This window comes from Salarias fasciatus, chromosome 16 (assembly GCF_902148845.1).
Source record: "Salarias fasciatus chromosome 16, fSalaFa1.1, whole genome shotgun sequence".
In the NCBI taxonomy this organism is placed as follows: Eukaryota; Metazoa; Chordata; class Actinopteri; order Blenniiformes; family Blenniidae; genus Salarias; species Salarias fasciatus.
The window spans coordinates 24,973,009-25,029,544 of NC_043760.1; the positions used below are offsets into that span (position 1 = coordinate 24,973,009).

General features: G+C 44.6%; 5 protein-coding genes across 10 annotated transcripts; 3 read left to right on the plus strand and 2 right to left on the minus strand.

The window, feature by feature from the left end:
- The first annotated feature begins 3,716 nt into the window (after nt 1-3,716).
- Nucleotides 3,717-15,198, plus strand: glra2 (glycine receptor, alpha 2). Of its 5 annotated transcripts, XM_030112106.1 has the most exons (10): nt 4,211-4,306; nt 4,881-5,002; nt 7,257-7,284; nt 7,362-7,429; nt 8,755-8,978; nt 10,494-10,576; nt 10,654-10,791; nt 10,868-11,082; nt 13,308-13,457; nt 14,624-15,198. In XM_030112106.1, exons 2-10 carry the CDS (start codon nt 4,973-4,975, stop codon nt 14,903-14,905), a joined length of 1,218 nt encoding a protein of 405 aa, XP_029967966.1. In that variant the 5' UTR covers nt 4,211-4,306; nt 4,881-4,972; the 3' UTR covers nt 14,906-15,198. The 5 variants fall into 5 exon arrangements, with proteins under 5 accessions (XP_029967965.1, XP_029967964.1, XP_029967966.1 ...); XM_030112105.1 differs by lacking the exon at nt 7,362-7,429 and having other exon boundaries at nt 3,717-4,306; nt 7,217-7,284; XM_030112104.1 differs by lacking the exon at nt 7,257-7,284 and having other exon boundaries at nt 3,717-4,306.
- A 3,776-nt stretch (nt 15,199-18,974) lies between these two features.
- fancb (FA complementation group B) lies at nt 18,975-25,966 on the minus strand. The gene is made up of 8 exons (XM_030111969.1): nt 24,941-25,966; nt 24,393-24,548; nt 24,212-24,301; nt 23,325-23,453; nt 22,444-22,616; nt 21,102-21,532; nt 20,782-21,022; nt 18,975-20,139 (listed from the first exon to the last, which is right to left on the minus strand). Exons 1-8 carry the CDS (start codon nt 25,841-25,843, stop codon nt 19,710-19,712), a joined length of 2,553 nt encoding a protein of 850 aa, XP_029967829.1. The 5' UTR covers nt 25,844-25,966; the 3' UTR covers nt 18,975-19,709.
- A 309-nt stretch (nt 25,967-26,275) lies between these two features.
- mospd2 (motile sperm domain containing 2) lies at nt 26,276-39,719 on the plus strand. The gene is made up of 15 exons (XM_030111409.1): nt 26,276-26,398; nt 26,479-26,536; nt 26,902-27,057; nt 28,012-28,098; nt 28,179-28,333; nt 29,494-29,554; nt 29,678-29,716; nt 29,813-29,937; nt 30,038-30,211; nt 34,219-34,337; nt 37,267-37,360; nt 37,440-37,536; nt 38,055-38,175; nt 38,826-38,928; nt 39,171-39,719. Exons 1-15 carry the CDS (start codon nt 26,366-26,368, stop codon nt 39,321-39,323), a joined length of 1,575 nt encoding a protein of 524 aa, XP_029967269.1. The 5' UTR covers nt 26,276-26,365; the 3' UTR covers nt 39,324-39,719.
- Nucleotides 39,720-42,835: 3,116 nt separating this feature from the next.
- Nucleotides 42,836-45,441, minus strand: LOC115402833 (ankyrin repeat and SOCS box protein 9-like). The gene is made up of 7 exons (XM_030111414.1): nt 45,228-45,441; nt 45,066-45,145; nt 44,862-44,969; nt 44,375-44,525; nt 44,009-44,143; nt 43,619-43,810; nt 42,836-43,539 (listed from the first exon to the last, which is right to left on the minus strand). Exons 1-7 carry the CDS (start codon nt 45,310-45,312, stop codon nt 43,388-43,390), a joined length of 903 nt encoding a protein of 300 aa, XP_029967274.1. The 5' UTR covers nt 45,313-45,441; the 3' UTR covers nt 42,836-43,387.
- Nucleotides 45,442-46,579: 1,138 nt separating this feature from the next.
- On the plus strand, nt 46,580-55,526 carry gpr143 (G protein-coupled receptor 143). 2 transcript variants are annotated; one of them, XM_030111412.1, is made up of 11 exons: nt 46,580-47,797; nt 47,883-47,964; nt 49,990-50,022; nt 51,010-51,119; nt 51,242-51,336; nt 51,728-51,820; nt 52,441-52,550; nt 52,635-52,743; nt 53,506-53,623; nt 53,714-53,969; nt 55,012-55,526. In XM_030111412.1, the coding sequence occupies exons 1-11, from the start codon at nt 47,630-47,632 to the stop codon at nt 55,113-55,115; spliced, it is 1,278 nt and encodes a 425-aa protein (XP_029967272.1). In that variant the 5' UTR covers nt 46,580-47,629; the 3' UTR covers nt 55,116-55,526. The 2 variants fall into 2 exon arrangements, with proteins under 2 accessions (XP_029967272.1, XP_029967273.1); XM_030111413.1 differs by having other exon boundaries at nt 47,622-47,964.
- The last annotated feature ends 1,010 nt before the right edge of the window (nt 55,527-56,536 follow it).

Consider the following 56,536-nt stretch of genomic DNA (forward strand, 5'->3'; position numbering starts at 1 on the left):
GATCCTTCAGCTGTATACCTGCACATCCTCCAATGCACGACATCAGGTGTCCCTGTTTCATATGTTGAATTTGACAGTTTTCTTTACCGTGGCTTTGTGATGGCAAAATGTCACGGCGTTCATTAAAATTCAATGTAGCACTCTGCATTTAAGAGATTAGCTTTCCCCCAAAAATATAACAGAAAGAAGAAGAAAAAAAATCCCAGGAAAGACAGTGCTGCTGCTGTGACAGTGTCCCTCTTGCAGAGTAATTGGTCCCACAACATACATCTAAGCTCTGCTGAAAGGAAAAGCTGATGGGAACCAGTTAAGCAATTGAAATTGCATTCAATCTTCAATCTATTCTTGCATCACTTTGACAGCTGCACAGCCCCAGTGACAACGCTCAGCGAGACAAGCCTGCGAGCTAGAAATAGATGAATTGTGAGCCAGTGTCAACACGGAGGAGACGTCGGCCAGGGGAAAAAAAAAAAAAGTATCTTTGCGAGTGTGCTGTTTAGGGTTTGGGTGAGTGCACACCAACCGGAGCTCAGGGGAGACAGATCTGAGTGAAGACATGATGGACTCACCGTTACTGGGAGAGTAATTGCCTAACAAAACAGAATACAGTTGTTGGCGTTTGTTATGATGTGGACATCCTGTTCGAGTTGCTGTAGGTTTTTTTAAGAGGCTGTATGACTGTGTGGAGGTGGGTGGAGAGGGGGGGCAGAGGATGTATGGGGGTCTAGACCAGGGATCAGTGGGTTTTCAGTGCTCAGTGATGGAGAAAGGCTCTGTGGCTGTCAGCGTGCTCCCGCTGATGAAGGAAAGCTGTGATTGACAGATCAGTCTTACAGAAGACCACAGTAGTTCTCTTCACTCTGCCTGAGGGAGAACACAGCCTGTGAGGAGCATCCTCCTCCTGTGCATTTATCCTATTTCTTTACCCCGACCTCGTCTATGGATCCCATGCTACATTTTCAAAGCTCATTTCTCAAACGTTTGTCCGTATATGTGCTGCTACTAGGATGTGCGCTGTGCGATTTAAAGTTTATCATTCTCTCATGCGCCACATACTAGGAGCCTGAAAATAGCTTCATTTCGCCACGACAGAGAGCTTATGATAATTGTGTTGGGTGTTTTTGCACTAGAGGATTCTCAAATCCTTTCCTTCTCTTCAAGAATCCTCTCATTAAATCCTTTGCATTCCTCCTCTGGCATGTTACGTTGCCTCATCAAAATAGCTCCCGATACAGGTTACTTCTTTGAATCCCCCGCTAGGCCTGAGATGAGCTCCATGAGTTGAATTATAGGGCGAGAAAGTCATTAAGTAGGATAAAGATACAAGGAATCGATGGGGCAATGGACACTCTGCGGCTCTCAATTGTCTCCAGTCCAGTGCACATGAACATTGGAGTGGTAAAGCCTGCTTGTTGTTTCCAGGTGAGCTCTCCAGCTCGTCCACAGCGCCCCGGTTATCGGGGGGGAGATCACTGACAACCACCAGCCCAGGCTATATCTAGCAACCAGCCATTTACTGCCTCAGTCGTGTTGATTTTTTGCAAACAATTGTGTTTGCAAAAAGGGATAAAAATACATGAAATCACAGTATAATTGCAGAATTATTAAGATTTAATTGACTTCAAATGCTGAAAATTGTTCTGCAAATCCTTTTGGACATCACAAACAAGATCATTGAACATTTGCGAGTCCTCCTAAAATAACAGGCAATAGACCAGTTTTTGATGTGTGTGGGCAGCTTCAAAAAATAGTGTGTTTGCCTGTCTTGAGACAGTTATTCAAATAGCTGCGTGGATAAAGGAGACAGACATATTTTCTAGAAAGGACTCAGTCTCTTCTATCTCTTCTCTCCTTCATAACACCGAGATTTGGCTTGCTCTGCTTTGATTGTGTGACCGACCTGGCCCAAAGTCTTCCCTTATGGAAACTAATGGCCAATTGAAGCTGTGGATGCTTGTCATCACACAGACACGCCAACTGCAGCTGTCTCAGGGACGAGGAATAAATGACCTTAGTGCAAAGAGGATCGAGCTCTTACCAGTACGAAATGCATTCATTAAAAAAGATCAGATGTTATTTTTCACGATGCAGTGACATTTGTCATATGCAGAGATGTAGAAGATGTGTAGCTCATGTAATACCTACAATTCAATGAAAAACATTATATGAATTCAATATAAATGTGTGATTTGCTGAGTAATTTACATGTATATTTAGTATTCATGGTGGAGAAAACACTGTAGAGCAGTGTTAAATCCCTAAACCGGGGCAAGCCATACATTCGCAAGCATGAGATAGAATGTGACACTTCTAATTTGGAGTGCAGCTTTAAAGGAGGCGGCGAGCAGGATGAGACCACCTCGGGCTGAGACGGACCAAGATGATCTGTTAACTGGTCAGTAACCAAGTGTCAGGATAAAGTGCAACATGGCCCCGAGCATGTCACAGCGCTGAAGCATGTGATGTGCTGAGAGTAGTCTCACAACGCAGCGCCTGTACTTGGCCTCATGTGAATGAATTTTCGGTGTTTTCTCACTAAGTTTAGCTGCTTCCTCCACAGCACATGCCTGCGTGTTCATGTGCAATGAGTCATTCATGCCCGTGGTCCATGAAGCTTTGCAGCCCACTCATATCCCGAGCTGCCAGGGCTCTATCTCGTCTGTATCAATACCCAGAGCCAGGATGTATTTATAATGAGCAATGATACTATATTAGACAGGTGGGCTTCAAAACCTCAGTCCCTCCTCTCTTGGGCTCCGGCCACACTGTAGCACGTCTCGGTCTCAGCCTGTGTCTGTCAGTCAGCTCTTTTCGGTCTCGCTCTGGGAGGCCAACCTTTCAGCATCTCCGACGATGTGCCTCGGAAATCTGTTTCCAGGGCAACCGGGGTACCAAATACTCTCCCAGCGGCTTCTCGCTGGTGCGTCCTTTGTTTACACTTTTCATATCTGTGAGGATGTAGGTTGTTCGAAATAGAGCAAAAATAGCACATTGCGTAAAAAAATACTGCCAGGGATTGTTTCAGACTCACCCAGTCACTCTTGATTCAGGCTGTGAGTGTAAAATCCATGTTTTGTGTGTGTGTGTGTGTGTGTGTGTGTGTGTGTGTGTGTGTGTGTGTGTGTGTGTTTTAAGGGGAGCTGCTGTGTTTTGGGGGGGTCCACCTATGGAAGGCTGCAGGAGACTCAATCCATATAGTTTTATAGTTCAATCCATAGTTGTGTTGTATGACTTTACAAATACTTCAGTTTTTAATTGTTACTATTTAGTTAAAAATTGTTTAGGTTTTTCAAATAATAATGTATATTGGTGGTAACAACTGTATGTATTTCCAGATGAAAGCAGACTGGGTGAAAGGTGTTAATCCATCTGTGATTTCTGCCTCTTCTCAAAGTGTAAATCATCATTTGAACAGAAACATGCTGAAGTCTTTGCAAGTGAAGGTTTTATTATTATTTTTTTATTACTATTATTTAAAGGCTTTGGTCAGATGTACTTTTACACAAGACATCCTCAGTCCAGTAACGTCGTTTTGTTGTGCTTATACACCTCTGGAAAACCGCCAAATTCCTAAAGCCAGTTAATCCTGGTGCGCAGCAGCGCGCGCTGGGAGTTTCCGCGACACGCTGATTTAGTGAGTCGAACTGTCGTTCAAAACTGACAAATGTCGTCACGAACAGGTTTTTTCAATCCCACTTGTGGCGATTACCTCCCTTGTTTACTGGACTTATTGAAAACCCTCTCACGTCCACCACTTTTAAGCCTCGCGCTTGCGCGTAACGGAGCCGGGAGCTGTCCAAGTGCTGAAATGAGAAAAGGCGTTCCTCTCCCATTCCTTGACGGCCCCCCACCTGAGAGAGACTCATAAGTAACAACACGGGCCAGCGGGTTGGTCTTCGCACAGCGAGCTCTCACGTCCGTCAGCCGGCACCGGAGCAGAGAGTCCAGCCGACGACGCGTCCCGGAGTTTCATCCTCTCGACGTCTGCTCGCCGAACTGATGCTTCTTCACACCTCCGCTGCGCGAGACCTGCTTGTGGGAGTCAGAGTTTCATGAAACTCAACTATGATCCGTGGCTGCGTTGAGGAATGTCTCCTGTGTTTTTATGTGACAAAAGAACACCCAGACGCCCACGACTTGCTCAGGAAGAGAGCGGCGCTCCTATTTGGATTATGTCTTTGACCAATGTCAACATATGGGAGAAATAGAAAAGTGAGCACATGGGGAAACCACCGGGAATGAATCGCTCCTTTATCAAGGTTCTGGCAGCTTTGTTCACGTACTTCACGGAGACAAACAACTTCAGGTGAGGCAGTGTATTTCCCAAGCATATATTGATTTGCTTATACGATCGAATGTGTCTAAAGTTTTCAACATTTTTCTGCGCCAAGTTAGTAATTAGATGACATGTGATCTGATTAGAATTTTAGCAAAGTTCATGGCCACATCTTTATTTATACTTGACATATCAACTTTCTATGAGCCCTGTTTGGCTGCCGAGATGTGTGGATACGTTTGATCTTTTCCACGACGACTTTATGGTGACATTTTACGCACGCGTGTGGTATTTCTTTTGCACTGTGATATAGCAAGAATATTTTCATGCTACCAATAAAATAGGCAGCAGTATACTGTGACATCGGGTTAGCAATCTTGCTCCATCAAAAGGATGGCCGCTTTTCAAGAAGATGCCCACGACGTCCAAATCATATCCGATACGTGTGTGCGCGCTAACGCGTCCTCCCTGTGCGTGCCCATCGCTCGCTGGCAGCTGCTGGGCAGCAGATAAGCTGCAACTCCTGCTTCTGAGCTCTGACTTCTGTCTGATCAAGTGCTGATTTTTTTTTTTCTCTCCTCTCCCCTCCATGTGTGCGCTCCAGAGCTGTGGATGCCAAGGAGCATGACTCCAGATCCTCCTCCAACCTGTCTCCATCAGATTTTCTGGACTCACTAATGGGTCGTACCTCCGGGTATGATGCACGAATTAGACCGAATTTCAAAGGTTTGTTTATCATTTCTGTCTCAGTGAATTTGCGCATCCCGGCTCAAAACTGTCACAGCAACACAAAGTTTGATATTTCCGTTATCCAGAGGTGCACTGACTCACATCTGTTGCCAAGATACTGTGGAGCCAGCCTTTTGATAATAACAGTAAATCACCTTACTTAACAGTAATGCTGCTGTCATGCTGGAAATGAATCATGAAGTAACTCCTCCTCACCGTCCACACTGCACGCTTGTTTTCACTTTGAGCAACTGATAGAGACCTCATCTCCGTTAAATAATGGCTTACAAACAAGGGGTGGAAAGAGGGGGCTGCTTGGAAATATCACAAACAGATTGGTTCTCGTGGCAGACGGGGATGCCACCGTGACAGGCCAAATGATGGATGGTGCCCCTGTGGCATGGCTGCAGGCTGCTGCCTTCCTCTGTTGTTGTTGCTGTGATGCTGAGGACAGACACAGCATCTGTCACTGGAACGGAGCTGAGCGAGAAGAGGCTGGCCCCGCTGGGGCTCGGGCCCACTCCAGGCCGGGTCAGGTGGGCTGGGATTTGATGGGGTTTTGGGGGGCGTCCAGTGGCCCAAGCAGCCAAAACAGGCACAGCACAGGGGCTGAGCAGCAGGACTCAAAAACACATGGTTTTTTGATGTGTTTCCTCTCCTTTTGGGTGGAAGAAAACATGTCGATAATCTTGCTGAGATGGACGTTAGGATGAGAGAAGGGTGGTCTGGCAATTTCAGTGGGAAATATATGCTGTTTATAGCCAATAAAAACAGGATTATCAAATCCATGAAGGCTAATTTTTTTATGATGCTGACTGAATATATCTTTTTTCTTCATTTTGAGAGCAGATGCACAATTAAAAAATAAAAAGGCTCCAGATATCAAAATAAGACATACACACACCCTCACATTGTATAGCTAGAAAACAAACAGTTCTGCATGAATCCGCTGTGATGTAAACAGATGATTTTTGGTTGTGAACCTGCCAGTCGTACTTTGAAGTGAATTGAACTGTATTTCTGAAGGATGACCTAGTTTTCCTTGCTGAGTTTGTTGTGAGGAGGTGCTGCCTCTTTTTCCTGCCTCAGATGTTAAATGTGTGGCTCCCGGATGACAAACTGAGGCAAATATTAATACCTGGTGTCATGCAATATTGATGGGAGAAACATAAGGGAAGGGCGCAGTGAAGGGCTCACTACTCAACTTATCAGATAGCATGACACACACACACACACACACAAAAAGAGATGTGCTGCTGCCCATCACGTCTCGAAAAGAGGTTTCAGTGCAGAGCACTCAGTGAAGTGTAAAATGCCATCAGAGCACACTGTGGACTTTTTATTGGCATTGTTTGAAATAAATTGTTTAAAATGATCCCTGGACTAATATCATAGGACGATAGAACGAGAGCCAGAAGGTATTTTCACTCAAGAATAAAAAATAATCTCAGAATATCTTAATTAATTAATATGCGTGATATATACTTTACGGGAAACTGTTTTCAAACACCTTCAGAATGCTTTAAAAAGCATTCAGTGGCTCAATTGGTTTGTTTTTCCAATACGTTAAAAACCTGAAGACATCTAGTTTTGCTGTCACAGAGAGTTTGAGGAAGCGTTCACATTTCAGAGGCTGGTGACCGTGATGTGAGAACAGCCGTCATTTCTCTTTCCACAGATTTCTGGTGTTCAAGTAAATTGATTGTGCTGCTCATCATTGCAGCCCCAGATTACTGTGTGTGTGGTTGTGAGTGTGTGTGTGTGTGATTAGTATGTGCTTTTTCATGAATGTCACTCAAATCAATGAAATTCAAACGTGCAGCGTATCACCATCATTATAACATAAGACTTCGCTACATGATGAAATCATCAAGATGTTATCACCAGTTATTGCATTTTCATTTTTATTTTAATCATATCTTTGCAGCATTTACAAAAACTCCACCAACAATCATCTGGGTTTCCAAATTTGTGCCCCCTCATGTTCTGTGTAATCTTATTTTTCCAGATCAATAGAGCATGCCACATCGTCACCACTCCTCCCATCAAAGACGCTGCTTCTTGTATTAACGCATGTTTATATACAAGGAGAAGCAGCAGGCCCGATGTTTCTCGATTAAACACCTCCCACACCTCAAGCCGCGGCAGTCCTTGATGATACGTGTGGTGTGAGGCTTCCTCCTTTCATGCCATTGTCATTGCATTTCACAGGTCCCCCTGTAAACGTTACATGCAATATTTTTATCAACAGTTTCGGCTCTGTCACAGAGACAACCATGGTGAGTTCCTCTGGTATTTTGCTTGATTTCTGCCCTGTACAATGTGTCAATGTGTTATCTATCCCCCCACCCTGCAGGTCCACCAGTTAATGTTACCTGCAACATATTTATCAACAGCTTTGGTTCTATAGCAGAAACTACAATGGTGAGTTGAGTGTTGTGTTTGGACGTGTTTTACAGTCCTGACCTCTCCTCCGGAGTTAAAACTGACTCATCCAGCTTTATCCCAGCTTTTTTTTTTTTTCTTTATAATGTTGTTTGCATTTATCTCCATAAGAATATTTTCTTTCCCATCATGGAGTTTATTGGCGGCTATCCAGTCATCGCTCACCTGTGTTTAATAACACAAAAAGTCCCACCTTTGAAGCTGATTTAGCAGCAGCTGATAATCAACGGTGGGGAACTGTCGCTTTCAAACAGGCTTATGTATGATATGTTGAGGCATCCATCTGTGGAGAAGCAAAAATATCAAACCTGCGAGGCTGCATTGAAACTAATCAGGATCAAAGATTTCATAATGAGCGATAATAACTACTTAGATCCTGAATGGAAAATGTGATTTGTGCAGGAGATGGAACGTGTAAGGCTGCCAGGGAATTACACAGTCTTAGACAGGCATGCAAAGATTTGGAACCGCCAATACGCTGATGAAATGTCAAACAACATAAGGGCTTCTCATCATCGTGACATATCAATTACTCTGAGCAACTGAGCTTTGTGACACTCCGTGTAGCGCTAACTGCACTGTCAGAGTTTCCCTCATCAGGCTCCACATCTTTTAAATGCTTCATTTAGCTCGCATAATGGCTCTTACGTAACTCTGATCAACAAGAAACATTATTACAAGGTCAGTGTTTTGCAACTGTGGCTGGCGAAGATATCCAGCCGTCCAAAAGGTCACGTAAACATGTGTTTGATTATTAAGATCGAATTGCCACCTAGATGATGATAACGATGCTCGATGCTGTAAAATTGTGCATATTGTGCAATTATAAGCATTTCATTTATCATCCATCTGTTTATTCTTCATGTATTGTAATTTATTTTACAGCCCTTTTGTTCTGCAACATGTTTTGATTCATGTCAAGTTTTCAAGTATTTTCCTGAAGTGAAACTACTTTAACTACTTATTACTGTACGACTTTAACATGTTCAACTATTGATAACAGAATTTATCAGATACTTTTTATTGTGTTACTGTAACAGTTTTGGAAGATTATTTTGTATCTATATAACTAACTTTATCTGTCATTTAAAGTTTTTTATTTCACTGGTGTTTGGTAGAGAAAAGGTATTTGTTATCATAATATATATACATGCAGGTATTGGTAAACATTCCCTCTTATAGGGTTTCTTATGCAGCAAAACAAGGATTATAATGAGACTGATATCAGTAGTTGCAGCAGCATCACTATCATGCTTTCCACCATTGCATGATCAGATATGCATCACCACCCACCGTCTCTGCAGGACTACAGAGTGAACATCTTCCTACGGCAGAAGTGGAACGACCCTCGGCTGGCGTACAGCAAATACCCCGACTCCTCGCTGGACCTGGACCCCTCCATGCTGGACTCCATATGGAAGCCCGATCTCTTCTTTGCCAACGAGAAGGGAGCCAACTTCCACGACGTCACCACGGACAACAAGCTGCTGCGGATCTTCAAGGACGGGACGGTCCTCTACAGTATCAGGTGAAAGGCTGAATACGGTGGAGATGGATGGAGCAAATGCTCGAAATGAACAACAAAAAACAAAAAATGATGAGTGCAAAGGGAGAACGTGCAAACTCCACACAGAAAGGCCCAAAAGCTCAAGCTGAGGATATTTTCCCTGTGAGTAGAGAGTTAACCACTAAACCGCCACGCAGCCCACGTTAAATCCTACTGGGTCTAATTCATTTAATCTCTCTACAGGAAAATTCATTGCATATGTTTTGAAAGTCAATTAACCAACAAAGCTGAATATGTTAACACAGAGAGGCGACCGGCGGCCCGCAGGCCGAACACAACCCCGTCCCCAATCCGCACTTCACTTGTAGAAATGGTGATGAGAGGAAGAAGGTCGTGTCGGCAGGATGTGAGAATATCAAAGCCTTTCTGTGTGGTAATAAACGCAATTTACAGGCTGTTAGTTCTTTACAAGCAATAATTCTTATGCAACACTGTGGTTGATCTGCTGAAGATTTTGGCCCTTAAAGTGTCCGTTCCTTGTGTGAAGTGACCTTCTCCCGGTAATCCGTCTGGACTGATGATCTTCGGACCACGTGATTGATTGTGAAAATAAACGTGGGGATTAGCCAGTGCTGAAAAAACTGATTGCGAGCTGCGGCTAACGTGAACTTGAATCGGTGGCGGAGCTGAGGTGGGAAGCTGCCGCGCTGAGTGAAAGATGAGACTGCAGAGAACCAAAAGCTCTGATGCACAGTTTGCCCGAGGACATGCTCACTTATTGCTTTTCTTACATTTCCTCCGAAACATCAAAGACTGTCAATCTAAAGCATGCACATTCAAATTGATTTTTATCTCATTATGATCACTCCTTTGAAATGGTAAAAATTTACTGAACTTCTGTACATCCCCGTGTGCAATGTAGATTTTTAATAAGCAGACACAGACTGCGAGAGGGCACGCTTCTCTCAGGGGCATTGTTGAGAATCCAAAGCGAACGCAGAATCAAAAGGAGAAAAAAAAAAAAAAGAATATTTTCAGCTCCTTAAAAACAATGCAGGAGTCTTTGAAACGCCAACATCTGCTTAACATGCAGGTACAACACATGAAAACGCGACTTCAGTCACACACAATATTCAATTTTCGCAGCGGCGATGGGATATGAAGCGGATCAATTTTGGGTCCATTTAGACGAGCGGCTCGGAGCCGAGCGGTGCTCAGGTGTGGAGGGAGAGTGGATCAGCGGGCGAGACGGAGGGCGGTTAGTGGTTTTCTCCAATCGGTGGGAGAGACGGCGGAGCGGCCAGACCGCCGACCAGAAGGCATCACAGAGACAATAAGCTGCAGTAATGAAAGTGTGATAGGAACCTGCTGAAGGGAATCTCACACCGCGTGCTGGAGGTTATCACACGGCAGCAGAAAGAAATACATGTAATTCTATTTTACTGGCCGTTTTCTTTAACTTGTGTGTCACGCAAAATGTAACTGACACATTCCTCTGGAATCTCCCTGAATTTGACTGATTGCCTCTCCTCTCAGGTTGACTCTCATCCTGTCATGTCCGATGGATCTGAAGAACTTTCCCATGGACGTCCAGACCTGCACAATGCAACTGGAAAGTTGTATGTATCGATCTTGTGGCTTCCTTCTCTCTCTGGGGAGATGGTGCACTGTGTCTGAACCACCTCTCTGTTTGCAGTCGGTTACACCATGAATGACTTGGTCTTCGAGTGGATGGAGGTCGGCGCGGTGCAGGTGTCCGACGGTCTCACCCTGCCTCAGTTCATCATGAGGGAGGAGAAGGAGCTGGGATACTGCACCAAGCACTACAACACCGGTCAGATCAACACACACACACGGCTTATATCTCACTCTCCATTCCCAGGAATTCACTCGCTCGTGTTTCTAAACAGGTAAATTCACCTGCATCGAGGTGAAATTCCACCTGGAGCGCCAGATGGGCTACTACCTGATCCAGATGTACATCCCCTCCCTCCTCATCGTCATCCTCTCCTGGGTGTCCTTCTGGATCAACATGGACGCCGCTCCTGCCAGAGTGGCGCTGGGTATCACCACCGTGCTCACCATGACCACCCAGAGCTCGGGATCCAGAGCTTCCCTTCCAAAGGTAGAGCGTCTTTCCTCCAGCGCCATAATGTCACGTCCCATATAGCACACAGCGCAGCCCATTGTTGCTGGAATGAACGTATTGTCAGGATTAGTCACGGTGAACCTTTTCTGCACAGCTGGATGCATCTGGACCAGAGCGCTGCTTGCTTCCTCAGATGTTTGGGTATGAAGCAGAAATCTGTCGGACCATTAAAATTATCAAAGCTTTGATGCTGACTGCCCATTCAGAAAGGAAAATGCTTTCTGGTGAGAATCTAAAAAACAAAGCAGATTCATAATTGGTCTGAATATAATCCTGTTCTGACCGGGACTCTTGGATTTATTCTGATTTTATGGCTGTAGAATTGTGGAGAAAAAAATGAGCCGTGAATGAGAGTTTCTGCCCCATTTTTACAAGAAAACATCAGCTTTCAAGATCTGTGAACAACAGACAACCGAGATGCTTACTATATGGGTCAAAACCTCGTTTTCCCACCTTCTGCTTGTTTTACATAGATATTATGAACAGAAATGCTCAACTGAGGGTTCTATTCCTGCTCATCAGGACGACCCTAAACACATAAAAAGTATTGGTTCAGTGATTCCAGAAATGCAGCTACTGTTTGGAATTCAATCACTTGGCTTCGCACTGTTTTAGAGGAGCGGTGGTCTTAATAACACTGACATCTGCAGCCTGAGCCCGGGTTGCATCAGCATCAAACGGCTGTGAAGGTGGATCTGTGGAAAACAGACAGGCTGAAAGCTGCAGATTTTACAAATCACTTTGTCGATCATATTGTTGGAGATAACATTTTCATTTACATTTTTTTAACTTGTTGAGATTTAGTGAAAAGACATTTGATCACACTCATACCTGTCTGTACTAAAATACAGAAACGTTTTAGAGGCTCATTTGAGATCAACGTGCTGCAAACTGAAATGAGTCTGACACACATCTGGGAGTTATAAGCATGATAAGAACAGACGTAAAATCCTGTCGCTGTGCAGAGGTTTGGAAAATAAGTGTTTGGAGAATGAGTGTCTGTTCTTCATCCTGTGTTTGCTTCAATGTACAATGTATAGACTGCATTTTTGTTTGCCTGTGCACAAAGGATATATTTGCATTTTATCAAACTGTACATTTCTTTTAACCTCAAGAGACAAACCAGACCTTAAAACAGTGTATAAATGAGGCGTCTGCATATTCTTTGTAAGATTTTGTCAGCATGCATCTTTGGTTTCCTTAAAGGTCTCTAATATATGCAGCGAAAGGGAGGCCAAGTCCCAGCTGAGCAACCATTTATAAAGACAAACTTACGACTTAAAAATAACCGAGAAAGACCAAAGATGAATCGGAGAATTCAGCATTGTTTACTGCTTGAAGTTCATCTGTTGTGTTATAATAACTATTCTACATCAAAGGATTAAAAAAAAAAAACCTTTAAGGTATCAATAAATGTATAAATGTGTCTCTGCTGCTTAAAAAAAAAACTCAACATTTTGGTCACACAAGAAAAGCTACTACGATCTAAAGTCTGAGTAATCTGCAGGACTGGTGGTCCGTGGGAGCGTATTTACAATCAGGGAAAACTGGCGAGCACACATTGTGAAGGGCGCCGCGAGAGAGCCTTGATGATCAATCAATAATCATCAGCCTGCACATGAGTAGCGAGAGCCTCAGCCACGTCAGAGGCTCGCACATGAAAGACGCGCATCCTGATAAATATTTAAAGAGCAGGCTTTCAGCGCCTCTGTTCACGTAAACAATATCTCAGTGTGACTCACAAACCCCTGGATGAGCCGCGGCGTTTTCTGGAGACGCTAATCAGCTGTCACGAAGAGACGAGGTGATGCTGATGAGCAGTAAACGCTCTCAACTTCTAAAGAAAATATATAAATAAAGAGGCGGGCGGCTTAAAGCTGGTGCTGGAAGTACAACCTGATACTAGAGGGTTCCTACTGTTGGTAATTAAGACACTGATTGTTTCCTGCTGACTATTTCCATACAGTCAGTTCTGATGCTCTGTTGGCAAACAGTCAGGTCTGCAAGTCACTGTCACTTGATATAAAGACCAAAATCACAGGACTAAAACAAGAAAATTAGCCACAGATCAACAGGTAGATTATCCAGAATGTATTGGGTCACAGTAGGAGAAAGTGAGGCAATATTTAAAATGTTTGAGTTGTTAGCCGACGATGTCACCTTGACGAAACTGACAAAAGGAAATCTGTTTTCTCTCGCAGGTCTCTTACGTGAAAGCCATTGATATCTGGATGGCCGTGTGTCTGCTCTTTGTGTTTGCTGCACTGCTAGAATATGCCGGGGTTAATTTTGTCTCCAGGCAACAGAAAGAGTTCCTCCGCCTGAGGCGAAGACAACGGAGGAATCACAAGGTGAGCTCTCAGAGTCTTGGCATGAAGGCTGCTTGGGTGTCAAACTTTACCGCTAAAACAGCAGAGCGGGACGGGGGAGGGGGGGATTCGGTTAGTGACACCGCCTCGGTTCAGGATGTGAAAACTCTCAGAATAATTGCTGACATTTTTCTGTCCAGACTCTCACCTGTTCAGGATTTGGAGCAGGTGTTATTGATGTTTGCCAGGGATTGTTGACTGGTGTGTCGGGATTGTGATTTCCTAAAGAAAAAGGTATCGGAGTCTGTTAGACGCAGGGTGCTGTTTGTGGGAAATGAGAAAAAGTTGTTTACAAGGGAGAGGGAGGATGGTTCTTCTCTTCTTCCTACTGATTTTCAACAAAGAAATGAGGATTTAAAAAATATAGGTAGCAGCTGAGATGTGCAAAAAAGAATATATGAGAAAAACCTTTTGCAATAAACTGTTTTAGTCTGTAAAGACTTGAAATGACTGGAGCTTGAACGGCTCTTATCAACCAATACTAACATCTTTTAATGTGTAATATATTGAGAAAACCAGCATTTGACAGAAAATTTATATTTGGCCCAAGACTATGGTTTCAAAAACATTAAATGTTAACATGTTTTCCAGTCTGCTGGATCAGTTTAAGGAGACAGATTTTATGATAAACTGCTCAACCTTGACACGACCACTTACATTAAATAAATGGTGATGTTAGACAGCGTTGAATTCTTTGTTCACCAGGGTTGGTGTGTGAGCACCAAGAAAACTGGGTCAACAGGAGGATTTTAGAGAGTTTGACTGGAGCCAAACTGAGTTGGCTGAAGGACGGTCAGAGGATCTCCTAGCTCTTTTAGAGATGGAGAAAGGTGCAACAAGAGGGGGTCGTCTGCTTTTCAGGATGAACTTATGTCTAAATGAAGCAGCACATGTTATGACATCCGTCTGCCATAACTCTCTGACCTGGCCGTGGACACACACTGAGGCGTGTGATCGTTATTGTCGCCTGAAACCGTCGTGGTTTTTCATCATTAGGCTACCCTGACAATTCGTTAGGATTGATTGAATATTATATTGTGACTGATGTTCTGAGCTGATGGTGCTGAAGACATGAATCTGTGAACATTAGCAGGTTAATCCATACACGCTTGTGTTTTTATTTTTTTGTTCTGTTTTTTTTTTTTTAGGACGACGATATGCATGAAGGCCGCTTTAATTTCGCTGGCTACAACATGAGTCAGTGTCTGCCAACAAAGGACGGCTCGGCTGTGAAGAACGCTGCTCCAGCGTCGAACCCTCAGCCCGCCGTCCCCAAGGACACGGACACAATGAAGAAGAAGTTTGTGGACAGAGCAAAGAGGATAGACACGATCTCCAGAGCGGCCTTCCCCCTGGCGTTCCTCATCTTCAACGTCTTCTACTGGGTCACCTACAAGATCATCCGGCACGAGGACATCCACAAAAAGTAAAGAGACTTCTACCTTCGACTTATATTTTTTCCATTTCTCAGATTGAGAAATGCTCGGAAAGCACACAGCAGCGCGACGGGGAGCTGTGCATTGAGAGACGCCGCGGGGGTAACGCCGGTGTTTTTTCAGGGATACTGTACAGCGTTGACACAGTGACGCTCGTGTTCCGATAACGTGAAGAGCTCTGAGGACGCGGACGCTTTTGTTTGTCTCTGTACTGCAGCGTAGGATTTCCTGAAGGGATCTAGAGCAGGGGTTTTCAAAGCGTGGGAGGATGAATCCCTCCGTTCTGAGCCCCCACCAGTCAGTGGTGGCCATGCTGGAAGGTTTGGTGAAATGCTGGACTTCTCATCAGGGGCCCACAGGGAACATTTTCAACTGACTCACCTGTTGCAGTTTTGCATGAAAAGATTACTAAAGATTTTAATTTGCCCCTCTTCCTCTTATAATAAACCCATAAAATAATGTAGACAGTAGACTTTTTTTTTCCACTGATAATGATTTGTTCTTCCAAGCCTGCCCCACACTTTGAAACCCTCTCATCTAGACTGAATCACTGTAAACTTCAAAACCCCGACGACATGCTGGAGAAGACGGACCAAAATCTTTGTGAATCGATTTCTTTCTGCCTTGGCGTTTGTAACAATGTAACATTCCACTGATTCGTAACTGTAGAGTAACTTTAGTGACTCCTGCAAGGACCTTTTTTTGTGATTGCAAAGCCTCCTGTCGAGGATTCTCGGGACTGTTTTATAGCGTCACTGTGGTCACGGCGCCTTCCTCCGTCTTTATACCAAATCCAGAGGAAACCTTCAAACCCGTGCACACATCCACGCCTCCCTCCAACGGCGAGCGTCTCAGGCACGAGCCGGAACAAAGCAGATGAGAATCGGGAATTTGATGAAATACCTGAGGCCTTAGATATCAAAGACTCAGAGAGGTGAAGTATCGCGCTCGTCCATTTTTCTCCCCCCACTTTTTCCACGGATCTCCTCTCGTGATCTCTCACAGCCACACGAATCCTCTGACTTTAGCTGTGGACACACACACCCAAAGGTTCTTCTCTGTGATAAAATATAAATGTGTCACCTAAAAATAAATATTGTAAGGTTTTTTTTCGTCTTTTCTTTTCTTTTTCTTTTTGAGGTGTTCTAAATTTAACTTTCATGCTGAGGTAATTTATGGAATAAACTTGTTCCTGCAAAGTGAGACGGTTAAATCTGAGCAGATGTATATGTAAGCCCACAAACTGTGAACATGCGCTCCATTATTCAGTGCTCCAAAAAGCCCCAGATCCACACAAACTCATTTATATTCAAGGTAAATACTCCAGGTATCTTAGGTATGATTTTAGAGTTGGAGGCTATGTTTCTTTTTTTTTTTTTTTTTTTTGTAGATTTAGTCTGATGAAATATTTATTGTACAGGGGAGAGTCTTATGTTTATAAAGTACTATCTTTCTGTAAACGTTCTCAACCTCTGCTGTGGACTGTTTCGCGTCACTCAATGTGTTCGTTGCTGGATGGTGACATTTGTTTGTAGTTGGACTCAACAGTGAGGGATAGTTCTTCATAGCATCCATGGCACTGAGCAGCTGATGGCTCTTGCACTCTCCTAATATACTGTGGTGAAGAACTCTTTTCTTGAATGCTATTTATGGAGAAAAAAAAAAAAAGGTTATTTACTGGCCTGTACGTCAATAAAATTGTGCGCATATTTACTATATTTCTCTCTGTCATCTCTTCTAAAGCAGTGAGCGATGTCTGTGTTGTTTAACAGTGTAAATGTAAAGAAATAAAAGATGACATTTTTCAAGAAAATGATGAAAGAAGGAACAAAGGCACTAAAAATACGCTTTTGGCGTGCGGCTGCAGATCAGACGGAGAAACGCGGCCTCTCCTCCGATAAGTCGGGGTGGTGACATGTGCCACGGATCGCCTGGTGGCCCGGGGTGACACAGATATGATGTGACAGTGGGTTTCCATTAATGCATGATAATGGACTCCACGCTGTAGTACATTGATTCCATCAGTTGGCGCTTGCCTACCAGCTGAGGAGGAGAAAAAACAAAAAACTGGCATTGATTCAAAGTCACAGGAGGACAATTGTATAAGAGACATAAACAGACCAACAAACAGGCTCCCACCTGTTGTTGTTGCATGTGAGCTCAATCAAACGCTCGTAAATATACCGGCCGTAAAAAGACGGTGACCACAACAGCTTTGGATGCACGTGATGACATCCCATCGCTGCGTTATGTGACAATAATGCCACAGCGTGAGCAACGTAAGGATCTGTCAGCTGTTATTTGTTTAGATATGAATATACGGGCTGTGGCAGGTCTACCGAGGAGGTTGCATTAATTAACCCACTGCTCTTTTTTTTTTTAATACGCACAACAAAAGGATTATAAACTAATCAGTCATTCTAATCCTCGCATGGAAAACACCATCCATTTCACTACCGGTGGCCGACAGTAATATCACTGTTTAAATATGCAAGAATGCAATAGCCGCCGCGCAATCAACGGCGGCGTAATGACTTACGAAAGAAAAATTATTTGCAGCTTATAATTCACTTTAGGAGGAAAATAACTTTCCATCATGCATGAGGTTTATTGAGGCTGGATTGCGAGGTCTGAGAGAGGCGAGAAATGAGGGTTGCCATAGCAACTGCACAGCAAGTTGATGGGGCCAGTGTGAGAGAAAAGCAGGAAATTAATGAAGTTAAGAACACTTGGTTTTTGCCTATGGTATCCTTTATGCTCCAGCATGAACGCTGCATCGAATTATAACAAAATGTCTCCTGTGTTATGGTAATAAAGACGCCGGCAGCATGTTCTGCTAGTTACTGTGCAGGGTTTCATTTTTCCCATGACAACTGTCAGACTACAACAAATGCAAAGTGTCAAACACTATTATTGACATAAATAAGGAACATCAAAGAGATAATTGAAATGCATGTACATTTTAATTTAAAAAAAATATATATTTTTTTTTTTTACATTGTTGCCCTGCATGTTGAAATAGTGTTCAAAAAAATCCACATATTCACAACTGTCAGAGACTGTGTACAGACTCACGGACGCTGCTGAACGTGGGCTGTGCTCCACACTTTATGTAGCAGATAAAATCAATGTCCACCCACCCGGTTTGGTTGACCCAGTAAGACTCGGAGTCTTACGGGGAGGAATTCTCAGTGAAATCGGATCGATACCCGCCGACTGCGGTGGTTCTCCACAACCTCCGTATCTCAGCAGCACCATTCATTCGCGAGCACATCTCACCAGGATACTATCAAGGGAACGTGTTGCGCTTTAAATGTAAAAAGAAAATCCATTCATGCAACCAAACGGGGAGATTTGTAACTTCTATATAAAGATATAAACCACAAAGTCACATCAGTAACTAAATAAGGTGTATTTATAGCTTTTCTATGTCTGAGATGTTTCCAAAGAGCAGAAACATGATTAGATATTATTCATTTCCTCCTCAAGGTGAGGGCAGAAACCCTGCGGTGTTCTCTCACCGCTCCAAATGAATGCAAGTTAACAGGCAATAATGGGATGACAAACCAGATATTTTATTTGGATCGCAGTTGGGACTCTGAGGGAACACAAATACAATCGAATTTAGCTTTCCACGTGTGATCCGCTTCCCCCCCTGGCCGTTTGCTTGGTGTTATTTACTGTAGAGGATTCAGGATTCTCCTTCATGGCTGGAAGTGACAGAGGTGTTTGTGTCACAGCCAAAAGGGCTGCGGGTGTTTTCTCTGTGTGAGGGATTAAAGGAGCAAAAGAAAGTGCTCATGTGTGTGATCAGCTTGCATAGTCGCTGAATCCGAGTCGGCTCCGTACCGGGGAGCTCTTATTTATACTCCGGCGCCGCAAAAAATAGATTCCCTCTGTAAAAACTGCATGAGCAACACGGTGAGAAATCACTCAGGAAAACGTGTAAGAAATTATTTTCTGCTCTTTAAATAAAGCGCCGTGGCAGAGAGTTCAGAAAAAAATGGAGCGTGCACTGAAGCAGATGTATTAAAAAAAAAAAAAAGTAAAAGAGGGGGGAATTTATTGCTCTCTGACTGAGAGGGAGGAACAGATGGAGAAACTCCCAAAACTAACAAATTTTAGCTCCCACTGAGAGGAAAAAACGGCACGGTCGTCATCAGCACTGGTCTGGCTGCCGCGGACCTCGTGCATCCTGCAAGGCGGTGGTCATTTCAGGTACGATCCGATGCTTATTTGGATGAACGGCGGTATAACCACAGCACTGACAGACTGCAGAGCCACGTGGGACTGTATCATCTAAGTTCTACATCATTTTACAGCAAAGTAAGTGCACCATGGGAGAAAAGTGGCACTAAAAGCTTTCGGTTAACTACAGCCACACACCGTGGATATGAGGCCTGGCGCTCCCCTCATCTTCTGAAACAAACGCTCTCTCGCTCCGGGATGAAAGTGATCTCTGTCTCACTGACTATCATGCAGCAGTGGCGACAACAGACATAAAAGGGTGTTTTTGAGCGCGGCGGGGTCTGAAGAGACGCGAGCAGAAGAATGGGCTGAGCAGAGAGCAGCGTGGCAACGCTATCAGATCAAGGCTGTGAAACCCAGGAGGTGATCCAGTGGAAATAGGTGGAGGCTCCACGTGGCAGCAGACAGAGGATAGACATCAACTCCCACAAGGCCGTCTGGCAGCTTGGCTCTAAACACGAGCAGATTCTCAAACACACAGAACTATCAAGGAGTGGGAATGTTTTCTGTTCGTTTCCCCCTTTTTCATCCTCAGGCCGGGGATTCTCTGTTAAAAATAGTTCACGTCTGCAGTGAATGAACCGAGCGGAGTCCTCTGGTTGTCTAAAAGAGCTGCCAGATCCCCGTCGAGTTGGGCTTTGGACACACTCTGAATCAGTCTACGGTACCTCCCAGCATCCACCAGAGGGCTCAACCTCTTCCGGCTCCGCTCTGAGTGCTGCTGCCACGCCTCCCGGCACCTCTGCAGCCCCTCGGCAGTGCCGGTCTCGGGTCTTTCCTCGTGCCCCCTCGCCTCCTCCGCACTTTCTTCGCAGAGCATCGACGCCACACCCTCCCTGAGTGACTCCAGCTCCTTCTCCAAGGCCAAGGCGAACGTCCGGGCCGCGCCCTGACCTCCGACGCCCCTCACGGGCCGGATGGTGCAGGAGGCCGGGAGACGAGCCAACAGCGAGTCCAAGAACTGGAGCATCTGTAACTTGCTGCAAAGCAACAATAGAGCCGGTGCGAGTTATTACATCAAATATGGTACGATACATTCTAAAAAGACTGGAGCGCTTTGAAGTCTTCTTTTTTTTTTTTGTCAGTCAATTCACAGCCGCCTACCTGTTCAGAGTTTATTTGCAGGATTTGTAATTTTAAGTGCTCTGCTTGCCAAAGAATCCTAATCTCTTTGATATTCAGAGGAATATCTGGCTGACGTACATCTTAGTCAACTTCAAAGCCTTGTCAACTTTGAATCTATTAATATAAATTGAGTGGGGCCAACCTCTACTTGAACCACCTTTCTTTTTTTTCTTCTCAAATCAAGCTGAATAACTCCCTGGTGGTCAAGTCTTAACTCATGCACCCAGAACAAGAAGTTGAACCACAAGAAATCTATATTTGGGGTTTCTTTCTAACTTTCTGTCAAAATAGCAGCGCTTCAGCTCGTGCAGACTGAAAGAGAATCTTAATAAAACAATGAAAATAACAGGCTGCAGATTCCAAATGTTTTGACTTATTGCACTGTGGAGTTTTTCAGAGAAGTGCAAAGAGTATTTTGGTGTTAATTGTTCTTTTCAATGTTTCCAAGTTCCAAATTACAGCTATGTTACTCATATCAGTCAATAAATGTCAATTACCTGGAATGAATGGACAGGTCTGCCTGGAACGGGGTGATCTGATGCCAGTGGAGCACCATGGCAGCAGATGGTCCAGAAGAATTAGACAGCAGATACTGAGGGCTCGCTTCGATCTTCCTGAAGCCCGCCCTCTCCTGAATCCAGCCGTTTATATCACCTAAGCTGTATTCAGGGGAGTTTATGTGGAAGACCCAGAGATCCAGCACTGCCAGGAGGCTCAGCAGGTCCTCTCGAACCTCGTCTGGGTGGAAAAACAAGACAATAATGAACATACATGTGTCAGGACGATGATCTACAGGCCCAGACATTTGTATTTTCACCTGTGTTGAGCTCGGGGCTTTTCAGCAGCTGGGTCTGAAAATCATTATGAATGTCTAAATCAATTTGACCGCAAAAAAGGACAGCTGGTGGTGAGCTGCTGGCCAGGGCCAAGGCGTCTTGTCTCTGGGTGTAATGGAGCATGACACTGCACTTGACACAGGCAGAGTTCAGCAGAGGTGTCAGCTCGGTCGCGGCAGTCACAGCCAGTCGGCGGGTGTTGAGATCACCGGGTCCGCTGGCATTGTGATGCCTGCTTCTCTTGGCTGCAGGCTCTGGGAACGCGAACGCCGAGGAGGAGGAGGAGGAGGAGGAGGAGGAGGAGGAGGAGGAGGGGAGGTGGAACACTTGGCTCTGGGTCTGGATGACCGCGGGTGCGGAGTCCTGGCCCATCATCTCTGTCAGGATGGATAAGCTCACACTGGCCAACGATCTGCAACAAAAATACCACGTTTTTTTTTTTTTTTTTTTTTACAATTTAGACGATAGAGCTGCAAATCAGATACATGACAATAACCCGTGGCTGCTTGCGAAGTGATTAGCGGCAATATATTTCCAGATGGCGAGATTACATCAGCTGTACAAGTGCTTGATTTAAAAGAGCAGCGCCGGGGCTCTGGAGGCTTTTCACTGCCAGGTGTGGTTTTCTCATACATGCTTTCAGATGGGAAAAAAAAGAACAGGTGAATGTAGGGATCTGATAGCATCTTGTTCCCTCAGAATGAGCACAGAGAGTTATTAAAAACTTGTTGCCATGGTGACCTCCGAGGCACACGGCATCTGGCTTGACGTCGGGGGCAATCATAGAGGCAAAAAAAAAAAAAACGAGCGAGCGGCGCTCGTTCAAGGACATCAGGTGTGAAGTTTCTTTCCTTGAATGTCTAATTGGTTTAAAGATTCCATTAAATGATGTCTGAGTGCTGTTGTATTTCTGTATTTTGACATATTCATGCTTAAAAGTATCGTTTCGACGTAAGATGAAAAAATAGATGTATTTCTCTTCTGACAAATTTATTCATCATGATATTTGCATTTTAACAATTTAGTTCAGATCAGGAGTTAAAGACGTGCACACACAGCTGGACAGCAGCATGGCTGCTTGGATCATTTGAATATCATATTGCAATCCTCTCTATATTTACCATGCACACACAAAATCCACTCAACCTGATGAAGTGATAAAGCGCCGCTTTCAGGTCGAAGGGAATCGCTAAGTGTTTTCATCACGGCGCGATCAGTATGCTGTCTTTAAAGAGGCCGACGCCTCGGGCCAAACGGCGAACATAATCTCCACGCAGAAAAGTAAACACGATCCAGTCGAATTAAATCTTAAACTGTGCTTACTCGGAGCTGTCAGAGTTTAGCGTCACTCCAACAACCAGTTGGTCCGCGGTGAGGCGATGCCACAGCTTATCAATTCGGGGTTTTGAAGGCGCTGGTGGTGCGTCGTGCATCTTGTCATCCGAGTCCTCGTTCTTTGACTCGTCATCACTTTCCCACAGAGCGAAGAGGCCTTCCTAGAGAGAAAGAGCAAAGACTGTAATCAGCAGTGACAAGTGTGTGACAGGAGTGACAGCAGTAGCAGTTTATGCCAGACATTTCAATTTGTGCAACAGCCATTTAGGCGCAGGAGACTTTTTACAATGTCGCTTGGAAACAATGAGCGACGCTGTAATAAAAGGTTGTCTGACCCCGGCCTCGCAGAGGCGACTGTCCTGCTGCTTCCATGCACCTGAACGTAATCAATGCATCACTATCAAGCTCTGCAGAAATCACAACATGCTAATCACTACAATCGTGTGGCGGCGTGAAGAAGAAAAGCCTGGCATATTAAAAATACAGTGGGATACTGTTTTTTTTCCCCATGGAATTTATGGAAATGTGCAAATATTGTCCCAATTTGTGTCCAATTATTGCACCTAACTATAAACTACAGAAAAGTCTAAATGTCATCTTTTCACATCTTGAAGTGTTCATAACAAACCAAATTGTATGACACATTTCATTACTCAATGGCACTGGAAACAAAAACAGTAATTATTATCCAAATAAATAAACTCTATGATCATATTTTCTTTTGTTGGCTGAACAGTCGAACAAAAAACAAATCCTGAAAAACATTGTTCCAATTTAATTGATCTTATTTCCTGCTGGTGATATTTCAGACTCAGCTCCATATGTTATGTTAGTTTTTGTGGCATAACCGTGAATCCCACAGCGGCTACCTGCTCGTGCTGTGTCACCGCAGTCTCTCGGTCTGACGCCATGTCGGTGAGAGTTTGGACCGCCTGCTGCAGAACTCGCTCCTTCACCCGCAGCTCTTCCTGAAGCTCTTGAAGAATGGTCATTCCGCTCTAAATTACACATCATATTTCAGAGACAAAGTCTGAACGCATAGTAAAGAGAATGGCATAAGGTACAAACGTATATGTACACATCCTGCAAGTATTAAATCTGAATTTTAAACATTGTTCCACACAGTGTTGGAACAGTTAGCACTCAGCTAAATGATTCTCAAAAACATCCATTTTAAGTTAATCAGGAAAATCCAAGTTAATCAGAGTTAAGCAGAGTTAACATTGGGTGTATGGAAGAATACACCCTGGAAAAAACGTTGTTCCTTCACAGGCCTAACAGAGGAACAGATAACCATACATCCACATTTACACACACGGATGATCAAAACAAAAATAACATGACGAGCGTAAGAAAAGCCTGAGCACAAAACTGTACAGATAAATGGAGAACATTCATACCCCACAAGCAAAGGCCTGGACTGGAGGCAAATCCAAATCAAAAAACTTAAATAACGGAGAGCTAAATTATTTGTGAATATTTGCTCTATTGCATGACTTCGTCTAAGTTTGATGAGAATCTCAGGAAGACGCTAAGTGCTCCTGAGCACTTCTCCAACATCACTGGCTTTTCTGATCAACCTGTTGAGTGTTTGTAGCTGCATCTCTTAGCCTTCATCCCACACACACAAAAAGCAAGCAACTTAGGCCTTTTGCTGAGATTCAAACGTGCACACCACTACACCGCTGCGATGCCCACTGAGTTGTAAATTCAATGAATTATTCAGCCACTCCTCTAATGTGCCATAAGAGCTCACCTGTAGTCTGGACTCTAAAGCCTGAAGAGTGAGGAGGTAGTTCTCTGATGTAGGAGCGGGGGTTTTTTCGGCTTCAGTGTCCTGACCACGCTGAAACATGGATCATCAATAAGACATGCTGCTCTCTAATGTAACAAAGAAGAACATGTTGTAGCGCCTGTCAAGTAGAAATAGTTCTTACGGAATATGAAATACCGCAAAGGTCAGTGATGAGAAATTTTTCCAATGGCTGTCCCACTTTACTTTGATCGGTGAAAAAGAGCAGCATCTGATCTGTTCCACATCCCAGGAAGTCGTCCACGTGGACGGAGCTCACTCCGGACCAGGAGGAGGCGATCTGGAAAAAGCATTTAGAGAACATTAAGCTTGTTTAAACCTACAGGTGGAGCTAAAGAAACAGAATATGATTAAAAAGTAAACTGCTTTGGGAATAACTTCTACATTCAATGTAAAGTAAAATGTCTTCAGCACTTTGAAAAACTTTGAGACGTTTATGGGCTTCATTTAATAAAATAAGAATTAAATTTTAGAAAAAATTGATCACAATTTAAGAATTATAATGTTGCTTTTCAAGATTTATCAAATGAAGAATAAAACAAAGTGTAAATAATTTCAGTTTTTGTATAATAAAAGTAAATATCATACAATTTTCATGTGTATGTGTTATATTACTGTTGTTACAGTTAGATATGCAGAAATAACAGATCATGATGGTCCAGCTTTACATACCTGAAATGTTTCCTTCCATACAGTGCATACGTGTCCCTGGTGGAAAAATATGGCATACAAGCAGCCATTTCTTCCCGTGTGAACTACCTGGATACATTCGGGCTGCTCAAACGGTAGTTCACACGTATCTTTCACTGCTGCGTCTTCAAAATAGACAAGCTGCCGACGAGAAGTAGCAGCAACCACTGCACACTTCAGCACACTGTCCACACAATCCACTGACAGCACCAAGATGCTCTGTGTGATGCAGATGTAGGGATGAGGTAAAACCACAGTGCCATCAAAAACTTGTCCATCCTCAATAGTGTATCCAAGGGTTTGGCTTCTGATCTGCTTTTCTGAGCACTGATCTGAAGACCTTTGCTGCCCAAGAACTAATATCTGTGCTTTTTGGAGAGGTAGCTCTGATATAATCGTGTGTGTCAGCTGAAGGGGGATCTGTTTCACTCCTCCTGTCTGTAGAGAAGTATAAAACACACTGTCCTCATGGCTCCACAGCACTGTGGGTCCCTGCAGGATGGAAACCTGCTCTTTTAATTTATAGGGGAGTTTAAAGTCGATGCAGGGCTCCAGCTGGTTCGAAGTGTTCAGGGTGAAGAGGGTGTACTGGAAGGTGCCCCTCTTCGAGCATGTCTTGGTGACTAACACACACGGTGTTGTGACTCTGCTGCGAGAGTCAGCTGCACATTCGCATTTCACAACACGAGCCGGTGTCTTCCTGCTGATGACAGCTGATCCTTCGCACGCCTTCGCCAACGAGTTCTCCTCCCGATCATACGAAAAGCTGCGGAATACCAACTCGCTTGTCGCCCTGTCATTTGCCACCGAAGTCTGTTTGCAGTTAAATAAGATTATCCTTCCACCGAGGGACAGCCAGTGGGGATTTCTATACAGATCTTCCATTATGTAACAGAAAAGCGCCGGGTTCCTACCAGATCCGATTCCTTCTTAGCGGCGGCTTGAGTTAGCGTTACTGTGGCGTTAGGGACGGCCACTTTCATGAAATATGTGTTGTCAGTGTAGATAAACAGAGAGGAGAGAAATCGGTGTCTAAACTTTCATGCTTGAAGCAGCGCGCCAGTCGAACCCAAACGCTTCCGGTTGTTCCAGGTGCATTGTGGGTGAGAGTGTGTCAACAAATGAGTTGGCGTTTTAATTTTTTTTTCTTTTAAAGAACAGCGTGTGCCCTGTTTTTAGAAACATCAGCTGCTCTATGAAGCAGCGTGTACAGTGACATTTAGCGCAGTGTGACTTTTCTCCTACTTGTTTGGTGAAAACAAACAGCTCAGCGGAGGGGCGTGGCCACGACTGGAGCCAAAATGGTGGCGACAGGACGCCGGTTTCCCACTCCGCACTGATTCATCCAGGCACTTCAGTTAGCTAGCTGGCTGCACTCGCCAACACGGAACTGTCTCAGAGCTGAACATGGCTGAACTTGATCCACAAGAAGCGGGGCAGGTATCGCTAACGGTCGTGTCTTTTTTCCTGTAAATCGTTCCGTGAAAGCCCATGACTTGAACAAACTCTTCTCTTGACAGGACCTGGAGAGAAAAATCGAGGAGACCAGACAGAGATTCAAAAATGAGTTGCTCCAAGGTAATATGGTCAATTCGAAAAAGCTGGTATTTAACTTTACTCATGGGTTCAGGCGTCTGCTTATTTGAATGGATTCAAATATTCCATGTCAGGTGTCCTCTAGCTGTTTCTGTTGCTTTTCGCCAGGTTGGTAACACGCTGACCTAAATGCTCAGAGCCTGGATAAGCTCCAACAGATGAGCAGCTAACATTAGCTTTGCACTGTTGTAAGTCTGAAATAACAAACTATAGACGCAGTTATTACCTGTAAGAATCTCCATCTGAGCTTTAAGCCCAGAAACAGCACAAAGTGGGTCAAACAGTGCTTGATGTGGTTTGTGCAAACGGTTGAAAGTGAAACCTTTGTCTTCATATTGTGTTTGCAGATTCATCAGATAAATATGACTCCAGGGATGTGGAGAGGCTTCAAACAGACGATGCTCTGGTGGAGGGATACCTGACATGGAGGCTCTATGTGGTTGATGATGCCTTGAAAATGATTGATGAAAGTCTACAGTGGAGAAAAGAGTTTGGTGTGAATGGTAAGAGAACTTGCTAAAGTGTAAACATTTGGTGGCCTCGGCTTCCTTCTGTGTAACATATATCTATAATATTCCTGAAAAGTATCTGATTGTTTGTGCTAAGGGAAACATTTATTCGGTACTGTGTAAGTATTGAAGTTCAATGTCCAGTCCTGCCCAAAAGATTTGGCATTGCCATATTTAGATGTTTACAGTCCCGCAGCGCTCATCAGTCGTGATCTTTGTGCTTCTTTGAGACGAATCCAAACAAAGTGCCTTTGTCTGTTAAACGCCCATATTCCCATACATCGACACAAACAACAATCCCCTCTGTCTGTTCCGAGGGATTTCACAGAGCTGCGATTTGTTGGTCTTTAATGCAGCAAATCTAATCTTTCAAGGAGTTGTTTTTTGGAAATGTGGTTTACTTGTGTGATTAGTTCAGTTAGAGTGTAAGGCTTTGTCTAAATGCTATTCCTTCTTTATTTCGTTTAGTGACACTTGGGTGTGCTATTTTCTGTCAGCTTGAGTAATTTCAGGAAGACCCACTTTGGGGAAACAGGATTTCCCACCAGTTTGCTGTTTTAAAGTGAAAGAAGTGACTTCCTCTGAAAAGTCAGATGATACTTGCCATGTAGTTTAGTTTGTTTCTATTTACTCCCACGGAGAACAAAAAGGTCTAATGCGGGGATCAGCAACCTCTATGAAATTGTTTTCCACTTCAAGTTATATTAGAGTTTATTTGTTGCAAACTTTCTGAAGAGTTAAAGTTTCAAATGTTTCAACTGCGCACTCACTCGGTTCCTGCAGACCTACAGGTGCCTGTGGCCAACTCAAACACTACAATGCAGGAAAACCTGATTGGCGTCAGTAATGTTGTGTTAAGCTGTGTGTGTGTTTGTGTGTGTGCCTTTTTGAAATGAAAGAGAAAGAGCACCACTTCCCAGTGTGCTGATGGCTTCATGTGTGTTTCAGACCTTAATGAGAGCGTCATTCCCAGATGGATGTTTGAGACTGGTGCAGTCTACCTCCATGGCTACGACAAAGAGGGCAACAAGCTCTGTATGTAAACATGCTCTATCTGACTATTACAGCAACACTTGAATGACAGTCAAAGACGAGACCTTTTTTTTTGTGTTCAGTCTGGTTTAAGGTAAAACTACATGTCAAGGATGCAAAAACCACCATGGACAAGAAAAAGTATGTTGCCTTCTGGCTGGAGCGGTATGCCAAGAAAGAGCCGGGGATGCCGCTGACCGTCGTGTTTGATATGGCCGACTCCGGCCTCAGCAATATAGTAAGTTTTATAGTCGTATCGTTGAACTCTTCTCTGCTGTAATCTTACTGCTTCTTGTTCTCAAGATACAGGTCTCCTAATCGAAATTGTTGTTACAATTAATGTCGAAAAGATTCACGTGTGTGATTTTTAAGAGGCCACCCATTTGCTGTGACTGTCACTTGAGTGCTGTTGAGCATCCTCATATTTCTTTCTGTTTGAGCTGTGGTCTTGCACGGACTGATGCTCTTCAATGGTTTAACACTTTGGAGATTAAAGTAACCTTTAAATCCTGACGGTCACTTGGAGTGGGCTGTCTAATCCGCCGACTCGCCGTGTTCCTTGACGGAGCTCTCCGTCTGCGAGCGCGCGCCGTTCTCCTGGCCGCCCGTCGGAGGAGCCGTTCAATTAAAGACAAATAAACCAACACGGGCGCGGCAAAAAATAGCCGCGCAAAAATAAACAGCTCTGCAATCCAAATATATAAAAGAAAATAAGAATATCGGGTTGGAAAGCAGCCTCATTGAGTCATGTTGGGTGGCAGGATGAGCCAGAGAAGAGGAGCCGGTTTGATCTCATTAAGGCTTGAGAGTGAGTCTCCTGCATAGCAATGAGGCTTCTGTCCAATTATGGTGCCTGGCCAGGATATAAGGGCTGTGTCCACTGACATATTGGCTGTTTGATCATTTTAATTAACAACGTAAGCAAGGTGAGCAATTATCGTCACCTAGAATGACTCTTCTGCGTGTTCATGCAGTCCTCCCGATGGGTTTCCATTTAAACACATTCAAATCATTAACTTTGTTTATGAGCTAGTTTTTTAGGATAAGTGTTTAAAAAAGAAAAAAAAAAGTGATTGTGACAAAACATGACATTAAAACAAATGAGATAATTACTTGTTTTTCAAATTGTTAACAGAATTGCATTGCAGCACGCAATATTTGCAAAATAACATCCTCCAGACTTTATCTAAAATTATCTGAGAGGGACTGAGCAGCAAGTCATTCAGAGGAGCCGGTAATGAATTTTTATTTAAGAATAAGTAGGTCGCTTCCAGTCCGGAGGCAGCAAAGAGAGAACAAGCATTCTCCCCAGTGAAAATTATTTGGTCAAGCATAATTTGCACCAAGCTTTTTGTGCGATTCTGCTTTGTAATTTTTTTTTTTCCTTTTCGCTTTCAGGACATGGACTTTGTGAAGTATGTGATAAATTGTTTTAAAGTGTATTATCCAAAGTTTTTATGTAAGTATTATGAACGTTCAATAAACATTATCTACATTTGCATATATTTTTCAACATTAAAGCATAATGTTGCAGTAAATGAAACAAAAATCCTAACTAGACTCATTTTTTTAATGCTTTCAGCCAAAATGATTATCGTGGATATGCCTTGGATCATGAACGGTAAGATTTAAGTCCAACAAGCTTATTTTTTGTTGTCATGTGAATCACTTTTTTTTAATAAGTTGACATTTTAAGTATGAAATCTTTTCATTGCAGCTGCGTGGAAGATCGTGAAGTCATGGCTGGGTCCAGAGGCCATCAGCAAGCTGAAGTTTGCATCCAGATCTGAGGTGCAGACCTTCATCGGGCCCGAGTACCTCCCCCCTCACATGGGCGGAACGGTATGTTGTTATATGGAAAATATCGAAGCCCGTTCTGTTGATTATGCTACTGTCAAAGTGTACCGTAAGACCCATGCTCTGATACCTGTTTGTGCTCCAGGATCCCTTCAAGTACAGCTACCCGCCGCTACCCGACGACGAGTTTCAAACGCCCATCTGTGACAACGGCCCCATCGTCAGCGAGGACGACGCCGAGAGCAAAGAGGGCGAACTGGAGAGCAGAGAAACTCTGGAGGCCAGCTTCAACTCCGAGATTGTGACAAAGACAAAGAAGGTACTTCTCCTCTCAGCTTTATGTTGTAATGATTAAAGGGGAAAAGATGCGCTGCAAGAAAGTGAAATAGGAATGATTCGTATTAAAACACATCTGCTGCTCATGCTTGTCATATGATTGAGGTTCTCTGAGGTTATTTTCATTTTCAGCACTGCAGTGGCGTCTCTTCCTCATTCTCAGGATTTGCTCCTTATCAGATGAAATCCGACATAGATTCTTGGTGTTTGCTCTCACGTTCTCCGAGTTGAGCCTGACGTTACAGCCTGTAATCAGCCTGTTTCGGGGGAGCCGGCGTTCCGATTTAGTCGTCATTAAGCCCTCGCTCATTGTCTCGGTGAAGGTGACTCCTGATGTGTTTGGCTGCAGTTAAATCCCACAAACAAAAGCCTTCGCTTCACAAACGCTTCACACTGCCTCCCCCCCCCTCTCTAAATCCTCAACCGGCCCACGGGGGTTTATCACGTCAGTTACTTTAAGAACTTGCAGGCTGTTGCTGGATTCCTGTTTTCCAGCAGCGTTGCAGCAGCATCTCTGAGACGCCCCACCAGCTGAGTGTTCCGTAGCCGGTGTCACCGTATTGCTCACCGGTCGCTGTTGGGACTAGAGCTTACGCCATAGATTTTACTCGCTCCCCACAGGACGATCCAGTCTTTAACTCATAATCTAGTTAGCTTCTTTTCTAGCTAGCGGCGTGCGCGGTAACGGAGGGGAGGGTATTAACGGAGCCGATTTCAGGATCAGAAACGGCCTGTTGAAGAAAGCCCTCCATTTGCGCTCGCTGTTTTCCGGAGCGGCGGTTAATTCTCTCTGCTTTGCGACGTCTTGTTGTGGCTGTTGCTTCCTCAGACTCGAGGCTAACCTACACGTGACTTGCCGCGCTGAGATGAGACGTTACCGCGGTTTTGCCGTCTATAGGGAGCGCGGCATCTCTACCTGAGGGACCGAGCCGTGCTGTGTCACCCAAAGCTACTCCCATGAGCTTCCTAAGCCTCGTCGAACCAACAGTGCTCCTATTGTTAATAAATACCACATTGGATATGCACAACAGATTTAGATTTCAAAAGCGAGAGTATGCAAATCATTTGTTGCCTCAACATTAATCTACAGGCACAAGTTAGACTCTGTTAATGCTCTTACTGTAAAGCATGAAATCACACTGCACTCATTCTGGGATATTTTTGGAACAAAAACCACGAGTCCGTTCTGTAGAACTCCAGAGAAATGGTGCACAGCCCGTTTTTTTTTTAGAGCATTATTGGCTTAATTTGATTTCACAAACCGCTATTGCTGGCACTGCAGTCTTGTGAGGTGACTCCGTATCAAAACGGTCACGTCAGCCCTGTGGGGAAAGAGGAAGGCGTTTTTCACACCAGCTTCAAAGAGAAGAAGTTATGACGTCTCTCTGGTGTGACGATTCAGCCAGCACAGATGTTATTATGCATAACATAGGGGTGTGTGTCGGCATACACTGGAACACGTGGGGACAACGGCATTTCAACACTGAACGGTGAATTCAGATTACTCTTTGATGTTTATGTATCTTCTAATACTGCTTTAAAGTCGCATAAATATGAGCCCCGACTTCTGTGTTGCCCAATAGATATGACCACATATTAACTTCCTTACAAAGCAGTAGTGAAGTATGGAAGCTATTAGCTACTGGACGGTGACCAAATAGGAATGGCTGATGTTTAAAGCAAGCACAGTGGAATGAAAAGTGAGGTTAAATGCTTGCGTTGAGATGAAAGGAGACCAGTAATGAAAGGTTAATAAGACTGCCTAAAGGGAAGCGGTGGTTTTAATAATGGGTTAATTAGTAGTCTCTCCTTTTCTTCAAAAGAGAGGAAATTTCAATCAGGGCTCACTGAGAGATTTGATTTCGCTGCCAGTGTGTGAAATGTACTTGAAGACTTGTCTGATTGTTTTCCACAGCGCTCCTGCTGAACTTTCTATTTCCGACGCAGCTTTGTCTAAATAAATAAAGAGTCTGTTTCCCCTCCCGACCCCCACCCTAATCGCCTCCACCATCATCACAGCGCCCTCCCCGTCTGAATTCTTCTGGGCTCCGGGAAGCGCCGCGCTGATAACTTGACGGCTTCGGGAAGTTAATTGCATCTCTCTCTGTTTTGAAACAAGGGCTGGTGGTGAGGCAGTGTAGGATCACGGCCTCACACGGAGCTCAGGAAGATTTCCTCTGCGGCCCGCGAAGGCAGGTGTACCCCACGTGACTCCAGCTGCTGTGGGTACACCTGCCTCGCCGTCCACCGACGCCCATCGCCACACGGGGACGCATTCACGATCCGTCCTGGACGTTTTCCATTTCAATTTGACCCCCCCCCCTCCCCTCTACTGTTGAACCACCAAATTTCCGACCCCCGTTATCAGGGGGACGGGGGCTTAGAAGCAGCTAGCTTATCGTTCGCACAAAGTCGTGCGAACGATGAGCCGAGCCGGGCAGTCATTTCACAGTTTAATTAGCTCCGACAGAGGCTAACAGTCGCCAGTGTCCATTACCGATTTCACATTCTTTGCATCTTCTAACCTCGTTTTATGAACTACTTAGATAATTACTGTAAAATTGCAGTAGACCATGTTGTTAATCCGTAGCACTGAGTACTAAACCACGCCTGCCTGTGAGGCAACTTTTCTACAAAAGCCGTCTGTGCCTTCTCCTCTAACACCATCATTCACTAAGCATTTGACTTGAAAAAAGCTAATGAGTAAGACAATCATAATTTGTGCCTTAATTTGTACTGTAAGAAAAGAATTGCAGCTCATTTTGAACACTCCTAATCAATTTCTGTCTTTATATTTTTATATCTTACACTACGTGTAGAAATCATAAATCTCTGTAATTTTAGTTTTGTTTTAATGGTCTCATTTCATTGCATTTCTTTTTTTTTTTTTAATCGTGTTTGTGTTTCTTTCAATGAATTACTTTTAATCTGTACAAACTTTTTGTATGAGCACTAAACTCAGAAGCGTTGCTGATGATACCCTCAACAGGGTAACTGCAGGTTCAATCCTAACATCTGCACTGACCGATGTACAATTTCAAAGTGTCCTTTTTAATTCAAAATTCTGCATGTTTTCCAGTTTTTACTCCAGTGATTACCCAATTGTGTTGATCTTGCTTTTTCTTCTTTAAAAGTGATGAATAAATAGAAAAATGTCATCAGCACCTCATTATCTCTCCATGTCTTCTTTGTGGCGGTTTTTCTGACGGTCAGCCGTTAAATGAAGGCGACACATTCTGTTGCTAATCCGAGCAAATTACACACTTCCCCACTGAGTCAAGCGTTTCTTATCACATGTAGTTCCCACTCACCTTTGACCCAACCCACAATCCCCTTCTTCCTCTTTCCCTCGCCACCCACCACCTCACGTGAAAGCACCCATCTCCCCAACTGCCCCACGCTATTTATAGCTCGATATGTGCCATCTGCTGGACGGTCTTGTGATTCGTGTCGGGACTATTTGGGACAAAGTTTGAGCGTTTTGTTGAAATCAATGTTTACGTGTGAGTGTGAGGGTTTTCCCCACTTGAACTGCTTTAACAGCTTTTGGTGTGTGTGTGTGTGTGTGTGAGAGAGAGAGAGAGAGAGTGTGCTGAAAGTCATGAGCTTGCTGTTTTTCGTTGATTCTGCATTTTCACAAACACGTGTCTTGACGCCGCGTCCTACATCAGGAAAACCGCCAAGAGTCGAGAGTCATGAGTCATGAGAACAGTTCCTCAGTGAAAGAACTTCTTTTTTTTTTTTTCTATTTTCTCCCCATTGGAAGATGGCATTTTCATGATGTAACCTTTCGCCATCATTTCACAAGAGCAGCGGTCATTACAGATGAGTCCGGGCTTTCATTAACTGATAGCTTTCTCTGTATGAGGGCCAAAGGTCACTTTTTCATATTCAGAAGAGGAACCAGATAAGGGCCACATGGTTACATTATCAGTGCTGCAGGAGGGTTTTTTTTCCCCTTTCCTAATTAAGCGGTCTTTGTTGTTTCAGGTGAATTTCCTGGATGACAGTTTCAAGTCAGAGGACGGCGATAAAGTAGACACGAATGCGCGAACCAGAGGTGCCAGGAAGCCCCTGACCACCTTCAAAGGCCCTCTGCTAGACGTCAGGTGGGTCCCGTGTTTGAGCGCCCTCGCTTAATGGCTCGCCTTGATTGCTTTACTGAGTGAACAGGGAGCCGAACCTGCAGCCTTTCTGACTGGGGAACAGCCTGTTCTGGATGAATTAAGCAGGATGGTCTGCAGTATGTTCAGGAGGTCACGTCACGCTGAAACACCTCCTCTGATGCTACAAAGAACTCATAAATATCCAAAAAAATATTCTTGTAAGGTCTTGAGGGGTTACCTGAAGCCAAGATCTTGAATAAGCACACATCACAGGAAGCGGGATGAAATCAAAATGCACCGCGGATTCGATTTTATCTATCTGACCAGGGGGGAAGGTCCCGGACTCTCATGTTGACGTGTGTGCCTGTTTCCATGGTTACCGGAGTATTTGCATAAACACCTAAATTGGTGCCTCAGCAGATGGATATTACCATTTGGGGAAAAAAAAAAAAAAAAAAAACGCTCGAAATGCATGTATGGGCTCAAAAATTCAAATGACAGCAGAATACAGATCTGTGTCTGAACCTTTGGAGACCCTGCTTTCAGACCGTTTCCACCTGGTTGTTCAGCCTTCGCCTTGTTTTTCTGAACAGAGCTGTAGCTGTAGAGCCTTCTGCACCTTTCCCCTCAGTGACAATAACGTGCAGAGAACCTGACTTCTTCGTCCTTCTTCTCCAAGTCGTTTGCGCTTTGTGGACTCGAATCCAGAGAGGTCAACCGCTCCCAAAAGCACGGCTTGGTTTTGACGAGTATATTAGGAGTTTATCTACTAATCCATCATCTGCTCTCAACATTTCCACCAATTTCGCTTTGGCAAGACTCTCACAAGCATGTTCAGCACATTCACTCTCTTCCCTGTTGAAACGGACACGGAGATCATGGATGAAGCCGAGGTTTCTTACAAAATTACTGTTTCAGACTATTATGATACATTAACTCACCGACTCCTCGGTGAATGTTGTGTGCTCCACATGCAGGGAGAATTTAAATAGCCTCGTACATATTGACAGAAAAGTAGTTTTCACCTATCGACTCAAAGCCTGTGGTCATTATTGATGTGTTTGTACCTGTTTATATGTCAATTGATCCCTCCGCATGTGGGCAAGAACTCAGGATGCCTCCAGTCAATCGCTCATTGAGTAGAAAAGAGTTGCTGTTGTTAATTATTTATTACAGAGCCACGCTAATTAGCCAGGAACGCTACCCACTGATCAATTACCTATAAAGCCGAGGAGCACCCTTCTCTCGCTGTTCGTGTTGTCGTGTGTCTCAGAATCGGATTGAATCGTCACCGAACTGAAAATGAATCACTGAGTTTAAAAATAGACGCCACACAATGATCAGGTTTGTCTGCGAGTGAAACACACAGCAGTGTTTACACAGTCGTATCGCCTCATTTTTGGTGAAGAATGTCAGTTGTGGGGGGTTTTTTTTGTTTTTTTTTTTTTCTTCCACAGCGTCTCGTCTTTGATGTGAGGTTTCTGGCAGCTCTGGGCTATGTATTACAGTGATAAACAGATTTAAATGAGCCTTAAATGCAATTATTTCTCAGCGCTGCGTTAGCCGCGATTCGAGGCTGGGGGCTTTGGAGGCGAGTCGGGGTCTTTGATCTCCTGTTTGCCAGAGGTTTCCAGAGCCCGAAGACTCACTCAGAGCTCAAACTAATGGCTGACGCTCCAGCCGGTTTACTGCGAAACAGAACACAAGGACAGGAAAAAAAATGAAAAAAATCTTTGTATTTAACTCTAAACCGTGAAACAAAGCTAAGCTGCATCGCTGGGAAGCCTTCCACATGCAGAGCAGATATTATAGTCCGCGCTCGTGCTGCCTTCTCGGCACAGTGAAAGTCTCATAAGTGTTTTCTGTGCACAGAGGTCAAAATCATCACAGTAGCTTCTGTATATAACTGAGCTAAGGCTGTAAACGAGGCTGGAAGAACGGAGGCTGACCAACAAGCAGCAAAGTGCTTCCTGTCTGGATTTGAAACCACAGATTTACTTTGGTTTTCTTGGTTTTGCAGCTGGAAGCAGTAAGCCATGGGGTTTTTTACATTTGAAATTGGGCTAGAGCACATTTGTCAAACTTCTTTCTCACTAGATGACAATCTGCAACAGAAATATTAAAAACTGAATATATTTTATGTTTTATGAGACACTTCTATTATTTAACATAATTTACCGTCTTTCTAGTTACACTCGCACCTTCTTTAGAAGCAGTTAATCCACTAAGTGTGTTTTCAAAATGCGGACTATTGGCTCAAGAGAGTTTAATCTGGCCTGGGATGACATTTCAAAGGAGATAGAAACCGCCAGTTTTCCATATCAGTCCTCTAAACTTGTCGTCTTGGACCACTTGCTGGGTTTTACCTGCTTTTACAGAGCAAGTTAGAGAAGCTGTTGCTCTCTTGTTACCAGTTTGGCCCAATTAGGGCTGAATTGGGCAGCTCTGGACCCCTGAGCTACGCTGTTGCTGTTCCTTTGCTGATTATTGCATGGACAGATAGTCTGATTTGGCTTCCTTTGCACCATACAAATCCATGTTCGCTTGTATTTCAGCATGAAGGGGTCATCTGGCTTTGATTAAGCCGCCGTGCACTTTTGAGCACAATTCTTAGCATTTGATCGTCAACAAACTGAACATCTGCGTGATCTACCCTGAAATGTCACCAGGATCTAATTAGCTGCAGTGATAACAAACATTTCTGTCTTGGATTTCCTCTTAAAAAGTCACTGAACCTGCCGGAATGTTACAGTGAAGCCAAACACACAGACGGTCAGTTCAGCGGCGTAGTTTGCATTAATGAGATTCATACAAGAGAAACGAGTGGAAACTTTGTGTCCGATTGCTGATTTTCTGAAGTCTGAACCTGAGGATTTTGACACAGGCAGCTTCTTAACGACGTGAGCTTTTCCTCTTCTCTGTCTTTCTGCAGCCCTGCAGAGGAGCTCAGCTTCGGTTCCGGGGAGACGGAGAAGAAATGCCTCATTATCCTGAGCAACGTGACCAAAAACCAGGTGGCCTACAAGGTGAGGAATTGAGTCGTGAAGCTAGAATTTCCTCGTCTCGACATATTGTTGACTAACAGTTGAATGTGAACGCCGTCAGGTTCGGACCACGGCGCCGGAGAAGTACCGCGTGAAGCCCAGCAGCAGCAGCTGTGAACCCGGAGCCTCGGTGGAGATCGTGGTGTCCCTACACGGAAGTGCGTACGCCACTTTAAGCTCTGCGCCGCACTCGCAAATGCTGAACCTCGGAATAATCAAGCGGGGCTCGGGTCTATCAGCGCGGCAAAGTGCAGGCAGCCCGCTTTTCTTCGCCTGACATGCATATTTCAAGAGTGATAAAAGAATCATCTCCCTAAAACAAACCATCAGACGGCTGACAGAAGCGCGCGAGTTGAAACGCTTTGCGGCCTTCAAGCGCTGAGATGTCAGCTGCAGGTTATGATGCGCTCAGCATCGCCGAGAAGAATCAACGCAGCCTATTTCAGGGCTGCTTTCTTTTTTCTTTTTGCTCCCAGCTTTTATGCTGTGAAGTTTTTTTTTCTTTTTTCTTTACTCTTTCAGACTGTCATGTCTAACAGCAGATCCTTTGAACATGCCCCGTAGGTTTCTCTTTTTAAATGGATTTAAGTAGCAGATAACTTATTAGTTGTAGTTTAAGTCCCACAAAGTGAAATATGTTTTTGTTTTTTTGTTTTTTTGTTTTTTCGTCCTGCAGGTTTTCAGGCCTCCCTACAGGACCGGTTTCTGGTGATGGCGGCCGAGATGGACAACGCCGGATCGCAAGATCTCGCCCAGTTCTGGAAAGAAGTACCAAAAGCCAAGATTATGGAACACAGGTGCGTTTTATCGTTCCTTCTTACACACTTTAGCGCACTAAAAAGAAAGATTAAAATTCATGGAGGGAAGCTGGAAGTATTTTTGGAACCTTTCATTGCTGCTTTGAGGTGAAACTCACCTCCGTTTGAGAGTGCCGGCCAACCAGAGGCAGATCGCTGAAATGGAGTTAATCCCCGTGCGGGCAGGTGTAATGCCAATAATACCGTCAATGTGTTCCAATTACATGAACCTTCACCGGGCGGCAGGCAGTGAAAAGCCTCTTTAAAATTAATTTTCTAATCAAAAGTCAAGGTGCCACAGATGAGCAGTCAGGAGCGGACTGACTGTTCGGAGCAGACATTTGTACCTGCGCCGCTCCTGAGAGGCTTTAGAGGAGAGAGGGAAGAGAGCCGAAAGATCAATTTATGAACAAATGTGAAGCACATGTCCGTAGCGGGACGAGCAGCTCCTAATTTGCATCCTTCCCCCTCTTCAGCTTTGTCCCACCTCATTTCCTGTCGTACTGTTCTGTGTGTAATGTTCTGTTTCACTTTGTTAGTGTTTTGAGGTCCGTTCTCTGAACAGCGAGTAAACACACCATCAATCTGTTCACTCTCTGTTGCGGCGCTCTGCTGTTTCTCCGCCTCATGTGTTCTGCTCTTTCCGACAGGTTACGCTGCAACGTTCTGGAGAGCGTTAAAGCGTCGGTGAATCCTCGGCGGGACAGTTTTGTGGAGCCGGGAGCCGGCGGGCAGCAGGAGCTGAGCACAGCGGTGAGCTGCAGCGCAGCCTCGCACTCCCTCTTATCTGTATTTTACAGTAAAACATACTCCGACAATCAGGCTTCCTCCCTGCTTCATATTCATATGAAACACACGAATGTAGAACTGTTCTTGGGTTAATGTGTTGTTGGGAGTTTCCTAACATTTTAAGCTCTGCATCCGTTGGACCAGTTTTCCTAACGTTCGGTACGGGAGTGTCGGCAGGACGGCTGAACCGGTTCCTCTCTCTGCAGCTCATGCGGGTGATGGCCTGCAACTCCCGGCTGGAGCAGAAGCTCAACACGTGCGTGTGGGTGCAGAAGGTCCTGGTCGGCCTGGTCTTCATCCTCATGCTGCTCAACCTGCTGTGCCTCTACCTGCTGGGCACGGCCGGCCCGCCGTCCTGACGTCCGAGCGCCTCCGCCGGGCACGGACCCACGGACCGGTCCTGAAGCGCTCCTCCTCCTCCTCCTCCTTCCTACAGACTGTTCTCATGAGGAGGAGCGGGGCCGGCGTCACAGACAAGCAACACTGTGGAGTTCACATAAGAACAAAGACGGATCCTCTCCTGCAGCTCCGCAGTTAATCTAACAGACGGTTTTAATAGTGGAACATCAAATCTTTTTGTTTTGTTTTGTTTTGTTTTGTTTTTTTTAACCGATCCAGATAAAAATGTGTATTTATTGCATCAGCCAAAATATGTAGGAAAAGATTAGTTATTTTTTGAAAATAATGTATAATTTTTATATGACAAATCTTTACGGTATGAAATAAACACATTTTGTCAATGGATGTTTTGACGTTTGCAACATTTCTCTCCCTGCTGTAATAGTTTTATTTATGTAGAACCTGTAGAAGATGCTCATTGAAATGAAGAAATCCATCAGAGATTCATGTTTATTCATGTTCTAAGATGCTATTCTGTGAAAGAAATTTAAAATCAGTGTCTTAAAACGGGTGTTAAATATGCTCACGTTAGATGAGGTCACATTCCAGCTGCTGTGTTTTAGTAGACCGTCCATTGAGACGTCACAGAAATCAATTCAATGAAGGATGGAAGAAAAGGAATCAAACACACAAAAACAAACAGCTTTGACACACTGGCCGTCCTTGTCAGGTGGAGACGTATCATCCAGTAAGAGTGTCTGGTTTTGCATAAATACTCCCTCTCCTGAATCATTATCACCATGATGTCTAATTGAAAACCCTGCAACACGTGACCTCTTTAAACTCCTCACTGAGACCACAGCCGAGCCGCAGGAGATCCCGGCCGCCGCTATCTCCCCGATTTGTTTTAATTACCCCAACGCCGAAGTAAAACTAAAAATACCAAAGCAATTATAACGACAAGGACACGGCACGGCCCACTTGTAGCTTAGTGGGGAGCTTCTCGTATCTAAAACGAGATCCGGCTCGATGGCAGTGCGGTCATTAGACGCGTGGCAGTAACATTAGCAGTTTGTTCTCAGTAGGTGGTAGCGGCTCACATCTGAGGGATCATTAGAACGATTCCTGCAAATAATGAATGAACTAATCCCACTTTGATTATAAACACGGAGCCGTCTGCGTGTGAGACTCGGACGGGTTTTCTCTCATGAGCCTGTTGTTGAGTGGAGAGTCTTGATTTCGGATCGGTGCGGTTCATACGACTTCTGGGAAAAACGGTTCGTGAGGATTATGTGCACGAGCCGGAAGCGACAAACAACCGCCGGTCACGTTAAGCCCGTCGGGGTCAACGGGGTGATCCCAGCAGAGAACGCACTGCCGCCAGGCCGTCACAGGACAAACACTCCGATTCACACCTCTGGATGATTTAGAACCACTAGTTGGTATCAAAGTCATGTTTTTGGAGTGTGGGAGGACATGCAAACCCCACACTGTACGGACGAGCTCGGCCTCGAACCCACAGGGAGAACATGCAAACACCTCGAGGAGTGAAAACCGAGCAGATCAAACATGATCCGGTTATTTTTCGTGTTCACTTTCACCCGTTTCTTTGTTTTCCCCCACAGGGAGCTGCTGAACTCAAATCATCTTCGCCGCAGCGTCGTCCACTAAAGCAGAAGTTGCGTCTCTTCATCACACGACTCACGTTAAAAACCACTCTGCTGAAAGCTGTTTTGTACAGAGAATTATTTTAAGCAAGCGTGTGCGCTGGATTCCAAATGTGCTTTTTCACTTAAATCCTCAGTGAGAAATGCATTTGGCACTATTTGGGTAGAAAGTGCTGAAAAACGGAGGTGGTTGGTGGGGGAAGGATGGAGGTTAATGGAGTGCACGCCTCCAGAGGCAAAAAGTAAAAGCTTTGGTCTCACACATAGATGGTTTGATTTTAAGTGCTTCTAAGTGCCGCGCGGCACCCGAGTAAACCCGGGAAATCGGTTCGCATGCGCTGCGGCGAGAAAAGCAGAAAAGCAGAATCTGGGAAGCCGCGATGACCGAGGTGGAAAATGACAGGGCTGGTCACGTGGCGGAGGCTCACAGACGGACTGGTTTCTCCTGATTGTCTGGTTGTCACTAATCACAGCATCACACGGACGCTGCCCGTCTTTTCCAGCTGCTGCAGGAGTCCCGAGATTGATTTTACATTAGGTACAGGTTAAATCGAAAGCACGTGTGTGTGTGTGTGTGTGTGTGTGTGTGTGTGTGTGTGTGTGTGTGTGTGTGTGTGTGTGTGTGTGTGTGTGTGTGTGTGTGTGTGTGTGCACCAGGCCCCTGGGCGATCTTGTAACGTCTGAGGGGATGATGATTTAGTTCGGGCTCCAAACTGGGCCGGAGGGGATCAATAAAAAGTTAATGAGAGCCGGATTTAACTAGCAGTGTGTGGGTGACGGCTGCAGTTGATGTCCACAGGTGAACCAGTGTTACACACACACACACACGAAAACACACACTGGCCTTTTCAATCATCTCCCTAAACGACCTCCTGAAATCAATGCTCACAACACAGTGGTGGTAAACATGACTCATTTACAAGAAAAGCAATAGCCGCGCAACCAGAAACCAGATTCCAGTAATACTCTCTCCCTCACACACACACACACACACACACACACACACACTCACACTGTGGTGTGTGTCAGCCTCACTGATTGGCTGGATCTATTGGAAAACACCAGAGGTCAGCGAGGCCTTGAAGACGCAGAGAGAGAGAGGTCAGCGAGGTCGCAGGCTGCTTTCCAAACAATATTTACGTGAAGCGTGTTAATAAAACCATTGAGGAAATCAGAAGAGGACGGCGGTCGCTCGCTCGCTCCATATTTCTGCTCGGAGACGTGTACAAACAAATGATTACCATAAAAATCGCCCGGCTCATTGTGAATCCTGGATTTAGGCGCTCTGCAGAAGCGCTGACCTAAATAAACAGTTTGTGGAGAGACGGAAGTGGGAGCATGAATGATGCGAATGGCCGCCGTCTCCTCGTTTCATTAACGTTGGTAAAAGTTCCACCACCGGAGAACTCCGGATTCTTCCCTTTAACTGCTGCAGAGCTCCAGTTTCCAGACGAGGGAAGCGAGAGAACAATCAGACGCCGTCCGGGTGGAATAACACGGAAGAGTCTAACTAGGCTAGAACTCATTACATAACTACACCTTACAATGGATATTTAAGTGTCACTTTTATCACAGAAGTCTTCTCATCTTTTTTTTTTGTCTCTGTTCTGTTCTGAGTTTTTGTTTTTCGTCCTAATTTTTTACTCCCCGATCCGTTTGAAGTTTGTACTTTAGACGCTGGCAGAGCAGCTGACTCCTCTCAGGTTATTCTGTGTATCATGGCAGCTCGTACTGACTGCGATCATAAAGCCAACCACACTGCAGCCTTTGTTTGCACAGCAAGGTAATGATGTGACAAATTTACCAGTGTGTTTATTCAGTCTCTATGCAGACTAATATAAAACGGGCACATATGAACTCTGATCAATACATGTGATTTAATGGATCATTATTGCTTTATTATTCAAGCCCAGAAAGGCAACATTTGGAATAGAAATAAATGGGTTTTTCCTAGTAGCTTATAATATTGGTTTACAGGAACACCTCGAAATGTTTTAGTAGAACAACAGAACATACATAAATTTCAGATTTATCACATAGATTGCAAAGTCTCAGTGTTTTTATTTTGAATTCTTTATCATTTATGCTCATGAATCCATAAATCCATCCGTCCAGAGACACACACACACTCACATTCACACCTACAGTAGATTCACAATCACTGATTAGCCTCAAACAGTGTGAGGAAGCCAGTGTACTTGGAGAAATCTCTCATACGCAAAGGGAGAACATGCAATTCTACACAGAAAACTGAAATGCATCTTTTTTTGTGGCACATCCATAGTTTAGGATGGAAATCTTCAGCATGTGAGACATGATGTGGCATCTCTGTTTAAAATAGTCCATGGTGTAGTGGTCTCTGGCCCTTGCTGGATTGAACAAGTGCTCCCCCTGCTGACCAAAACCTGAAATGACGTTCAGTGCAATGTTTCCCCCCTGAGGTCTGATTGGAAGAGGAGATACTGAATCAGCTCTGCGGGGAGGTGGAGGTCACGGATGCCGCCCAGCCTCTGCCTGCCCACAGTGTTCCTGATGTGTATCCGGCACAGCTGGACCAGAGGAGCCACTCCTGGAGACACAGGAGCCGTTTTTACACAGGAGCCGGCGCCAACGGCAGCACGGGCCTGATGGCCGGCCTCAGTCGGTACCTCCTGCCTGTCGGAGCAGCGTCTCCGCCCAGCTGCCGGGAGCCGCGAGCTGCAGCGGCGTCTTCCCCTCCGGGTTGAGGAGGGAGCGGTCCGCCCCGTGGTCCAGCAGCACCGTCAGCAGCTCGGGGCTGGACAGGCGGGCGGCGATGTGCAGGGGAGCGTCGCCACACACACTCCTGTTCACACTGGCACCTGAAGGGGGAGGAGAGGCGGGGTCAAAGGTCATCTCCTCTCAGTCTGTTCTAAATCACAGGAAAGTCTTTTTGTTTTAGGCGACTCGTCGATTTCAGTCCAGTCATTTCAAGATATTTATATCATCTTTTCATCTCCTTTTGCTTCCTTCATTGTGAAACACTGGTGATAATCTGAGGGGCGTGACGGCGGATTTACCGAGCTGGAGCAGCTTCTTCACGGCGCCCAGACGCTGATTGGAGCAGGCAACCTGGAGAGGGGATCCTAACGTGTCGATATGCTGATCCACGTCCGCTCCGCGCCGAACAAGAGGTTCAATGCACTGCGGCTGACCTGCAGGAGAGTTCCCCGCGTGAGCATAATGAGGAGTGATGTACTTGAAAGAGTCTGCTCACGCTCCACATCGCAGAGGAGAATCAAAAGAAACACACTTCTCTTAGCACATTTCACACTGGAAGCTTTTTTTTTTTTTTTAAATCACACATTCTTCATAATCTGTAGCGACTAACTAAACTTGATCAGAGTAGATTATCTGTGTGTGTGCTGAGGAATGTGACCTCTGACCTTCGGCTGCAGCGCTGTGGATGGGAGAGCCGGCCGGGCCGGCGCCCCGGGGGTCGGCTCCGTGCTGGAGGAGCAGCGACACGCAGGTCACATGGCCCCGGGCACAGGCCTGTGTGAGCGCAGTGCGGCCGTCCACGCTCGAACCGTTCACCTGACCGGGGGAGCATATAGATTCACAGAATGTCAAGACAAGATCTGTTTGAATTGTTAACGAAATAAAATGATCAGACAGCAGGTCAAAGGTGACTATAGTAACATCTACTGTAGTTCATAAGATTTGTGCTAAATAATGAGTTTTTGTGCACAGAGCTCCTTCTTTGGTTAATTTCTTACTAAAATGTGTCCTCCGTTAGGGACAGTCTGGCAATAATTGATCGTGCTGTTACAGACTGAATCTTCGACCAAACAGAAAACACATGTTGTTGATCTCACATCGACTTCAGAGCAGTGAATTTCACAACAGAATCACGATGACCGCCTGACTGACATTTGCCCCATTTTCCATCAAAAACTGGGCGCATGCAGTGTGGCCCTGCATGCACGCTCCATGCAGCGGCGAGACTTTATCCAGAGTGTTGAGATTCACGCATGCACCCTGTGAGCGAAACACAAAACACATCGATTCACTGGAATGCAGAACAAAACCTCAGGCTGGTGATTGGTGAAGAAGTGAAGTGGTGTCTGACTGTACCTGTGCCAGGAGCTTCCTCAGAGTGAGGATCCTCCCGTTGAAGGCTGCATCATGAACTGGAGACCAGTCCGATTCCACGTCTTCAAGTCAACATCAACAGCAACAAACACTCAGTGTTCATGTTACACATGTTCGTTAAAGAGTCCTCCGGTCGTAACTCACCACTCATCAGAGGGTTCGAGAGGAAAACAGCTGCTCCACTTTGACAGGCCGCGTCTTTCTGAGCCTGGCCGTTTCCAGCTGACATGCTGCTCCAAGAAGATGTCTTTATGGCCTGATTGTGTCTCTGTCCGCAGATAGGATTTCAGATGCGTCCCGGGTTCACTTCTTCTTGCGGACGAGCTGTGGCAGACCGCCTCGATGCCCCTGACGTCACTTCCCCCCTGAAACAAAGTGTTTGCCCTGCAGGAAACGGGCTGGTTGAATGTAACAGTGAGGGAGGAGCGAGAGGAGGAATGGGGGCTTGTTGAGCAGGTCTGTAATTTGACACTGTGCATCCACGCCCTTCCTCTGCGGCAGGAGGGAAGGTGTCTGTTCAAGTCGTGAATAGAGAGGCGAGTAATTTGTTATTCTACTGTACGTGTGGGAAACTGTGAAATGACTGAATGTGTGTTTAACGGTACATGCTGTCAGTTTCAGTGGCTTTCTGTATACAGAGGATATAATAAAGAATAGATAAGACAAATGCATCAATCAGGTGCACTAACTGGAAAAAGGAGCTGTTTTTTTCCCATCCAAAGGAGGCAAACTCTGGAGTTTGTGTTATTATAATGAATGGAGTCTGTTCTGCCTCACAGTTCAGCCCCTAACATCTCCTGAGATAAGCTGAACTGACCTCTGACCTCACAGAATGGAGCTAATTTCTTCACAACAGCATACAAACTGCTGACAGAGCACCTGTATTTTTTAATTTCTTCATAAATCCTGTGTGATTCTAAGAGAAAAAGTGGTGCTATATGTTTCTGAACACTGCAGTTATTAATTTAAGCCGCTGGCGCTGATCCATGTGCACGATAGATGCAATACAACTGAAGGTTATTGGTGCAGCTAAGTCATTTTAGTGCACCAGCAATATCTCCTGTTCGGAGCTCCAATCACATTACACAGAGCCCAGCAGAGGGCGGCCGCACAGAGCAGATGCTCAAAGCCAGTCAATACTCCGACTGTATTCCTCAGGGAGCTTTTAATCCCTGGCAGCAGGCTACAAGCTCGCCATGCAATTGACTTTGTGCCTTGTCAGGGAAGGTGCATATGGATTAGAATACCACTGAACAAAGTGAATGAATGCCCTCTCTGTTGTTCCGAATAATGAGAGCCCTTGACGGGTTTGTTCTCCCCAAAATAAATCTGATTCAAACGTCCAGCAGCGTTGTCAGATCTCAGGCCAAACAAGCAGATCAAGCGGCCGCCATGACCTCTCCTGCTCTTACACTGGGTCAGTCTGCAGCAGGCATGTAGGATTCTGCTAAACCATGCCAGCAGACTGCAGCAAGGATTCCTTTTTTTTTTAAAACAAGCCTTTCATTATTGGATGAATAATTCAACTAAAAGAGTTGGGTTTGGCATTTTATAGAGAATTCAGTGCAGGGAATGTTTTAAGGCGGCTCGTCTTTCACCGGATTGATCATTCATCGTGCATCTTTTGCACAGTGAAGCCAATAATATAAAGACAGCGATACAATATGCTCATATTGCAAAGTGCACCAGGTTTCCCGTGCAAATGTGAGCATGATTTCTATGAAATATGATCAGGATTTGGCTCTAAAGCTCCTCATATCTCAGTGTTTTCCTTCGGCATGCTGCATTAAAGCAGCACAGAGTGCATGGCAGTGTGAAACAATCAAAGCCAATTTCAGAAAATGCTGTTAAATCTTGCAGATGAAGGGCATATAGTGGTATAGGTATGTAAATCTTTGCAGTCCTGTGTGTATGTGTGCATGTGTGTGTGTGTGTGTGGAAGCGGCTCACATCACCTCCTGGAGAGTCAGTTTAACACTGAGGTCGTGCAGATTCCTTACAGACACATTGAGGCTAATGGGATGAATGAATGAACCCTCTGCCTTCAAGGAGACCACTTATTAGTCGAGCCACTGAGTAATGGAGGACCCCCCCTCTACATCTGTCATGTGGTGTCTGTGGTCTGACTCTGTCTGGACTCCTTCTGGCCAAAACTATGTGTCTGTAGAAAACATAATATGATGCTTTTAAGTGCTTCCACATGGTATTTACCCATTTCTAACTCAAAGATATATTGTGTGTTCATGTTTTCTCATAGAAAAGAAAAATATATAGGTGATGTGGGGATGTTTTTATATGATGGTACAACAAATATGAGTTTCTGTAGTAAAAAAAAATATATCTGTAGATAAAATTCACTTGATCGACCCAAAAAAAGCCTGCAGTAGCTGAGTGAACTCACCTAATAAGACCTAAACCACTCTCCCACACAACAGCTCTTTGTCGGCTTCTTGCATTGTGTGGCACACTTTAAGCTCACAACCAGAGGGGGATTAAATGGAAGCACATGATGATTCAACCCCGTGATTTCTCTGAGAAGTTGGGTCATGGACTCAGTCATTTCCTCTCCTTTCCTTTTTTCCCCTTCTTCTACTTTCTGCTCCTCTCACTCCCCTCTCTCTTCCCCTCTCTCCTCTTCCTCCTCCTCGGCTGTCCGCGATGGCGTCCCCGCGCCTGGAGACCTTCTGCTGCCCGAACCGGGACGCGGCCACCGGGTTCGTGGTGTCGTTCCAGCCGCTGCTGTTCGGGGCTCTGAGTCTGGCCAGCGCCGCTTTCAGCTTCTGCTTCGCGATCCTGCAGATTCTGCCCAAGCGCAAAGGATACCGGAGGCTGGGACAGTACCCTCTGCCGAGGCCCGCGTCCTCCTCCCGGATCCTGTTCATCATCAATCCGTGTATCATTCGTTCATTTGATATTCAATTAAGAATCAAAAAACAAAATATTGAAAAATGAGTCGTTTTTCCTTTTTTCGTTTTTAAAATGAAAACAAATAAATGAAAATTGGTTTGTTTTTCAATATCCCGTTTGTTAAGACAGATCAAATAAAGGAAAGTTGAAATGCGGCCACAGAGCAGACTTTAATGTGATTTTTCAATTTCTTCGATCTCCGTGACCCGGAAGTTCTATCGTCTGTGTTTTGGTTTTTGCCGGCGGGAAACGTGGGCGGGTCACGTCAACCTGTAGTCCAGCACACACTACAGAAGGATCAGGCCGAATTTTGCCCCGATTTTCTCCTCCCTACCGAAGACAAGGTCCGGGAGTATGCTAATGATCTCGGGTCCGATCTTCGTGTAGTGTTCCGGGGGTTCAGAGAGATGTTTTCCAGTCGGAGCCTCTCGGGAGGCGTCGGAAGGGGAGATCGTAGATAATGAACATGTTTAATATTTCTGATCGCAAATCCTGTGGAGTGTGGAGCTCTGAGAGGCGCTGATCAGCTCCGAGTAGAGCTGTCCACACCCTCGAAATAAAGCTTCCTGATTGGCTGGTGCTGCTGCTTAAAAAAATCCCCTCTCAGCTGTCAGAGATGGAGACATATGTGATATATATTCACTATATGACAGTGAAAGAGAAAAGTCAGAACTCCTAAACTCAGCAGTGAAGAAAGTGATGGTTAATCCTCAATAACTGGATCGCTCCAGGATAAACTGGATTTCCTCCATTCAGACCCAAACTCTGATCTGCATCGCAAGTCCTACATTAACCATCACGGAAGAATGAGGAAAAAAATAAATGGAAAAAAAAAAAAAAACAACTTTAATATCCTGACTCCGTGCCTTCAGAGAGAAGAGCGACGCATGATGAAATTTACCTAATCAAAGCTCAACGAGGTTTTATTCTGGTGTAAACTATCCAATCTGGGGACAAAAAGAATGATTTAAGATATTTGGTGATCTAAAAAAGTAGCTTTGTCAGAGTCTGCTACTGCTCTTAAGCGATTAGGTAAATTTCATTATGCGTCGCTCGTCTCTCTGAAGGCAGGGAAAGTTGTTGTTTTTTTTTTTTTTCCATGATGGTTAATAGTGGACATGAATTCAAACATCGGGATTATTGCAGGACTGGCGATGCAGATGAATGAGCAGATCAGAGTTTGGGTCTGAATGGAGGAAATCCAGTTAATCCAGGAGCGATCCAGTTATTGAGGATTAACCATCACTTTCTTCACTGCTGAGTTTAGGAGTTCTGACTTTTGTCTTTCACTGTCATATAGTGAATATATTTCACATATGTCTCCATCTCTGACAGCTGAGAGGGGACTTTTTTTTAAGCAGCAGCACCAGCCAATCAGGAAGCTTTATTTCGAGGGAGTGGACAGCTCTACTCGGAGCTGATCAGCGCCTCTCAGAGCTCCACGCATCACAGGATTTGCGATCAGAAATATTAAACATGTTCATTATTTACGATCTCCCCTTCCGACGCCTCCCGAGAGGCTCCGACTGGAAAACATCTCTCTGAACCCCACGAACACTACACGAAGATCAGACCCGAGATCATTATCATACTCCCGACAGTCGGACCTTGTCGGCTTCGGTCGGGAGGAGAAAATCGGGGCAAAATTCGGCCTGATCCTTCTGTAGTAGTGTATAGTAGTGTGTGCTGGCCTTAAACTGACCCACAGGGTCCCGTGACCCGCCCACCTTCCCGCCGACAAAAACCAAAACACAGACGATAGAACTTCCGGGTCACGGAGATCGAAGAAATTGAAAAATCACATTAAAGTCTGCTCTGTGGCCGCATTTCAACTTTCCTTTATTTGATCTGTCTTAACAAACGGGATATTGAAAAACAAACCAATTTTCATTTATTTGTTTTCATTTTAAAAACGAAAAAAGGAAAAACGACTCATTTTTCAATATTTTGTTTTTTGATTCTTAATTGAATATCAATTGAACGAATGATACACGGATTCTCATCAGTGTCTGTGACATTCTGGGCTGTGCAGGTAAAGAAAGAAAGGAGAAAAAGAAAGTGCTGGAACTCACTTGGTTGTTTTTATATTAAAAAAAAAAAAAAAGAAGAAGGAACAGTCTGCTTTGCTTTATCCTCCTGTTGATGCTGTCTGGATCCAATTACGCACACGTTACGCGTGCATGCTTTAACCCTTTTAGTGGAGAAGTATCTGCTGAAGAGAAAATTGTTTTGTCTATAAGCTTGATCCCGATTTATTGAAGATCCTCCGCCTCGTTTTAGGCTGAAGAATGAATCATGAGCGTTGAGTGTGACTCATAAAAACATGACTCATCTCGGCTTTTTGAACGCAAACCAGTCCTCAATCCGAGCAGGACTGCAGGTTATTCCACTGTCCAGAAAGCAATCTGACATCTGAACTCGCTTTGGTGAGAGTGAAGCCATGTGTTTTTCCTCCGCGTTTTCCTTCACCTCTGCAAGTGGAACAGCTCGAAGCTGAAACAGGCTGTTTTAGTGCGGAGCAGCGTGTTGTCTGCATCACATAAACATTCCTGGAGAGCTCCCATTTTTCCACAGAGGAGCAGGGGGAGCTTTATGGAAACACCCTCATAAAACACACCTGGGGGAGGCTCGCATTTCCATTATGTAATTCAAAAGACTCCATGACTGAATCTAATTAATAGAAGCTGAAGGAGGAAATTGGATGTGATTTTAAAATGTTAATTTAAAACAGTCTGTTCTAAAGTCTTGTGTGGAAAATGGATGTCATTGCTGGGGGGCTGCTGGGTGTTCCAGCACGTGAGATCCTGCCAGAGACCTGATCCAGATTGATCAATTGATTCATATTTTTTCCAAACTATTGCAAAAGTGCTGTTTTGTGTGTTTATATAACACTTTCAGTCTTCATCATTCAATATTTCTAAGTTTTGTAGGTTCCATATGTTGGATTTTAGTCTTTGAGGAGTTCCTGTTGAGGAATTCCTGACCTCTGACCATCCGATGTGGTTCTCTGCTCCTGCAGGTATCGTGGTCAGGTCGTCCGTGTGGCTGGGCCTGCCAAACATCGTGGACAGCATCTCTGTGGCCAACAACACCGACGTCTGGCCAGAGGTCTTCTGCGTGGGCAGTGCAGTACGTATCAGCTCTGTCAGAGCGCCGCATTGTTCAACTGTCAAACTGATCGTTTAATTAAACCTGATTCCGTGCTCTAAATGCAAGTTTGCAACATATTTTTCAATGTGTGTGTGTTCCAGATGTGGATCCAGTTGTTTTTCAGCGCTTCCTTTTGGTGGACCTTCTGCTACGCCGTCGACGTCTTCCTGGTGGTTAAGACGTCTGCAGGAATCAGGTTGATCCATCGCCACCTTCCAGCCGCAGCTCATTAGCACCTCTGCATCTCCTCCGACTCGCACCTTCTCCCTGAACTGACACGAGACTTTCTCATTGACGTATCGAGCAGAGCTTGTAAAAAAAAAAACATCTTTCTCTCTCTTCTCTTTGCTTCCATCTTTCACTGCTTCACCTGAATCAAACCAACATTCAAACAGCTTTCAGCTGGACCTGAATGACCGTCTTGTGTTTCTCTCAGCACGGTCCCCTCAGTCCGTGCAGCACATGTGGTTTGTGAGCTTTAAAAAAAAAAAAAAAAAGAATAGAAAAGAAAAGCCTTCATCCTTAAGATGCAGAGCTGCGGCATGTGTTGTGATCTCCGTCTCATGACTGGTTTCTCTCCCCATCAGCACCATTGTCCTCTACCACATGATCACTTGGGGTCTGGCGGTGCTGCTGTGCATTGAAGGGGTGGCCATGCTCTACTACCCCTCCATTTCTGAGTAAGACGCCTTATTTCTTCTGCAAGAAACACAGTCTTGGTGTACATAAGAGTTTCATCAAGTCCTTTCAGTTCTGTCTGCCTCTGCAGTGCTGTTACTGCGATTCAACAGAATCCTAAGAAGCTTAAGTGGTGCAAAACGAGGACAGCATGGTTTGTTTAGTGCTGCGGTGATGATATAGTGTAATGCTGAAGTTTCTCAGGGAGTCCAAACAGGTGGGACTCAAACCATGAAGCTCCTGATCCTTGTTCTTACCGGTTTCATCTCATTGTCACACTTTTAGTAACACTAACCTGCATTATAATTCATTCATTCGTTCGTCTTTTTAGCTAAAAGCAACCAATATAAAACCTTAACTCAGTGTTTGTTCTCCATTAGAACCCAACATAATATATATGACTTAAAACAGACACAAGACTCGAGTGACCCGAGTCTGAGGTCGATCGTTTACACAGAAAAATGTTTGTCAGACTCTGGTTTTACGTTTATCCCACTGATTTTTCTCACTGTTGTTGCAGTAAACACAATAATTTTGTTAAGGTCTGCTAACTTGTGATTTCCAGTTGCTGATTGAATTATTTGTCCTATTTTTCTGCGTGTGTGTGTGTGTGTGTGTGCAGTTGCGAGCAGGGCCTCCAGCACGCCATCCCGCACTACGTGACCACATATGCCCCCATGCTGCTCGTCCTCATCGCCAACCCCATCTTCTTCAGCCGGACAGTGTCTGCAGGTCTGTTCCTCGTGCTCACGGTGAAGTGTGTGTGTGTGTGTGTGATGAGAGAGAACATAAACCCTCTGGTCTTCTCCGATGCAGTCACCTCGCTGCTGAAGGGACGGCAGGGCATCTACACCGAGAACGAGAGGCGTCTGGCCAACGAGATCAAAATCCGCTTCTTTAAAATAATGCTGGTGTTCTTCATCTGGTACGTTCGAATTCTTCATCGATGAGATTCCTTTCCCGTTTTCCACATTAGCTGCTTTCCTTGCTTTTGACTCCAGTTAACTAAGTTTAGCAATGAAGATAGAAAACAGGAGGTGGAATCCAATCCAGCACGAAAACTCACTAATGACTCTCTTACATCACTTTTATTTAATCTGCTTAAAACCAGAACGTACAAAACAATATATGTTGTGTGTTTTATGAGTGGCTGATGGGCCAGAATCATTTTTGCCAAAGTAAGCAAATGATTGGAGTCTTTTCTGTTTTCCTACACAAAATGATCGCACCTGGTCAGGAGTGAATGTTGCAAATAGCCCCTTATTAAAGCAAATATCGTTATTATACCGCATTGATTTTAATAAGCTTATTTCCACAAAATGTTGTTCAAGTTTTGTGTGTTTTTTTGTGACCAGTTTGAATCAAGTTTGGACAAATTGCTTTTTATGTCTTTTTCCTGGTGTTAATTCAGCCCGTTTCCATTTATTTCCAAATTCTATTAAAATCACTTGGCTGGGAGTTTTTTAATCCACTGCTCTGGAAATTAGGTCAGCCTTAGTTTTGGAAAACCTTTACAAAATCATCCATGATCATAAAACATTATTGTTAAAAATACATCTCGTTGGTTCCCATCATGATATCTGACTTTAACTAAATTATCAGAAAATTAATTAAAACAGCAGAAGCACAAGAAACTAATTCCTGTATAATGTAATTTGTATTATTTTTGTAATGTTTCCTGTTTCAGCTGGATTCCCAACATCATCAACGAGGGCCTCCTCTTCTATCTGGAGATGCAGGCGGACATCGACGACGGAGGGTTCAGGGACATCCGGAACGCAGCCCTCATCACCTGGTTTATCATGGTGAGCTACTAAACACTCAAACACCCATTAGTCTAGTTTAAATTCACATTTTGAATCCTGTATTCATGTGTTTCCCCCCCCTCCCCTCAGGGCATCCTGAACCCCATGCAGGCCTTCCTCAACACGCTGGCGTTCCACGGCTGGACGGGCTTCGACGTGGACCTCAGCCTGCGGCGGCGCCGGGAGCTGGCCTGGGACTCCGCCTCCACCTCGGCGCCCAACGCCGGCAGCCACAACCCCGTGGTGGGAACCACCCTGCTCTACCAGAGCCACGTGCAGGCGGCCCAGAAGAGCATGATGGGAAACGGGCAGCATCACTCCGACGCCATCAGCGTCCTGTCAGAAGGTAATAATTGGCCTCGCAGTGGAGAAGAGAGCTCGCCGGTCTACCAGGGCTGGTGAGCCTCACGGACTTTACCTTTTCTATATAAAACATCAATTTCTAGTGTAGAAGCCTTTTTTTATTGAAATTATTTAAATTATCTCCAGTTTATAATATCTAAACTCACTGAAATTCAAGATTTGTGATTGATTTTAGGTAGAATTTTGTATCTTTTAGTACTGTAGTCGTGTCCTGTTGAGGTTATTTAAAGACTGTGGAAGTGAACAGCATGGGAAGTTACACATTTCCTCTCTTTCTGAGCTGGAAAAAAAGTCAAATGAACATTGCTGCTATCATTCTGTGTTTTGGTTTTTCACTGGTTCTTTATGTATTTTCACAAGTGCAGCAAAATGCTGCTGCAAAATGTGACTTTTTTTTTTTATAAAACACAGGATGGTGTCAAAAAGTCACATCGAGCTTTAAATGGTAATGTGACAATATGGTGATCATCAAAGGAGCAGAAAAGCTGAAAAATAAGAAAATCAACACTCTGGATACAGTCAGATGTCGCTGTAGAGGGAACACATCATTCATAAAGCGACTCTTTATTCTACTAAAATCCAGTCTGCCTCTAAATCACGTACAGCAGCATCAGTTTGACCAAGATGCACCTCATGATCCGACCCCTTTCTTCAGAGTATGCTGAACACTCACTGTAATATTATTATTAGCAATATTTATTCTTTCACTTACGGAACATTTTTTCATCATCTGCTTGTTGTTATGTGCACAAATGTAGCTCATGTACAAAAGATATTCATTGTTTTGTATCGCTGGTGGTTTGAATGTGAAAAATAGACCAAAATAAAAGTATTTTTTTTCTAATGACTTTTTTCGTTTATTTTCATACTTTTTGGTCCAATTCGTATTATTACTTAATACTTGATACACACACACACCTTACAGTTGTGATAAATCTAATCTCCTGATAGATGCAGCCTGATGAGCTTTGATATTTGTCGTGTTCGGCGCCCATAAGTAATCTCCCCTTATTTTGTCTTGCTAGGTTCAGAGTCTAGTACAGTTGAAATCCACATTTCCAGCGAGCTGCCAGACTATGAGGACGTAGACGCGGACGGAGAATCCCTGGAGAACTCAGTGAGGCACTAGCCGGGCCCGTCTTCAGTCCGCCTCTGTCGTCCTGCGCAGCACGGCGCCGCTTCCCCCTCTCTTTTGCTATAGTTTGTCTCCTTCTGGCCTGTGCTGTCCTGTCCGGGTTCGGCGGAGCAGGTCCCGGTCTTGATTTCAAGTTTGTCACTCGACAGAACAAACACGATATTTTCCAATCAACAGTTTTACAGTCCGACCTTTAAAAGTACTTGTAGTGCTCGAGGACAGATTCCTCCAGGCCTCCTCTTTCACTTGGTTGCACTGGATTTGTAAAAACAAAAATGCACTTTTGACATCAAGCTGAAACAGAATGTAATAAGCTAGAGTAGCTTTTTTTTCTTTTTTGAACAGTTGTTTAATTTCCTACCATCTTTCTTGTATTTTTGCACACTTGTATTTTGTGTTATTAAACAGAAAACAAAAGTCCTGTTCCATTTTTATGCTCCGATTTATCCATTTTTGGGGGAGAACGCGCAAACTACACACACACACACACACTGCAAGAATCACGACATGAGCGTGTTTTCTGATATCAAAATAGAGTAATTTATTTGAGACACTGAATGACTTCAACATTTCGTCTTGAAAACAGGTGAAAGCGCCCTCCAACGGGGTGCAAAAGAGATAGATAGGTAGCTGTCACAGCACTTGTTCCATATTGAGCTCTGTAGCATGCCAAGAACGGCCACCGACCCACAGCCCAATTCTCAGTCTGACACAGACAATAATGGCTCTCAGCAAATTATAAAAAAAAAAAAAAAAAAAAAAAGATCAAGAAACAATGCAACACCCACCAGCATCCAATTGTAACATTAAAAAAAAAAAAAAAGGAAGAAAACAAAAAGACAAAAATTAACAATTGGACCTTCAACTTTCAGCTGAATCTCAACATTTGCTGAACTCAACGAACACAACAAGTGCACTTTATGTCACCGTGGTCGACGAAACGCGAGAAGGGCCGCAGAACAAGGCAAATTAAAGTGGTGGCAGGTTGGTTCAAAAGAAAAAGAAAGGAAAAAAAATCATCTCTTTATCTGGTGACAAAGAGGCAGAGACAGTCAAGTCAAGCACGCCGTTTCACTGTGGAAAGTCCAGCCCGCAACATCTGGCGGCAACACTCCGCCCAATCAGAGCTCTCCTTCTGTTTTCTGCCACCTTCTGGTCAAAAACGAGACGGTCGATTTTCTGAAGAGTGATCACAGGAAAGTGCCGAGCACTAACTGTGGTAATGCTAACCGAGCCGGGCCGATCCTTCGCTCCTGGCGCCGCTGGCGCCCTGCTCCACAAACGAAACCGACTTAAAGCGACGGAGCGAGCGCCGACGCCCGGCGAGATGATTCCCTGAACGCAGGTGACCTGGCGCACGTCTCTTCCACGACTTCCAGTGATCAATAGAGGGGAAAAGAAAAGCAAGGTCTCTT

Coding starts and splice junctions, on each gene's coding strand:
- fancb (XM_030111969.1), bottom strand. CDS start 25,843: ATGGAAGATCTGTATAGAAATCCCCACTGGCTGTCCCTCGGTGGAAGG. Junction 22,617..23,324: donor CGGTGACACAGCACGAGCAG/GTAGCCGCTGTG, acceptor CTTTCTCTCTAG/GAAGGCCTCTTCGCTCTGTG. Junction 21,533..22,443: donor CTAAACTCTGACAGCTCCGA/GTAAGCACAGTT, acceptor TTTTTGTTGCAG/ATCGTTGGCCAGTGTGAGCT.
- LOC115402833 (XM_030111414.1), bottom strand. CDS start 45,312: ATGTCAGCTGGAAACGGCCAGGCTCAGAAAGACGCGGCCTGTCAAAGT. Junction 44,970..45,065: donor TGAGGAAGCTCCTGGCACAG/GTACAGTCAGAC, acceptor TTTCGCTCACAG/GGTGCATGCGTGAATCTCAA. Junction 43,540..43,618: donor GCTGCTCCGACAGGCAGGAG/GTACCGACTGAG, acceptor CTGTGTCTCCAG/GAGTGGCTCCTCTGGTCCAG.
- gpr143 (XM_030111412.1), top strand. CDS start 47,630: ATGGACTCAGTCATTTCCTCTCCTTTCCTTTTTTCCCCTTCTTCTACT. Junction 47,798..47,882: donor AACCGGGACGCGGCCACCGG/GTTCGTGGTGTC, acceptor GCGATCCTGCAG/ATTCTGCCCAAGCGCAAAGG. Junction 52,551..52,634: donor CAGCCGGACAGTGTCTGCAG/GTCTGTTCCTCG, acceptor TCTCCGATGCAG/TCACCTCGCTGCTGAAGGGA.
- glra2 (XM_030112105.1), top strand. CDS start 4,221: ATGGGGAAACCACCGGGAATGAATCGCTCCTTTATCAAGGTTCTGGCA. Junction 7,285..8,754: donor CTGTCACAGAGACAACCATG/GTGAGTTCCTCT, acceptor CCGTCTCTGCAG/GACTACAGAGTGAACATCTT. Junction 11,083..13,307: donor CCAGAGCTTCCCTTCCAAAG/GTAGAGCGTCTT, acceptor TTTCTCTCGCAG/GTCTCTTACGTGAAAGCCAT.
- mospd2 (XM_030111409.1), top strand. CDS start 26,366: ATGGCTGAACTTGATCCACAAGAAGCGGGGCAG. Junction 26,537..26,901: donor CAAAAATGAGTTGCTCCAAG/GTAATATGGTCA, acceptor TTGTGTTTGCAG/ATTCATCAGATAAATATGAC. Junction 27,058..28,011: donor AAAAGAGTTTGGTGTGAATG/GTAAGAGAACTT, acceptor TGTGTGTTTCAG/ACCTTAATGAGAGCGTCATT.